Source organism: Sciurus carolinensis, chromosome 9 (assembly GCF_902686445.1).
Source record: "Sciurus carolinensis chromosome 9, mSciCar1.2, whole genome shotgun sequence".
In the NCBI taxonomy this organism is placed as follows: Eukaryota; Metazoa; Chordata; class Mammalia; order Rodentia; family Sciuridae; genus Sciurus; species Sciurus carolinensis.
Window position 1 is genome coordinate 66,695,669 of NC_062221.1, and position 50,744 is coordinate 66,746,412.

A 50,744-nucleotide genomic window follows, 5' to 3' on the forward strand; every position below is an offset into this window, starting at 1 on the left:
TAATCTAAAAAGTACAAAGATTTCACTTGTCTTAATTAATTTTTATGTATCTGAAACCATATAATTTATGCTTTCATACAGAAAGATGTTGGTTTCTCTTCTAACAAAAGAAAAAAATCTCAGCTCATGTGTGTTGGATTACTAATTCAAAAGAGTGTTAATGAAGAAAAATAAGATTTATCAAAATAGGAAGTAATGTTAAGCTCTCCTCCAATGAAAACTTCAAAACATTGCCAACCTGAAGTTCTCAGCACAAGGTGTTATATTTCAAGTCCCATGGGGGCAATTATCTATAATGAGATTAATAAAATTAACCTCCTTCAGGTTGGCACTGTTTCAGATGGGTAAGTAAACATCTTTTTGATAGCCTCAATGAAGAGTTTGAGGCTTGGATTGTTACATGATGTAAACAATATGAAATTAAAAATTTTTAATAATATCTACAGCATTATAAAGTTAGAAAATAAAAGAATCATTAATCAATTCTTTTCCTAGGTTGTATGTCTAATAGCTTTCATATTTGAGGACTATAAGAGCACACAGCTTTGTTTTGTGTTATGAGACACTTTCTCAGAAGGCCAAAAAATAAAATCAGATACCTGAAGATGTATATTTTACTATTATGTTTAGATCATCTTTACTGATATATGAATAATTAGAAATAGATTTGCCTTCCCTCAATCTTTAGCCAGGAGATTGAGGAGTCTTATAATTTTGATGGTTTAAATAACAAAAATCAAAACAAGCCAACAACCAATGAGACTATAACAGTTATGGGAACTGAGTCAAAAGTAAGACCAAATGAGCCAATACATCTCCTCTTAAATCCTCCTCTTCATAGTTACCCAATTGTCCCTAGATGTGAATTCTGATTTTGTACCATGTAGTGGTTTTTTAAGAAAATGAAATAGAACAAAGCAACCCCTTTGTCCTTTTTTTTTTTTTTTTTACAGTTCTTTTTTACACACATATTGTATATACAACTCTTAAAATAGCTGCACAATTTTATTTCTCATTGTTAGAGAAGTGCAGTCCAGGCAGACCATGCTTCTCAATATATTAAAAATATTAAATAAAACCCAACCAGTTTCATACTTTTCTAATAGTCAAGCTGGCTGGAAAAAAAGGGACTGGAGAAAGAACAGGCAGTTGTAAGATGGGATTAATCCTTCACAAACATATTACTTAAAAATCCTTATCCTTTTTATGGTGTCCCTAAAATTTCACCTTTAAAGTTGGAAATAACACATTGCTAACATAGAGACAAAATCTGTTGCAACATGCATATGTCAACTGCCCACTCAACCAACTGCAACCCTGAGGATTTTTCTGGCCCAGTGGAAAGAGGAAACACTAAGATAATCGCTATAGAGTTGCTTCTCCAGTTTACAACTTCATGTGTTTTTCAGGATGTTTCTTGGACATGCACATATGACACTGTCACTTCATGATTCTACTTTCCACAAGTAGATCTCTTCTCCAGTCTGTCTTTCATCCAAAGAAAGCCACTGTCATCCATCCAAGGGTTTTCCAAGGTAAACCAAAGTCACTTCTGTGTTGCCATATACAGCAGAAACTGCTGGATATAAGCAGGCCTTTGGAAGTCCTCTAAAGGCAACCCCCAGGAATTCATATCCACGTTCAAAAGCTAAAGTCTTATCTTCCATGTCCAAGATGACTCGAATTCTTTCTCCTATCTGCAAACAGACATCAAAAGGTTAGAAGAAAATCCACCAAAGGTACATCTAGAATAAACATGACACAAATCAAGAAGTTGAAATATTACTAAGGAAATATATTTTTAAAGTTATCTAGAAAAATCAGAAGGGAAACTTTTTGGTCAGGAGAAACACCTAGAAGAGCATTCTCAACACAGGTGCTTATTCTGATCAATTCTCTTAGACTCACGTGGGATCCATATTTAATTACTAACAGTTTAAATGTCCCCCTGAATAGTCCTCAGATTTTATATACTCATTGCTTAAAGATGTTTCTTAACACTATAATCTATAATTTGGTATATTTTACCAAAGTAAATAACCTTCTTAAATTACTATTGTATATACACACATGGAATGTTATTCAGCCATTTAAAAAAAACAGAATTTTGATATATGCTACAACATGGATGAAACATTATGCTAAATAAAATAAGCTAGACATCAAAAAATAAATATTATGGGATTCCATCTACATAAAATATCTAGAATAATCAGAGACAGAAAGTAGAATAGAGGTTACCAGGTGCTGAGGAGCAGGGAAAATGAAGAGTTATTGTTTCATGAATTTGGAGTTTATGTTAAGGATCACAAAAAAAGTTTTGGGTATAGACAGCATATGAATTTAATGCCAGTAAATTGTACATTTATAAATGGCTAAAATAATAAATGTGCTATGTATGTCTTACCACGATAAAAAAATCACTGTAATAAAATATACAGGTTTAAGTTTACAAAGCAGTTACAATGTGGAATTTATGTAAGCATAGAAAATTAAACCTGCCTACATTATTCTAAAAATGTAGAAATGGTTTTATTTAATAGTCAATTTGTGATCCATAGTTCTAAAACATCTGTTTGTTATAAGAACAAGAGTTATTAACGAACTGGAAGCTCAATATATTCAGTTCTTTCTCTACTTTGAAAAGTAAGCAAAGAACAATGTCTCATAGTTTGCATCTATAAGAGTTGCATTTTTATACTCAGACGTAGAAAGTTCTACATTTACAATAAAAAAATCAAAATTGAATAATTCCTGATTATAATTCCTATTGTTACTTATTTTCCTTTGCTGCATTTTCTGTCACAAATAGTTGCCAACATCTGTTTTTTCCTTCCCTTTGCCCAACACAGAATAAACTCTCATCCTACTTTGTGAACCTAAGAACCTCCAAATTATCACCATCCAATGTTACCAACAAAATAACACCAACAACAAAAAATGGAAATAGGGGCTGGGGAGATAGCTCAGTTGGCAGGGTGCTTGCCTTGCAAGCACAAGACCCTGGGTTCGATCCCCAGCACAGCAAAAAAAAAGGAAATAAAATGTTAATATTTGGTTGAGTAATTGTGTATTTTAGTTACATTATGCCATTTAATCCTCACATCAATCCCAGGAGTTATCCATATTTTACAAAAGACAAGACTAAGAAGGCAGGACTAATCCTGCTAAAATTTGCAAATTTGCTTCAACTTTGAGCTACAGCACACACAGAGTAGGAAGCAAAAAGCAAAAGTCTTACTAGCTACAGAGGGCAGTGAATAAAACTTGAGGATGGCATAGCAACTGGAAACAGTGAGAAGGAACCCCAGAAGCAACAGAACCACAGAGAGGATGAGCCCGAACGTCTGAGAGCAAAGTCTCCCAAATCCTTGTGAGACGACAAGGATTACAGAGGCCAGGGAAAGCCCCAAGGAACCAGACTGAAAAGCAGCAAAGGTGACATCTTTAGAAGTTGAAAAAACTGGGCAAAGGCATTAGCTGCTGCATATCACATGGGAGATCAAGTTTATGGTTTGAGTCCAGGTAAGTTAAATGCCTACCATTATAAGAAAACCTACTCTCTTCAGAGAATAAAACAAGTTTCTAGAAAAATTAAACATTCCAAGGGCTGGGGAGATAGCTCAGTTGGCAAATGCTTGCCTTGTAAGCACAAGGCCCTGGGTTCAATCCCCAGCACCGCAAAAAAAAAAAAAAAAAAAAAAAAAAAAAAAAAAAATTCCAGAGTTACTAGTATATATTATCTACTTGTCCAGTTTGCACAAAAAAAAAAAAAAAAATTACTTTGTATGAAAAGAAACAGGGTGGTAAGTAGTCAACAGAAATTGACTCCAAGTAGGCCTATGTGCTACATTTGGCAGACAAAGACTTCAAAGTAGCTAATATTTAGGAGTGAATAAGTACAAAATATCAAGAGCAAAACAAACTCTAAATAAAGAAACCAGGACTTGTGCAGGGGCCCTGTAATCCCAGCTGTTTAGGAGGCTGAGGCAGGAGAATCCCATGTTTAAAGCCTGCCTCAGTAAAAGTGAGGTGCTAAGCAATTCAGTGAGACCCTGTCTCTAAATAAAATACAAAACAGGGCTGGGGATATGGCTCAGTGGTCAAGTGCCTCTGAGTTCAATCCCTGGTATCCCCTTCCCCAAAGAAAAGAAACCAGTTGGGCATGGTGACACACTCCTATAATCCCAACAACTCAGGAGGCTGTGACAGAAGGATCCCAAATTTGAGGTCAGCCTCTCAACTTAGCGAGGCCCTCGGCAAGCAATTTAGTGAGATCTTGTAGCAAAATAAAAAATAAAGGGACAGGGATGTAACTCAGTAGTAAAAACAACCCTGGGGTTGGGGCTATAGCTCAGTTGGTAAAGTGCTTGCCTTGCAAGCACAAGGTCCTGGGTTCAATCCCCAGCACCGCAAAAAAAACCACCACCACCACCACCACCACCACCACCACCACCACCACCCTGGGTTCAATCTCCAGTTAAAAAATAAATAAGAAAGAAACTAACTGAAAAATCTAGAGTTAAAGAGTATAAATAACCAAAACTCATTAGCCTGGTTCAACAGCAGAGTTGAGATGGCAAAAAAGGAAGCAATGAACTTGAAGACATTGCAACAGAAATTATCTAATCCAAAGAACATAGAGAAACAAGCCTGTGTGTGTACACACGTGTAACTTCAGAGACACAAGAGACAAGGACGATATCAAGCAGTCCAATAATTACATTAAATATAAACGAACTAAACACTAGAAAGGCAGAGATTATGAGATTGGGTTAGATAAAAATCAAGACTACATGCTACCTACGAGACCCACTTTAAATACAAGACAAAAAAGGGCATGGGTGGAACCCTTTGCAATAGGAAGCATGAGAAAACTGGATAGGCTATATTAAAATCAGACAAAACAGACTTAAAGGAATATGAGTAGTTAAAGGTCATACCATGAATACAAAAGAACTAATTAGACAAAGATACAACATTTAAAAATGTATTTATACAATAATAGAGCCTCTGAACCTATGAAGTAAAGCTGACAGAAAGGAAAGAATAGACAAGGTATCAAGTGTAGTTGAGGACTTCAGTACTTCTCTCAATATAAGAACAGATGTAAAGAAAAATCAGTAACAATATACAGACTTGAACCCTATCAACCAACTTGACCTGTCACAGAATATACCATCAAGTATACATTCTTTCTAGGCACACATGGAACATTCATCAAAATAGACCATACATGGGAATTAAACAAGTCAATAAATTTAAAAGGATTTAAATCAAACAGAGTTTGTTCTCTGAAAAACACTTGAGGAACTGTCATTACAAAATCATTGCAAAGGTAGTGACAGAATTTTATCTTTGGTGATCATGAAATCCAGACACCCCTCTCTGTAGGGTATTTGCAGAACATAAAAAGACAATGAGGCAAGAATTCTATAAAATAAAAATCTTTCCAGTTTTTATAACTCAGGAAATGGAATACATTTTTAGTTTTTCTACTGATTTGAGGTCATCGAGACTACAGATTTCAAACTCTGAAATATGCAATCTGTAGTTCCATAAGACTTCCAATTTCTTATCAGATTATTCCTTTACACTCTACTACATCTATAATAACAGGGCTTTTAGAAATAGTAATTATAATTTTGACTCTAGAATAAAATGAATACAGCTTAATGCTAAAAGAAAAAGAATAAAAATATTCAGCAATTTGCCTGAACTTGTCTGTCTCTAGATATTAATGATGCCTCCAAAGGCTTTGAATCCACAGATTAATAAGTAGCAGAGGGTGAGTATGCATGTGTATGTACACAGGTGCATTTGTTGGGCTGAGGTATCTAGAAAAAGACAATTTGGGTATGTTATGACATAGAAAAGATGACAATCTTGATCAAGAACTCGCAAACTACAATCCCTAGGCCAAATCAGCCCTGTAGCCTATAAATAAGGTCTTACTAGAACACAGTCATGTTCATTTGTTCATATGTTATATACAGCTGATTTCATGCTATAACAACAGTGTTTAAAGCTGTGACAGAGACTGTGTGGACTGTAACGCCTAAAATATTTACCTTATGGCTTTGTACAGAAAACATTTCCCAATCCCCAATCTAGAACAAAGATGGGTTGTGTATGGTTGAATATGCATTAGCAAACAGATACTGAGATACATCATTTATACCATTTATTTTAAAATTACCAGAGAAGACATAGCTGCTACATAAAAAAATTGTAAGTTTAAAACAAATTAAGGTGTGACTGGACAAAGGCCCACACCTGAGAAAATACCCAATTTCTCACCTGGTATTTTGGTGCATTGTTGCATTGTGGAAAACTGCCATTGACTTCCCCATTATGTAGTAGGTTATTGTCCACCAGATTCCAGCCCCAGCTCTGGTCATCACTGCCCAGTAATGCCACATAACCTTGGCACTGCATGGGGGCCCGTTTTGTGGCAATTCCAATCACTGCCACAGTGCCCAGAGGGCCCTCCCACCACACTTCCCATGCATGGCGGCCCTCACTGAAACCAATCTTGGTCCTTGCACCATCAGTGCTTTGAGCGATAGGGTTTCGATGCAAAGTAAAGCCATTCTTCTTAATATAGACATTCCTGGAGCAGTCATTAGTGCTGAAGGCATGCTGGAAAGCACGTACCTAAAAACACAAGAAACAGACCAAAGAAAGAAAATTTGATTTTTCTTAAACACTGAGAAGTACCCAAATTCATACTATACATTTCTAAATAATAAGGTTATATATTTTTAAATAATATAATACGTATTTCCAAATAATGGCTAAAGTTTCAGGATGGGATGCTAAAATAAACACTGCAACAACATTAAAATAACTGCCAAATGCCAGGTGTGCTGAAGTGGTAGCACATGCCTGTAATTCCAGCACTCTGAAGGCTGAGGCAGGAGGACGACAAGTCCGAGGCCAGTCTCTGCAACTTAGCAGACCCTTTTTTTTTTTTTTTAAATATATTTTTTTAAGTATCAAACCCATGGCCTTACACATGCCAGGTAAGCACTCTACCACTGAGCCACAACTCCAGCCTGCAAAACCCCTTCTCAACATAAAAAATAAAAAGGGCTGGGAACATAGCTCAATGGTAGAGCACTTTTGGGTTCCATCTCCAGTAACACACACAAAGACACACAAACACACACACATACACACAAACCCCTGCCAACTACAGCCAGACACTGGAGTGTGCTTACAGTCCCAACTACCTGGGAGGCTGTGGGAGAATCAACTGAGCCCAAGAGTTCAGGACCAGTCTGGGCAATATAGCAACCTAACCATAGTAACCCTGTCTCTTAAAATAAACATGTACATACATAAACACATAATACATAAAGAATAACTGCTAAACGTTTCACCACTGACCAAATTACAGTACTTCTCCAAAGGAACTTCTTAAACATCAAAAAATATACACAAGAATCCTTGTATCATTAGAGGTAATACTAAAATGTTTATGGATGAAATAATGATATCTAGGAATTGCTTTAAAATACTCAGTGGGAGAGTACGTGAGGTAAATATGATCACTGGTCATTGGTAAAACCTGGTGATGGGTATAGGGAAGTTCAAACTATTTTCTCTGCTTTTGTCTATATTTGATCTTTTTACATAAAAAAAGTTTTCATATTAGCAATGATGTCATGAAAAACAATTATATTTTAGGACTGGGGGATGTAGATCAGTGGTAGACCATTGCCTAGCATGTGCAAAGCTGTGGGTTCAATCCCCAGCAACACACACACACGTATATGTATAAAACATACATAAATGTGTATAAGTGCATATATTTATATATGTACATATATTTATACATAAAACATATATATATATAAATGCATGTCTGTACACATATTTAAGTAAGACACAAAATAAAAAGCTTCATTATGGCAGCTCTAAAACTTATGAAAATTTTAGTAGGCACAAACTACCTTAGGTCCTCAGTTATTTGTTAGGTATTACTCATACAATAAGACATCACCACTCTGATGTTTCCAAATCAAATAATCCCCTATACAGCATCTAAACTCAAACAGTAGACTTATGGAGAGACAGTCATTAAGAGCAGTTACCAATAGGATCCTTCAGGAATTACAAAGTTTTTTAAATTTCCAAAATAGTTCCCCTGTACAAAAAAAAAAAAAACTTTAAAATTTTTCCTTCTTGGCTGGGGATATAGTTCAGTATTAGAGCACATATTTAGCCTGTGTGAGGCCCTAGTTTCAATCTCAGCATAGCAATAAATAAAATAAAATTACAATCCCTTCTTTATTCAAAATACTCAAAGCAGTGGAGGGTAGACCTATGTTCTAGTTAACCTGAGAAATCAACCCCAGATTCACAGGTCAGCATTATGAAGGACCTCAACAGTCACTTACTTCAAACTCAGGGGTGAAGACACAGACTTAAAAGTCAACAGATAGGTAGTAAAGGACCCTCCAAAAGAAATCAGGTATCTAGTCCTGTCATTAAATATTCAATTCCATTAGTCAGTACTTTACTGTTTCATTGTTGCATTGCACAGCAGAGTTTTCTTTTTAAAATGCTTCTTTTATGTACCCCATGTTTTCATAAGGAGGATGTAGTTTTAATGTTTTCCCTATCTTCTCCATTATTATATACTTGTGAGCATTCAAAAGATCAGAAGAGTAAATAAGGAAGGAAAACGTTCCCACACAAGTATTGTCTCTATCACTCAAGAGAATAACATCACATGAAATGATTCATTATAAAATATTTAGTAGGGCATGGTGGCAAACACCTATAATCCCAGAGGCTCAGGAAGCTGAGGAAGGAGGATCCAAGTTCAGAGTCAGACCCACGCAATTTAGAGAACCCTCAGCAACTTAACAAGGACCCTGTCTCAAATAAATAAGAAGGGCTGGGGATGTGGCTCAGTGCTTATGCGCCCCTGGGTTCAACCCCACTACCAAAGATTTTTTTTTAATTAATATTTCCCTATGCTTATTCCCCCGTCTCCAAATTCCAGCTGCTTTTTTTCTATCTTTATTCTCTTTGTCATTCCGATACCATTGATAACCTCTTCCTCTAACTTATATATTCTTTTAGTGACCACCTTCCTCTGACCCCTTAATTCTCTCTAACTCAGTCCTTAGTCATTTACTTTTCCAGGGCTGTCTTCTAAGACAACACCTTTATTGCATGCTCATCCCAGTTAATAGCCTTTAATAGTTCCATACTTAGTACTGTAATCAATTGCAAATTCCTCTGGTTTTTTGTGGGGGAAAAGGAGGTACCAGGGATTGAACTCAGGGGCACTTAACCACTGAGCCACCCCCAAGCCCTTTTATTTATTTATTTATTTAGTTTGAGACAGGGTCTCTTAAGTTGCCTAGGGACTCACTTAATTGCTGAGGGCCAATTTTGAACTTGTGATTTCCTGCTTTAACCATTCCGAGTTGCTAGGATTATAGGTGTAATACAGCTCCTCTGCCTGCTTTTGAAGACCCCCGATTAGATTCCTATTTCCTTTCTACTTTCCTTTTGTATAGTATCTTTCTACTTTCCTCTCCTCTCGACACATCTTCCTCTAACACACCACCGTCCATGAAGGCTATTCTTAACCAAGGCCACCAACCTCTTCATTTCTCTCCTGAATTCTTATCCACCATTGTCTTATCTATATCAAACAACACTTAATTATATAGATTTTATTTTCTAACATACCTCTAACTACTTGATTCTAGTAAAAAAGTATCTTGCCAAAAAAATCTAAATTGATCGAACTTCTATAGGAAATATGGGAGACAGAAGAACATGTTAAGCGACACCATGAAATCAGCAAAATCCAGTCTCATGGCAAAGAAGCTGCAGGGGTGAGAGGTTAAGAAAAGATAGAGTCAATCTGTATACTAAACTATTAAGAGGCACAATTAACACTCTGCCATGATAGCCTTATATAAATCTTGATTAAATAAACCATTGTACAATTTTGCAAGAACTGGAAATTAGAACAGTGTATACTTTATATAAGAAAATTATTTTTTTAGAGGTGATTAACTGTCATTATATGTGCCCTTAGTTTTTAGAAATGGATACTGAAATAATTCAGATGAAATGGAATTTATATTTTAGTGGATTTTATATTACAGTAAATAGTTTTAAGACCTAGTTTAAATCTGAAATTTAGACAGTAAGATGCCAAGTATTATGGGATTAACTAATGCTATTTGGTGACATGTAAAACTGAATTTTTTAAAAAAGAAAACTCCTATCTAAAAAGAAACAAATTAAAAAAAGAAGAAACGAAAAGTCCTGGGGTTGGATGTGTAGCTCAATAGTAGACCATGTGTCAAGCATATATTAGGTCTGGGTTTGATTCACAGCAAACAAACAAACAGAAAAAAAAAAAAAAAAAAAAAAAAAAGAAATGAAAGAAGAACAAGAAGAAAGAGAAATCCAAATAGACTGACCAACTCAAATCTGTTTCAATACTGCCAAGTTACTTGAGCTCCTCAGAAATTCTTTTCAACTCTACTCCTTGTCCCGCTCACCCAGCTAGCAGCTCTCCTACATGGATTTGTTCTTTATGATAACTCTCCCAGTCATCCACTTCTATCCTCTATATTGTGTTTCTGGTATAGGTACTAATCTTTACTTTCTTCACTTCATCTTATAGTCCCTGTATATTTTTTTTGTGGTACTGGGGATTGAACTCAGTGGCACTCTACCACTAAGTTATACCCCGAGTCCTTTTTATTTAGAAACTCCCAGGATCTCTCTAAGTTGCTCGAGGCTCATCTTGAACCTGTGATCCTCCTGCCTCAGTTCTCCTGAGTAGCTGGATTATAGGCATGTGCCATTGTGCCAGATGGACTACTCTCTTAAAGCACAGCTTTTATTGTATCACTCTTCTTTTCAAACTTCTGTGGGTTTTCCAACCATAGAACAAAGTCCAAACAATATACTGAATGCTATATTTATTTCAAAGACTCTAGCTTATGTTTATAACCATATTCCTCTTCATTCATTCAATATAACTAAACTGTTTATCTTTAACCTAGACATTTTCTCTAGGCTACAGCCTGTAACAACTAGCTACCTGTAATCTCTCAGATTTCTTGGAAACACCATAAATGCTAATCTACCCCAAATGAACTTGCTTGTTGCCAGCCTCTCTAAAATCTAGCCAGTTATTCCCATATTATGTAAGACAGATACTAAGCGTCACCCTTGGCACCTCCCTCTTTCTCATCCCTGTTTCAAATGTATTTGCCAAATTCTTGCAGATTTACTTCCCCAGATCTGTTAATTTCTCTCCATCTCCTTCACTACTTACTTTCTAATTGGTCTACCATATTTCTAAGGTACCTCCAACTACCTGTCTCCATACTAATGTCAGAAATAATCTAAAAATGCAAAATAATCATAACATCAATCCCCATATTCCCTAAATCCCTCCTGATTACAATTTGAAATGGCTACCCTACAGTCTGGCTCCAGTCCACTTCTTCCATCTTATTTCAAACCAGCATTACCTTTGCTCTCTATGCTCCAGTCACACCAATAATTTTCTGTCCCTCACCCTCATCAGGTTCTCTCCTAAAAGGCTCTTCTCTCCCCACTTGACCTATTTATCTTATCCTTCTGTTCTTAGTTCATGCATCATTTCCTATGAAGAAAGCATTCCCTGACCTCCCAACCCAGGTCAAATTCTCCCTTACTGAACTCAGAACCGCATGTATCTCTCCTTCATGGTACTTACCAGATGCAGTTTATACCCATTCCTCCACTAGACTGTATACTCCACAAGATAAGGGCATTCATAAGAGTTTGCTTTGCTTTCTTTTTTTTTAAGGATTGGCTTTACTTTTTCCCCCTAATTTATTATAATTTCTTTTCCTCCACATTTTATTGGTTCATTATAGTTGTACATAATGGTGGGATTTGTTAGTTGTACATGGAATACAATACAGCCAATATAATTTAGCCCAATATCATTCCCTTGTACTTCCCTCTTCCTCCCCTCACCACAGCCTGCTCCCTTTCCTCTATTCTACTAATCTCCCTTTATTTTCATGAGATTCCCCCCTTTATGAGGTTTGTGGGTTGTTTTTTTTTTAATTTCATCATTACATCTGCAAAATTGAGCATGGTGCCTTTGCTTTCCTCTTGTTCACCTTCTGTTCAAAATACTTCCCCTTCATAAAATATCCAATCCACTTCATCTTTTAAAATTCAGCTCAATAAACCTCAACTTCAAACCTCCAATTCTCCACTCAATGACTTACTTCCCCAGCAGACTATCTGACTTCTTCTGAACTATCTTTCATCCTTAAGACATTAAAAAATGGTCTGTAATATCTAAAAGAACCTACGATTAATACAAGCCTACAATACCTAAGCAGTGAAAATACAAACCAAATAGTAATACAGATGCCTCCAAAGAGGGGAACTGGATAGCTGTGAGAAAGGGCCAAAAGGGAAGACATTCTGCTTTATATCATTTTGCTTTCACTGAAGCTTGACTCACATGAACATGTTAGCTAATATAAGAATCTTGACTCATGAACGTATCTATCAGAAACAAGTTACAAAAATAATCTTAATTTAAAATAAGCAAAAAAACTTTCTGGGAAAAACTTTTAAAAATTAAAAAAAAAAAAAAAACAACACTCATGAAACCCACACACTAGGAAAGTAGGACAAAACTGCAATCTTCTGCACTCTTCTATATGCCTGTAATTCCAGCTATTTGGGAGGATGAGGTAGGAGAATTACTGTATGAGACCAGCCTCAGCAACTTAGCAAGACCCTATCTCAAAATTAAAAAAAGAAAGAAGAAAGAAAATAAAAAGAAAAAGCCGCTTTCCATTCAACTGAAATCAAGCCCTGGCTCCCTTGTTTATGTGTCCTGGAGAAACCTCTGGGCCCTAAAACAACTTGCTACTTGGCATTTTATTTTCTATTATGAAGGTGACAGGAGTATGAACAAGAATCTAGGGGGAAGAAAAGGGAGCAGCAAACTGGAATTGGCGTGTTAGATGACAAAAGGAACAGAACGGAAACATCAAGGTAGAACTATGAAAAAGTTAGCAAGGAAGTAGTCAATAACAGTAGCACAGGACAGTATTAGGACAATTATCTGGTGCGGATGGGAGGATGTTCTGTCTTTAGTTAGCAGTGTACGTCGGACCACACTGTAAGCTGGAAATACAGTAAAAGTAGAGTAAACAAAATGTGATTATAAATCAGAACTTGGAAAAAATGAGGTGAATGCAAAGATCTTAGAAACCAAGCCCATATTAAAGCAGCCAAAATGATCTAATAAAAGTCTATTTGGAGTATTTTAAAGCACAATAGTTGATGGTCCGTCTTTAAGAGGAGAGACCGCTGAAAGTAGAAAGAATGATTGAAAACCATTCAGTTTTTTAAAAAGTGGACACGAAAGTCGGGTGGGTTAAGTAGCACAACTTCAATCCAAAAGAAAAGAGGATCTTTATGGAGGGGAAATGTGAGGAAGGAACGGTGGAAAGGCGGGATGGTGAGGCGAGGCGTCTGACTCAAGCTTAAATGAGCACAGAGAGCGGGGCGAAGGACCGGACTGATGGCAGTAGCGTGACCCGGGGTTCCCTCACCTTGGCCTTGTAGCTGGGCAGGTTGCAGAGGATGTCCGTGCGCAGAGCCTCTTCGGCCAAGCTGCGGGCGCACAGGCTCCGCCACACCTCGCTGTTCTCATCGCCGTGTAGGCAGCGGTACCAGTGCTTGCACACCAGGGCGCAGCTCCGCAGCTCCGACAGCTCCAGGTAGGAAAACACCAACTCCAGCACCCGACTGGGCAGCCGGCCCCCGATCCCCGCGGACCCGGAGCCAGCGCCCGCGCCGCCACCGCTACAGCCTGCGCCGCCCGAGGCTGCCCCAGCCCCCGGGCCCGGCGCCGCCATCACCTCACCAGCCGGCCCGAGGGCCGCCGCCTCCGCCGCTTCCCCCCGTCTCTGCGCGGGAGGCCAAGCCTCGCCTTGAGACCGGAGCAGCTCTCTAACCGCCCCTTTCAGGGCCAACCGCCGGCGCCTCCACCACTCCCGCCCCTGCCCGGGGGCGTCCGCTGCGCGCCCCGCCTCACTGAGGGCAGAAGCACCGGCTGCACGGGTGTCTCCTGCCCCTCCCCCGCGGCTCAGTGCGGGCGCCGTAACCGCCCGACTCGTCCGGCCTCCTCGAGGCGCGCCCGTGGCTCCGCCATGCGGGTTGAGGGCACAGAGCAAGGGCGCCGCCCAGCTCGCTTGCTGGTTCCTCTCGGCCCCGGATGTGACTGTTCGCTGAGGCGCCTAGCGTTCTAGCGCTTGTGGGATTGGACGCGGCTGGTGAGGTCATCATAGGAGCCCAGGAGGAGAACGGAAGCGCAGGTATGAGGCGGGTGGCGGGTGGGTTTGGACTGCGTTCCGCTGCCCTTTCCTCCTTTTTGCTTAGTTGGTCCCGTGTCCGGTCTCTTGGGGCCCCTTTGCCTATGAAGTTTTAACTGTAGCAGTTGGTCCCTGTTAAGTCTCCAACTTAACAGTAGGAAACTTCCCTTTTCTTGCTAGCCATTTCTAGCGGGGACACGTTCGGTTTGGGGTCGGATCCTTTCCTTTACGCTTGGGCATCTGGAGCCGTCTTTTCCTGGTCTTAATTCTCTCTCTTTTTTTTTTTTTTGTCTTCGGCAATCTGAGGCGGTGCTTTCCTGGTCAGACCCGCTTCTTCTTCCTTCAATATCGGTATTTACCAGAATTTCTGACCCAGCATTCATTCAAAGTAAGGTGATTGGCTTCATCTGAATACCCTCTTACAGCCACCCCCTCCCATCCCCGCCGCAAGTTTGGTTAACTTTAAAGTGCCGTTTTAGGACTATAGAACTGCCGCATTTTTTTTTTTTATCAAAATGTAGTATTCCCAGATCCATCGCTTAATAGACAGATTAAGGCATTGTGTTTTAATTGAACATTCCAATGGGGAGAATGACATAGAGATCATGTTACAGATGGTTTCATGGACGGGAAAGAATTTCGCATTATTTGGTCATAGTACGTTTTCCCTAGAGGGCCCCAAAAGTTTTCTGACAGCCATTAAAGAACACATAGGAAAAGAACAATAATCAACAGCGTGGAGCCGGGTGCCATACTAGGTCTTTTACACTGTTTTGTTTTTTGGTTTTTGGTTTGTGAATTCAGGGCCTTGCTGGCGCTATGCAACTACTCTACCACTGAGCAAATTCTTAATCCCTCTACTGTGGTTTTTATATAATTCTCAAGACAATTCAAAACTAGTAATTATTATAATAGTAGGGTTCACAGATTCCCTTAGTAGTCAGTCACCTTCAGTGTCTTGCAATCTTTATGTAGTAAGAAATCTTGCCTGAACTTGTGTATAATCCATTTCTTTTCTCTCAGTGAAAACAAGAACAACAACCTCCATCCCTCCTGTTAGGTAATTACTTGTTTATTTCCAGTACCTTTTCTTTTTCACCAGTCTCAGTAACCCAAATTCTTTTCGTTTTTACTGGTACCAATGTCAGAGCCTTTCAATCATTTTGACTACTATTTCTTTTCTCCACTTCAAGACCAACTTTAGGAAACCCAAACCTGTGAAGGAACGTTGACCATTGAATATAGTGATGGTGACTCTCTGGTATTACCTGAGCATTGAACCAACTTTTGTCTGAAAAGACAGTTACGTTTCTTTTAAATTTGCAAGAATAAAGTAAAGTTGATGTGTCAGAGAAGGGGGTAAAGAATCATGCAAAATCAACAGATATAAGGCACTGACAAGGTGTGGTGGTGCACTCCCTATGTAGTTCCAGCTACTCTGGAGTCTGAGTAGGAGGATCCCTTGAGCCCAGGAATTTGAGATCTGTCTGGACAAAATAACAGAATCCTGCCTCTTATTTTTTTTTTTTTTTCTTTTCTTTGTGTGTGTGTGCATCCCTGGGGTTTGAATCCCCTGAGCTACATCCCCAGCCCTTTTTAATTTTTTATTTTCAGGCAGGGTCTCAAAAAGTTGTCAGGGCCATCCTTGAACTTGTGGCCCTCTTTCTCAGTCTCCTGAGTAACTGGGATTAAAGACCTGAGCCACCATTTATGGCAAAACTCTCTTTAAAAAGGGGGGTGAGTAGGGTGGGCACGAACACTTGAAGAAGTGGGTAAGTGTTGTTAGTCGAGATCACTCATTTATTAGACTTTAACTTTATTTTTTCTCAAAGTACAGGTAAGGTAGAGCCTTTGAAAGATCCCATGAGGTAATTCTGGTGTTTTTCTAGTCCATCATTTAGGTGACTCAGTGGCAGGCCATCCCCCCAAGTGGTCCAGGTGGAGTTTCAAAGTAGAAAAAGATTAACTTTATCACTTCCTCCTTTTCTTTTTATATATCTTTTACCTGCTCATCACCCTTCCCCAACCCCATATCCCTCATTCTGCCATCTAGCTATTCAGAACTGTCACCTGTGGTACTCCACCCTCAAGTTGCTCTCAAGATACCACACCTTGCCCTCACCCACTTAATGATCTCATTAAGTGTTGGAAGGGAGAACTCTTAACTAAAGTAATTTATAGTAGGATATTAGCTACTACTATTATTGATCCTTTAGGCAACTGCATAGGAAAAGAGAAGCTTGTATGTTTGGTACATGAATGTCGGGATACTCGTACTTAATCTGTTTCAGCTAAGCTTTCTAACTCCAGTCAGAAAAATAAGAAACAATAGCTGACTAACGACTCATTCCTGAAAAATTGTTTAATTGAACCCAGTTGAATACATTTTCTTTACTACCTTTCTACCATAGAGGTCTGTTTAATGCTTTTTGATAGTGGTCTTTGGGTGAGTTCCAAATAACAATTTTATAAACTAAGTAAACAGGTGGTTTTGGAGGCTCTTGTTGAATCCCTGATCAATACTCCATATGACAAATGTTGATTGACTAAAATTAAAAGCCTTACTGAGTGTATAGATTTTTAAGTTTTTCTTAGCTTTTTTTCTTTTAGCATTTCCAGTAATACATCTTTTTTTTTTTTTTCCTGACAAGGTAGGTGACCAGTAAATATTACCTGTGTGATTTTAAGATTAGAAATTTAAGGAGCTGTTCTTGGATATTGTGGGTTTAAGACAAGAGTTACACTTGGTTCCATTTTGAACCATGTTGTTGGTTATAATACTGTCTCTAAGCATAAAATCCACTTATTGCCTAACTTCTCACACTTTGGGGTGAGCTTAACCAAATGTACCTTTAAAATTGAGTTAATTTATTTCAGAAAAGAATGATATTAGGAAGAAAATCTGCTAAAACTTTTGTCTGCCAGTCAACATTTTATTTGGATCTCCTGTGAATAGAGTTGTATTAGAGAAATAAAAGTACTAGAATCCTTGTCTCATTCATGTCCTGTCTAAAACCTGAAATCTCAGTAGGGTTACCAAACCTGAATGCACACACAAAAAAACAATGCATAGAATCATACAGTATAGACTTCCTGATTTTTTGCGGGGGAAGGAAAGGACTAGATATTGAAACCAGGGTTACTCCACCACTGAGTCACATCCCTAGCCCTTTTTATTTTTTATTTTGAGACAGAGTCACTAAGTTATGAGGCAGGCTGGCCTCTAACTTGCTATCCTCCTGCCTTAGCCTCCTGAATTGCTGGAATTACTTGCATACACCACCACACCTAGTTAGACTTTCTGATTTTAAAGTTGATTCATCATAGCAAAATTGAGGCCCAAATTCAGTAAAGAAGTGATCAACACTTTAAAAATTAATAAATTTGTGACTTAAATTGCCTTTCAGTAGTTCAATTTAATATTTTAAGTTAGGAAAGCATTTTATCAGATGATGTGTCAGTATGACAGTTCTTATGCATAAAAATATACCTTCATTTAAAATCATTAAGGGGCTAAGAATGTAGCTCAGTGATAGATGGTGTGCTTAGCATTAACAGAGCCCTGGGTTCCCTAGCACCAAAAAATGAATAAATAAAATCATGTGTCTTTTCTCTTTATTTATATGGAGCTTGTGGCAAGAATCTTTGTTATGGCAAAAGATTATTTAACTACTATTTAAATACTTAGCTAAATCAAACCACCAGGCTCCCTCTTTTTACCTTCCTCTGAGTCATTTCCTCTGTAAGACTCTCCTTTAAATCTTTGTTTCGGTCGCTCTTTAATTAATTTCCTCTATATACTAATTGAATGCTTCTGCTGAAAAAATGTTTGGTTTTGTCTTTTTCCCATTTTATATTCTTTATGAATATTGCTATCTGATTTTCTGACCATGTTTCTGTTAACCTTGATTACTAATATGTCAGTCTAATTTTTTTTTGCAGTCTAATTAGTGATCGTGCATGTGAAAGAGATAAAGGAGTGTGGCAAAAAGTAGGAAGAAATAAGCAGTTTTGTATTAGAATACAAACTTTAGGCAGATTGCCAGGTTGTTTTAAATGATTTTTTGAAACATTATTAAGAATTTATCTCTGTACCATTGGGCTAAATTCAAGTATCTTATCTTGAAAGTAGTAAAGCAGCTCAGGCAGTTTTTCTTTGGTTACTTCTCCCTTGGCTTGTGAAATGAAAAAGTAAATTTGTTCCAATAGATTTGTTTGCTTCTTTCATCTGACTGTTAGAGTTGTATAAATTGCCAATCTCCTTTTTTGCCCTGACCAATAGACAGTGGAGTCAAGACAGTATTATGTGTCATTTCCAGTCTGTATGTCTGGGATTCCTAGAGTAGGATAAATCTAAATTCTGTACATTTGTACTACTATTGTGTAAGTGCAGGTAGGTACTAGTATGATTTTAAAATCTGTGAATACATTTAAAAAGCAGTAATTAATTATTAATAGCATTTGGTCATTTTCTGTACTTTCAAAAAATACTATCAAAACTTCTGTTAAGTGAAGTTCTTAGAAAAGGGTCTTCATTATTTAAATATTTATACATAAGATCCTTTATATTGGATCTTATGTATAAATCCTAAGAGCCAGGTGTCCTTGGACAAATTATTTAACTTTTCTGAGATTCAGAGTTTTTTAAAATTTGTTTTTGTAGTGCCAAGAATTAAACCCAGGACCTTGTGCATGGTAGGCAAGAGTTCTACCACTGATCTACACCCAGCTTGACTCAGTTTTATTATTTGTAAAAATGGAATAAAACTAATCAGAAGAGTGGTAAAAGAGTTTTCCTAATTTGAAATAAATACTTTTAGTGTTTATTCTTAATGTGAGTCTCCTCACATTAAGCTTACTTGGGTTCCTGATGGTAAAGGAAGCCTTCCTAAGCACATGCCAGCTAGTATACCTCTGCTTTCAACTAGTATGCCCTGCATTCAACTAGGTTTTTATAAACTTGGTCTTTAAATGTTTTTAAAATTGTTTTGAAGATGTCTTTTTTAATTTTTAAATTTTATTTGTTCTACTTAGTTGTACATATACATTCTAATTAGTGGAATGCATTTATACATTTTGATAGATCATATATAAATAAGTGTAATCTCATTTTTCTGATTATACATATTTCAGGATCACATCAATCTGAAGATGTCTTTTTAAAATAATTTAAATGAAATGCTGCTTATTACATTTGTCTCCTACCATCAAGTTCTTGTATAAAACATGATATTACAGTTTTTCCTCTTTTGCAGAGTCTCCTGGGCCATGATGGCAGTGAAGTGGACTGGTGGACATTCTTCTCCTATTCTCTGCCTGAATGCAAGTAAAGACGGGCTAGTGGTTTCTGGAGCAGAGGGTGGAGATCTCGTGGCTTGGGGTGAAGATGGTACTCCTTTAGGACACATGCATTTCCAAGGAGCTGATGATGTTACCAGTGTCTTATTTTCTCCCTCCTGCCCCACCAAGCTCTATGCGTCACATGGAGAAACCATTAGCATACTGGATATCCGGTTGCTCAAAGATTCCCTGGACCATTTTCATGTGAATGAAGAAGAAATCAATTGTCTTTCATTGAATGAAACTGAAAACCTGCTGGCTTCTGCTGATGACTCTGGGGCAATCAAAATCCTAGACTTGGAAAATAAGAAAGTTAGCAGATCCCTGAAGAGACATTCCAATATCTGTTCTTCTGTGGCTTTTCGACCTCAGAGGCCTCAGAGTCTGGTGTCATGTGGCCTGGATATGCAGGTGATGATTTTGCAAAGAATACTTGTGTAACTTCTGAATGGGATTTGCTAACAAAATGATGTTTTTGGTTGGTTATTTTGTTGTTCTTGTTGTTTTTTGGTTTTGGTTTTGGTTTTGGGGTTTTTGGCAGTGCTGTGAACTGAACCCAAGTCCTTGCACATACTAAGCATATGCTCTACCAATGAGCTACAGCCCCAGCCCCCAGAATCAAGTTATTGACCAGGCTAAATATATTGCATTTTCTATTCTGTACTCACATGTCTTATCCATTTATGAACCATAGCTTTACTTCTAAGTTGAATGCTAACCTGACAAAGCATAGTAGATTTTATTCACAGAGTAATCATTAATTCTTTAGTTTTCCTTGCTCTGTGCTTTAAAACATTTCTAAAAACTTAGGATTCAAATATTTGATTCTGAACAAACAAAGGAGAGTGCAGAAGGTAGAGTTGATCCACACATTCTCTACAAACTCTGTGTTACTTAAAAAAAAGTTGGGGGAATCTGGCTCTGTTTTTACTTTAAAATTCTGGAATACATTAATTGAAATTATATTGATGATGACAATCAGAGCATTATATTCAATGCTGGGTTTTAAAAGCAGCATCAAAAGTTAGCCCACATTCAGAGGACCACCAGGAAAGTAGATATATCTAGAAACCCCACTATGTGTGGGAGCTGGAGGTGCTTTGTTTTCTTGAGGTTTAAAAATGAAATATACTAGTTTAGATGGCAGAAGTCACAGGGAAGCAGGTTTTGGATTAATAGAAGCATTTTCGATAGCTTGAACTTTCCCTTGGTGGATGCACTTCCCTTTGGGAGAGTAAATCTCATCACTTAAGTAAGAATAATCATGATTTCTCTGTTGAGCACATGGTGCTTGCTATATTAGTTGTTTTGGTGCTGGGGATTGAACCCAGGGCCTTGTGCTTGCGAGGCAAGCACTCTACCAACTGAGCTATCTCCCCAGCCCGCTATATTACTTTTAATTGTAATCATACCCTCCCAGATCATTACTTTTCCTTTTCTATAAATGAAATTCAAATTAAGTGTCTACACATCTGCCTGACTAGAAACCTTAGTCTCTCTGACTCCAAAGCCCATGTTTTTTTCTCTGGCACCTGAGGTATTTAAACAGATTATCATCAGGAATGCTTTAGGAGCTGTGTGTGATGGCATACCACTGTAATCCCAGCTACTTGAAAAACTCTTCTGTTCAAGACCAGCCTGAGTAACTTAGCAAAATGAAAAATAAAAAGGACTGGACATGTAGCTCAGTGGTAGAGCACTCACCTAGCATGCATGAGATACTGGGTTCAATTCTCAACACCATATAAAATAAATTAATTAATTTAATAAAGGTATTGTGTCCACCTACAACACACACACACACACACACACACACACATATTTTTTTTTAAATAAAGTGTCTTAGTTTGGGAACAGGTGACTTCTAGAGAGTGAGTCATTATTTAATAATGACCTATATGCCCAACATATTCTAATTCTAGATATTTATCCTATATTCTCAATAATATACAGTTTTTACTGCTAAGTTTTAACCTTTGCTCAACAAAGATTCCTGTTAACCAGCAAAGGTTTTGTCTTTTTACCTTTTGGTCTTTGCCATTCCCTCCTCCACTTTGTACACCTCTTAGGAATCCCTGAGGCTGGTTTGGTCGTTGTCACAATGGCCATCCCTAGCTCCATTAAGCTACCAGCATTTAATTTAGTTGGAAGGAAAAATTAGAGAGCCTAGCAGTAGGGTCAGTGGATGCCCTGCAATACTGGGATATCCCCCAGATAATGAAGAATTGCCCTACCAAAAGTGATGTAGTGCTTCTGTTGAGAATCATCTATATAGGGCACAGTTACTCTACAACCTCTAAATTCCTTTTCCATTCCTAGTAGGTTTTTGACCAAACTCTATAAACCCTCCTACATTCTCTATCCTTGGGGTGATAATCTGCCTGTGTGGTTGTTAAGAAGCACTGCACAGCCAGGTGGATATCTGTTATAAGGAGGCCAATCCTGTTGTGTTTTTGACCAGTCATTCTTTCATCTTCCAGCTACCCCAGTTTTTCATCACTGGTTTGTGAATTATTCACTAGGCATGGCAGTTAAATATGCAAAGGTGACCCATTCTCTTCAGATTAGATAAGGAATGAGCATCCAGAATTTATCATTTTTGCCTCCACTTTTAGGTGAGACATTTTAGTGGCAAGGCAGCTGTTAACAGTCTAGGAAACAAATATGTGAAAGTTAGGTTTAGGTAATGGCCTATTTTTTTTTTTTTTTTTAACGTATTTATCATCTTTTTTTTTTTTTTTTTTTTTTTTTTGGTAATGGCCTATTTTGACATGCCTGGCAAAATTGTTAAAAGTTCACTACAGATTAACTTTTGCAGTGGTCTGTGTCATAGCAATAGCAGCTAAAAAAGAACAACCTTTGGGGATTTTTTTGTTTGTTTGTTTTTTCTTTTGTTGTTGTTGTTTGGTTTTTGTTTTGGTTCTGGGGATCAAATCCAAGGGTTGGCATATGCTAGATAAGTACTCTACCACTGAGCTGCACAGCCCCACAATCTTGCTTTTTTTTTTAAGTTGTAGATAGACACCACACTTTTTTATTTATTTGTTTTTATGTGATGCTGAGGATCAAACCCAGTGCCTTACACATGCTAGGCAAGCACTCTACCACTGAGCCACAGCCCCAGCCTGCTACAACTATGCTTTTAAGCCATTACTTTCTTCACCAAAGTTGAAACTCTAAATTTTTCTATAGTTTTCTTTTAAAAACCTGGTTGTCCAGTATTATTCTAAACTTTAAGAATAACCGGTCTATCAGGGAGCCCAAGAATGTAGACATAATATTAAAAGGGTACAAACAAAAGTTCTTGCTAGGTTAACTTCTCTGAGCAGCCAGAGTTTTATCTCCAAGTCAGCAATTAAATTATTACCATGTTTAACACACCCAACTTTGTTAATTCAGAAATTATAAAATCATTTCTTTTTTATTTAGACAGGTTTAAAAATTAGGTAAATTGCATTCAAAGAGACAGGGACCTGCCAGACACAGTGTACATGCCTTTAATCCCAGCAATTTAGGAGACTGAGGCAGGAGGATGTCAAATTTGAGGCAAGCCTCAGTGATTTAGTGACACCCATCTGAAAATAAGGATCTTTTCCTTCACTATCTCTAGCTCTTCTGCTTAGGGTATTAACTACTCAAACAGCTGGCTGGGAAATGAATGTGAAATGCTTTGGGGTCTCTGGCAGTTAAGTCGAATAAAGAAACATAAAAAGTGGGCTGGGGATATAGCTCAATGGTAGAGTGCTTGCCTAGCATGTGCCAAGGCCCTGGTTTTAATCCCCAGCACCAGGAGTTGGAGGTCAAAAAGCATAAAGGGAATATCTAAGCAGGTACCATCCACATCATTAGTACTTGGAAGTAATTCTAAAATTGGGAGAATCTGGAATGTTTTAGCACATTTAGATGATTTAAATCAAATATAAAAATGTTTTATCTGCTGAAAACACATTGGATGCTGTTTGTTTTAATATCTTTGGAGGATAGAAAATACAATCCTGACATTTTAGGGGCTGTATGAGAAAGAACTGGGGTGCCTGCCAGTCCACTTAAGCTAGTGGAGTCCATAATGTCAGTTTTATAACCAGCATAGATGAATTATAACAAATTTCATAATCTTCGGCAGTTTGGGGTTTCCCCCCCGCCCTTTTTTTTTTTTTTTTTTTTTTGTGGTACTGGGGATCGAACTCAGGGCCTTGTGCTTTCAAGGCAAGCACTCTACCAGCTGAGCTATCTCCCCAGCCCCCTTGTTTGTTTTTGAGACAAGGTCTCACTACTATTTTGTTCATGCTAGCCTTGAACTGGACTTGAGTGATCCTACTGCCTCAGCTTCTTAAGTATCTGGGACTAGGGGCAGCACCACCATGCTCAGCATAATCTTCAGTTTACTTGAAATGATGAGATAGAAGGATATAGAAACTGGCAGCTGCTTAACAGTTATCCTTTAATGGGGTCTATTCATCATCACTTTTTAGGATCTTACTTTGTAAATTCTACCTCCACATCTGCATTCTAGCTTTAAATCCAGTTTTAGGTAGCATTCTACTGTCATGTTGTGGTAGAATTTGATTTGCTTTTTTAATACTATTGGGAATGTATCCAACTGATCATCCTCAGAGTTCTTTGATTTTACTAGAAACTGGACAAGCACTGTAGTTGAGCAAAATAGTAGTACTTTGTGTGATTCTAATTTCATCTTATTTAAAGGTGATGCTGTGGAATCTTCAGAAAGCCCGGCCACTCTGGATTACAAATTTACAAGAGGATGAAACAGAAGAAATGGAAAGCCCACAGTCACCTGGTCAGCTCTTAAACCCTGCTCTAGCCCACTCTGTCTCTGTGGCATCATGTGGCAATATTTTTAGTTGTGGTGCTGAAGATGGTAAGGTTCGAATCTTTAGGGTGATGGGAGTCAAGTGTGAACAAGAACTGGGATTTAAGGGCCACACTTTGGGGGTGTCCCAGGTCTGCTTTCTGTCAGAATCTTATTTACTGCTTACTGGAGGGAATGATGGGAAGATAATGTTATGGGATGTGAGCAGTGAAGTTGAGAAAAAACAGAAGAGTCCTGCAAAACAGAACCACAGAAAGAAAACTAAAAGAGCAACTAACACCAAGCAGGGTGGAAACATTAATGCTTCAGTAACAGACAAGGAAGAACATGGCAAAATTTCACCAAAGCTAAATATTGAACATGGAGAAAAAGTGAACTGGCTCTTAGGTACAAAAATTAAAGGACATCAAAATATATTAGTAGCTGATCAGACAAGTTGTATATCTGTATATCCCTTAAATGAATTTTAAATCCAATAAAAACTGTGGTAAAACTGTTTCAGATTAAAAAAAAATTCTGCTTCACTTAATCTGTTTATCATATATAAAATCATACCATTTCATTGTATAAATTTTTAAGACATTTGAACAGAAGAAGATAATTGATTAATATTTCATATAGTTAATGACATTAAAATTTGGAGAAAGAGAACTAATATTCATTAAGAATTGACTGTGTACCAGTCATGTTACATGTATTTCATTTCTTATATATATATATATTACATATATTCATTTCCAACTCAATGAAATGGGTGATTTCCCCCATTTTACTGTCACAGGAATCAATACCTGAATGTTAAGTCATTTGAGGATCCAGAAAAATTTCAGGCACAGTTAGTTGCATGGAAAGACCTTTAGTTGTCTTATCAAGACTCCTGACTTAGGGAAACCCACATCCTGATCCAAATGTGGTTACCACATTAGTTATGACATTAGTTATTTTTATTTCTTTTTTTGTTTTTATTTATTTATTTATTTACTTATTTTGGATACTGGGGATTGAACCCAGGAGCACATTATCACTCAGTTACATCCCCAGTACTCTTTATTTTTTATTTCCAGACAGAGCCTTACTAAGTTGCTTGTGATCCTCCTGCCTCAGCCTCTGGAGTCGTTGGGATTCCAGGCATGCATCACCATGCCCAGCGACATTAGACATTAGTTATTTCTGAGCCCAGATGTCTTTTTTTTTTTTTTTTTTCTTTTAGTTATAGATGGACACAACACCTTTATTTATTTATTTATTTGTGGTACTAAGGATCTAACCCAGTGCCTTATACGTGCTAGGCAAGTGGTCTACCACTGAGCTACCACCCCAGCCTTGATCTCAGATGTACTGAGAAGCCTTACCAGGTTGTAAGAAAAAAATCTTTTGTTCTTGGTAAGGCCCAGAAGTTTTGCTGACAATTGCCTGTCCTGTGTTTCTAAGAAAATATTCCAGGGTCAAGTCAGTTTAGAATATTATGCAGCAATTCAGTCTATGATGCTGGTGAGAGCAAGAATATATTGAAGTGATAAATAATAAGAATTTCAGCTGTGTGTGGTGGTTCATGCCTTTAATCCCAGTGGCTCGGGAGGCTGAGGCAGGAAAATTGCAGGTTCAAAGCTGGCTTCAGCAATTTAGCAAGACCCTATCTCAAAATATTTAAAGGGCTAGGGATATTACTCAGTGGTTAAGCACCCCTGGGTTCAATCCCCAGGACCAAAAAAAAATAAAAAAAAAAACAATTTCTGAATAATCATAAGATAAAAGGTAGAAAAGAGAGCGCCCCACCCGCCCGCGGCTCCCCAACCCCAGGCCGGGAGGCCCAGATGGGGGAACCCCGGGCTGGGGCCCCCCTGGACGATGGCAGCGGCTGGACAGGCAGTGAGGAAGGCAGTGAAGAGGGCACCGGCGGCAGCGAGGGGGCTGGGCGAGACGGGGGCCCAGATGCAGAGGGTGTCTGGAGCCCAGACATTGAGCAGAGCTTCCAGGAGGCCCTGGCCATCTACCCGCCATGTGGCCGCAGGAAAATCATTCTGTCTGATGAAGGCAAGATGTATGGTCGGAATGAACTGATTGCCCGCTGTATCAAACTGAGAACAGGGAAGACCCGTACTCGCAAACAGGTCTCTAGTCATATCCAGGTTTTGACTCGAAGGAAATCAAGAGAAATCCAGTCCAAACTGAAGGCCTTGAATGTGGACCAGGTTTCTAAGGACAAAGCTTTCCAGACGATGGCTACCATGTCCTCTGCCCAGCTCATCTCAGCACCTTCCCTACAGGCCAAACTGGGTCCTGCCGGTCCTCAGGCCACTGAACTTTTCCAGTTTTGGTCAGGGGGCTCTGGCCCACCCTGGAATGTTCCAGACGTGAAGCCATTCTCACAGACACCGTTCTCCTTGTCACTGACTCCCCCATCTACTGACCTCCCAGGGTACGAGCCTCCCCAAGCCCTCTCAACCCTGCCCCCACCTGCCCCATCACCCCCAGCCTGGCAGGCTCGGGCTCTGGGCACTGCCCGGTTGCAGCTGGTGGAGTTCTCAGCCTTTGTGGAACCACCTGATGCAGTTGACTCCTACCAGAGGCACCTGTTTGTGCACATCAGTCAGCACTGTCCCAGTCCTGGAGCACCCCCACTGAAGAGTGTGGATGTCCGGCAGATCTACGACAAATTTCCTGAGAAAAAGGGTGGTCTGCGGGAGCTGTATGATCGAGGCCCTCCCCATGCCTTTTTCTTGGTCAAGTTCTGGGCGGACCTGAACTGGGGCCCAAGTGGTGAGGAGGTAGGGGCTGGCAGCAGTGGCGGCAGCAGCGGTGGCTTCTATGGAGTGAGCAGCCAGTATGAGAGCCTGGAGCACATGACCCTCACCTGCTCCTCCAAGGTCTGCTCCTTTGGCAAGCAGGTGGTGGAGAAGGTGGAGACGGAGCGGGCCCAGCTGGAGGACGGGCGCTTCGTGTACCGTCTGCTGCGTTCGCCCATGTGTGAGTACCTGGTGAATTTCTCGCACAAGCTGCGGCAGCTCCCCGAGCGATACATGATGAACAGCGTCCTTAAGAACTTCACCATCCTCCAGGTGGTGACAAACAGAGATACCCAGGAACTGCTGCTGTGCACCGCCTACGTCTTTGAGGTCTCCACCAGTGAGCGTGGGGCCCAGCACTCATTTACCGCCTGGTCAGGGATTGAAGAAGGAACCCACAATTGGCTCACCCCAGAACACCCTCCTCCTAGGAAGGACCCTCCAGCTCTCTTCATGATTCTTATTTGGGGAGGGGGCTGTGATGGAAAGGGGCTGACCTCAGAGGCCTGAGCAACTGGGACTGTCTCCTATTAGAAAGGACCCCCAAACCTGCTCAGTGACCTGAACAAGCTAAGACTGAGGATAGACCCCAGTACTGGGACTTCACAGGGGGTGTCTGAAACTCCAAAGCATCAGGGATTGGGGACAGGAGTGAGACAACCCCCAGGTACACTACTGGCTTCTTGGCCTCTGACACTCTTCTGGATGTTTTGGCAGGCCCTGGTTCCACATTGGTTTGTTCCCCTTTTTTCCAGCTGCCTCCCCCCAAGTATCTGCCTCCCTCCCCTCTGATCTGTGATGTCACAAATTGAGGATTAACCTTTTTTTGTGCAGGAGCAGAGCCAGGTGGGCCCTGCAAATATTTTGTTTTTTAAAATATAACAAAGTATTTATACAAAAAAAAAAAAAAAAAAAGGTAGAAAAGAGAATAGAGGCCAGTGTGTGAGGTCAAGAGTAAGTTCCTTTACATCCTGCTCTCTTTCTGAATGTTCTTTCAACTTTTCCTCACATTACCTACTCTTAAAAGTTTTTTTTGTTTTTGTTTTTGTTTTTGTTTTGTTTGCAGTACTAGGGATTAAATCCAGGGATATTCTACCACTGAGCTACATCCCAAGCCCTTTTTGTTTTTTATTTTGAGACAAGGTCTCACTACATTGCTCAGGACTCTTTGCAAGGGATGGAAACCAAATTAAAATTATCTTGGGCTGGGGAGATAGCTCAGCTGGTAGAGTGCTTGCCTCGCAAGCACAAGGCCCTGAGTTCGATCCCCAGTACCGCCAAAAAAAAAAAAAAAAAAAAAAATTATCTTAAGGGAGGTAGGGGTATAGCTCAGGGATGGAGCACTTGCCTAGCATGTGTAATGCCCTGGATTCAATCTCCAGCACCATAAATAAATAAGTGTTGACTTAAGGGAATAAAAATCAATTTATTGATTCACATAATTGAGAAGCCCAAGAACAGTGAAGTATGTACCAGTAGGGTTATCTGATGGGACATGAGTCTATAAGTGCCCCATTTTGTGGAAAGTCTTTCCTAGAGGCAGCAAGAAAAGCCTCAGCAATTTTGAACCTGAAACCAGTCATTTTCAAAACAAGTGTCTTCATGGATCCCTTTTGGTTTTGTTTAAGCTAGCCTGAGCTGGATTTTCACCTTGCCACCAAAAGAATCCCGATCAACTAAGTGGGCAATCAGTAAATATTGTCTGGTGTTCTTTCTTGAAATTTAAGGAAAGAAGAATACCATCATTGTTCTTGAAAAGTTCATTGGCAAAGGACTTTGAGTATTGACTGAAGCAAAGTTCTAATCCCACTACTGGGTGGGTTTCTTGGCTATCTTGGACCTTCGTTTCCTTACTTGAGGGTAAAGGGGTTGAAATAGACATCCCTAAGGTATCTTCTGTGCTATCTTATGAAGTAAAAACAACACCATCACAATATTGTACTTATTGTGTTTATCAAATGTTTATAACTTATGTTAAATGCCAGAAAGGAATAATAATCATGAACAACTTCTGGAGGTTTTAGGAAGATCTTTTGAAATTTACCCAAGTACAGCATCATTTTAGTTACTGATTTTGAATAACATACACCAACTCAGACTGCCCAAGCAAAAAGGGAAATTTTACTTTTTACCATCAGGACAAGAGAGGAGAAGGGAGTAGAATTCTCTCAACCTACAGCTGAAATAGAGCTTCCCTTTTCTTCAGTCTCTTACCATGGAAGCCATAAGAACCAAGACAGCTATACTTTCAGGCTCTGAGTCCCTGTAGTCACTTGACTCTGTTTCTACCTAATGACTTTTTTTCAGAAAAGACGGTATTTAAGGGCTACATCAGCAACTTGTTTCAATGCCAGAAACCAAGTAGAACAGTGTCACAGGTCCAGGTTCCAACTCCCTTAATATCAGATTGGTTCCTCTTCGGTGCTTACCCAGTCTCTCTGTCAAGAGGTGTTGTACATACGTGATTATTGCAAAATGGGCCCACTCCCAAATGGGAGGTAGTTCTAAGAGAAGCTTAGCTCAGAGTCAGCTGCCATTAAAGATAAATAGTAACCTCCTGGACTGACCCCAGTGACTTTTAACCAACTATTGATACTTTGGTAGTAAGTTTTCAGTGTGAAAATTATAAACAAAATGAACTGTTCTTGAGTGCCAGACATTTTGCTACAGTTTGAGTGTTTCCATTTGCAAGGAAAGATGTGTCCAGATTAACTAATGAGAGTTTGAGGAAATGTGAGGGTAAAATAAACAAAAGAAAACACCTCTGCCTGAGCTTACAGAGACTATCATTTTTGAATATAGCTTAGCTCTAGTAGTCTGCTGGTCACTCAGGTGACAAATAGGAACTTTGGTGGTTGACCCTCAGAAATAGATTTTCAGTGACACCCCCCATTTTTAGCAGTCTGAGATATGTGTCCCAAAGATAATTAAGTTCTAATCATTGAAACCTTAAATGTTACCTTATTTGGTGATCTTTGTAGTAAGTCATGAGTCTTATGTTAAAAAACTATAATCATGTTTGTCTATTTTTCTTTTTATTGGAGTATAAGATGTTTAAGGGTAAGAACTGCCCTATTTCACTTAAGTGTATATTGGTATGGCTTGTCCTGGAACTACTCCATCCCCCAACCAACACAAACTTTGAAGCCCCTTTCACAGACTTGTACTGAACTCCATGAGGATAACTCTGAGGAGATGGAAAAAAATAAAAAAGAAAATAAGCTAGAGATTTAAACAGACATCTCACCAAAGTGGATATGTAAATGCCAAAATGAACATGAAAAAGTGCCTGACATTAGTCATTAGGTAAATGCAAATTAAAAACACAATGTAGGATGGAAAGATAGTAGAACAAAACATATGGTATTACCCTATATATATATGTATGATTACATGAATGGTGTGAATCAACATTGTGTACAACCATAGAAATGAAAAGTTGTACCCCATTTATGTACAATGAATCAAAATGCAGTCTGTAAAAATAAAAAGGACTTTAATTAAAAAAATAAATAATTTATCCATCAAAAAATAATAATAGGGCTGGGGAGATAGCTCAGTTGGTAAAGTGCTTGCCTTGCAAGCATAGGGCCCTGGGTTCAATCCCTAGCACTGAAAATAATAATAATAATAATAATAATAATAATAATAATAATAATAATAAATGTCTTTTCGTTGTAGATAGAAAAAAATAAAAATAAAAAAATAAAAACACAGTGTAGGGGCTGGGGTTGTGACTCAGTGTTAGAACACTTGCCTAGCACATGTGAGGCTCTGGGTTTAATCCTCAGCACCACATAAAATAAATAAAGGTATTGTGTCCATCTACAACTAAAAATATGCTTATTTTTAAAAAGCATTAAAAAATGTAAAACACATATTCATTAGAATGGCTAAAATTACAAAGATTGGCAATGTTGGTGAGAATGCAGAGAACTGAAACTCATACATTGTTGGTAGAAATGCAAAATGGTACAGTCACTTTGGAAAACAGTTTGGCAGTTTCTATAGTTAAACATATACTTACTCTATGACCCAGCAATTCTACTCTCAGGTATTTTACTCAGGAGAAATAAAAATTATGTCCTCATAAAAATATCTACCACCAGTGTTTATAGCTCCTTTATAACCAAATTGGAAATAATCCAAATATCCATCAATGTGACTATTTGAACAAATTATAGCATGTCTACATAATGGAATACTATGAGCAACAAGTATTAACATGCAGCAATCAGTTCATGTGTCAAAAGCATTATGGTATGTGGAATAAGCCAGACAAAATACTATATGATCCTATTTATGTGACATTCCAGAAAAGGTATAGCAGAAAGCAGATGAGCAGATGAATGGAGTGGGTGTTGCTCAGTGTAAGGGCACATTTAGCACATGCAAGACCCTAGATTGGATCCCCAGCATGGCAAAAAGAAAAATAAAAAGCAGATCAGAGGTCACTAGGAGGCAGAGGTGGGTTACAAGATTGATTTCCAAGAAGCACAAAGGTTTTGTTGTTTTGGTTTTGTTTTGGGGGGGCAGCAGTACTGGGGATTGAACCCAGGGAATGGGAGGGTTACCACTGAGGTATGCTCCCAGTCCTTGTGTTTTTGCGTTTTTCTTTTTCTTTCTCTCTCTCTCTCTCTCGCTCTCTCTCTCTCTCTCTCTCTCTCTTTTTTTTTTTTTTCCTGGAACCAGGGATTGAACCCAGGGGGAGCTTAACCACTGAGCCACATCCCCAGCCCCTTTTTTGTATTTTGAGACAGGGTCTCACTGAGTTGCTTAGGGCCACGCTAAGTTGCTGAGGCTGCCTTTGAACTGTCAATCCTCCTGCCTCAGCCTCCTGAGTCACTGGGATTACAGGCGTGAGCTACTGTGCCTGGCTTATTTTTTCATTTTAAGACAGGGTCTCACTAAGTTGCTGAGGCTGATCTCCAACTTGGGATCTTCCTGCCTCAGCCTCCTAAATCTTACAGGTATGTACCACCAAGTCTGGTTGAAGCACAAAGGAATTTTGGGGGGAAATGGAGATCATCATGATTGTGGTCTAGTTATGTAACTAAATATTTGCCAAAGATCATCCAGTTGTAGTATTTAAATTATTGAATTATTGAATTTTATTTCTAAATTATATAAAAAATGATTTTTAAAAAAGGTTGCTTGCAATAAAAGTACATTTTCAAGACAAATATCTTAATCATTTTTCTACATCTATTACTACCCAAAGTCCCTTGTACACAGAAAGTTTGGAGCCAGGCAAGGTGGTGCATGCCTTTAATTCCATTGACTTGGGAGGCTGGGGCAGGAGGATTGCAAATTCAAAACCAGCCTCAGCAATTTATCAAGGCCCTAAGCAACTTTGTGAGACCCTATCTCAAAATTATAAAATAATAAAAGGACTGGGATGTGGGTCAGTGGTTAAGCGCCCTGTGTTCAATACCTGGTACCAAAAAAAAAAAAAAAAAGGTGTGGAACTTTCACTGTTTCTTAAGTTCATCTTGCTTTTTTTTAAAATATTTTTTAGATGTCAATAGACCTTTATTTTATTCATTTATTTATATGTGGTGCTGAGACTTGAACCCAGTGCCTCACACATGCCAGGTGAGCACTCTACCACTGAGCCACAACCCCAGCCCGCTTCATCTTGCTTTGATTTATTTTATCACAGCTCATTTTCTCTTAGAATAAGAATTTTTTTCACTAGATCTTACAACTTAATACTTTCCCCATATTTTTCTAGTTTGAAGTTATGGTGTTAGAAATAATAATACAAAGAAGATTATAACTGGGCATATGTTCAAAGGAAACACCTTGTTCAGCAGATATGGTGGCCCAGAGCCAATGGAGTCACTCAACACAAGGATCAATAAACCCCTTCCCACTGGGCACATATAATCCCAGCAGCTTGGGAGGCTGAGGCAAGAGGATCATGAGTTCAAAGTCAGCCTCAGTAAAAGTGAGGTGCTAAGCAACTCAATGAGACCCTGTCTCTAAATAAAATACAAGATAGGACTGGGGATTGACCATTGAGCCCAATGGTCAAGTGTCCCTGAGTTAAATCCCCAGTAGCCTCCTCCCCTCTCTTCCCTCCCCTCAAAAAACCTTCCCCAGTGTTCAACCATCAGTTCTCCACTCCTCAATAGCAGTAGTGGAAGTCACAGGAAATAACAGGAAAACTATCTTCCATATCATGTCATAGAGTTTGGTTTGAAAAACTCACAAATATAAAATTCAGACTTTGGAAAAAAATCTAAATAAAACTGAGGATACATAAACCAAATAGTAGATGTAATTCAATTAGAAAAAAGTTTTGTAATTGAGTCATTCCTCTGCACAAGATACTATTGACTTGCCAAATGCAAAAGAACCTGCTCTAAAGCAGCTGGTGTCAAATCCATGCTGTAAAAGGTGATTTAGTTTCTGCAAGACAGGCATCAGTCATGATAGCAAATTAATGCTATCAGTTTAATTTTATTAGCTATAATTTGGTTTGTGTTTAATGTGTAGATTTATTTTTTTATTTTTATAGTTGTATAAAAACTGAATACATAAAAGTTTATACCTAATGTTTGAATTTGAATTTGGACATAGGTAAGGGACTTTATACTAAAAAACAATTTTAGTATAATAATAATCCTATAAAATAATATTCATATTCAAAGATATAAATATATTTGATATATATTATATATATTTGATATATATGGGTATATATATATATATATATATATATATATCTTTTTTTTTTTTTAAGAATGAACTACTCAAGCTTTAATTCATAGTATCCTGAAAATCCTCTGGAGTGTCATTTAGCATCTCCAGGTGAGACTAGGACTAGATCAAGACTAGGACTAGGTCAGTGATTTTACTGGGGAATATGAGGAAGTAGCAAGGTTAGAACCCATAGTTTGTAGAGAAGGGGCATATTCTGGTGGAGCACAGAGGATTTTAGTGTAAATCTCTTTTGTTTGTTTTTTGGTAATGGGGATTGAACCCAGGTGTGCTTAACCACTGAGCCACATACCCAGCCCCTTTTATTTTTTAGTTGGAGACAGGGTCTTGCTAAGTTGCTAAGGGCCTCAAGATGCAGAGACTGGCTTTGAACTTGTGATCCTTCTGCCTTAGCCTCCCAAATCAATGGGATTACAGGCATGCATCATTGTGCCCTGCTAATTTTAGTGTAAATCCTAAAGTATCCAGGTAGGAAAACTAGTCACATTATCAGTAGGAGAAATTGGAGTCAAGAATGAAGCCCAGGTTTCTGGCCTCAGTGACTGGGTGGATCTGGGTGCCATAAATCCAGGTAGGGAACACAGAGGGTGAGCAGGTTTGACTACTTAGGCCCATTTTATCTGCCCAGACTGGCCCCAAAGAGCCATTCTGTTATTACCACCAGTTCTCCAAAGAGGCACATAGCTGCTGATATTAGTCAGGATACTTAACTGCATGTGACAAAACCCCTTTGGTAATGGGTCTTTGTTACCAAAAAAGCACTGGGGAGACTAGGCAGCCACTTCTCTTTCTCCTTGTTTCCCTTAAATCTCTTACTCTGAAATCTGCTTTTTTTTAAATAACATACTCTAATTTTCTAACTGATGTTACTGCTCTTTACAATGTTTTATTTTTTTGGTTCTTAGAATTTTCAACATTTTTCCTTCTTGCATTGTTCTATTTTTGTGGTTTTTAAAAAAATTTTTTATTAAAATATTTTTTATTTTTACAGACTGCATTTTGATTCATTGTACACAAATGGGGTACAACTTTTCATTTCTATGGTTGTACACAATGTAGATTCACACCATTCATGTAATCATACATATACATAGGGTAATATTGTCTGTTTCATTCTATCTTTCCGTCCCCACCCCCTACCACCCCATTTTCCTCTACACCATCCAAAGTTCCTTCATTCTTCTCTTCCCCCCATCACCCCCCCTCATTATATATTGTCACGCACTTATCAGAGAAAACATTCAGCCTTTGGTTTTTCAGGCTTGTCCTATTTCGCTCAGCATGATATTTTCCAACTTCATCCATTTACCAGCCAATGTCACAATTTTATTCTTCTTTATGACTGAATAATATTCCATTGTATATATATATACCACAGTTTCTTTATTCATTCATCAACTGAAGGGCATCTAGGTTGGTTCTACAATCTAGCTATTGTGAGTTGAGCTGCTATGAACATTGATGTGGCTGCATCAATGTAGTATGCTGATTTTAAGTCCTTTGGGTATAAACCAAGGAGTGGGATAGCTGGGTCAAATGGTGGGTTCATTCCAAGTTTTCTGAGGAATCTCCAAAATGCTTTCCAGAGTGGCTGCACCAATTTGCAACTCCACCAGCAATGTATGAGTGTGCCTTTTTCCCCACATCCTCGGCAACACTTAATATTGCTTGAGTTCTTGATAATAGCCATTCTAATTGGAGTTAGATGAAATCTTAGGGTGGTTTTAATTTGAATTTCTCTAATTACTAGGGATGATGAGCACTTTTTCATATATTTGTTGATCATCTATATATCATCTTCTGTGAAGTGTCTGCCCAGTTCCTTAGCCCATTTATTGATTGGGTTCTTTGTATTTTGGGTGTAAAGCTTTTTAAGTTCTTTATAAACTTTGAAGATTAGTGCTCTGTGTGTGTAAAAGATTTTCTCCCACTCTGTAGGCTCTCTTTTCACATTATTGATTATTTCCTGTGCTGAGAAAAAGCTTTTTAGTTTGAACATATCCCATTTATCGATTCTTACGTTTATTTCTTGCACTATGGGGGTCTGATTAAGGAAGTCTGGTCCTAAGCCAATGTGATGGAGATTCAGGCCCACTTTTTCTTCTGTTTGGTGAAGGGTCTCAGGCCTAATTCCTAGATCCTTGATCCATTTTGATTTGAGCATTGTTTTTTTTTTGTTTTGTTTTGTTTTTTTTTTTTTTTGGTACCAGGGATAGAACCCAGGTGCACTTAAACAATGAGCCACATCCCCAGCCCGTTTTATAGTTTGAGTCAGGTTATCATTAAATTGCTTAGGGCCTAGCTAACTTGCTGACGCTGACTTTGAACTCCCTATCCTCCTGCCTCAGCTTCCTGAGCCATCAGAATTACAGGCGTATGCCACTGTGCCAGGCTTCCTGCATTTTTCTGAAGAGGTTCTGCTCCCCTGGTGACACAACCCACCACTTTTCGGGGTCATCAGAGACTTTGAGGACTTGACAAGACACTACCTGAACTTTCTCCTATGTTTTCTAGGTGAGGCAAGGAGTTATAAATCTCTTTATCAACTAATTCTCTTTTTTGTTAAGGAGAAACTTTTCATGGCTCTAAGTAACCATATCATTTTGATATACAAATTTTAAATGACGCTTTGCTTTTTGGTCTAAGTAGATTTCTCCTTTCTTTCTTCCTTTTTTTTTTTTTTTTTTTTTAGTACTAGGGATTAACCCAGGCCGCTTAACCACTGAACCACATCCCCAACCCCCACTTTTTTTTTTTTTTTTTTTTTGAGAATAAAAATAAAACTGAAGGACTGGAGGTATTGTTCAGTGGTACAGTACTTACCTAGCACATGTGAGGTACTAGTTTCGATCCTCAGCACCACCACAAAAAAATAAATAAAAATATTGTGTCCATCTACAATTAAAAAATTATTTTTAAAACTAAAAATAAAACTGAGGGTCTCACTGAGTTCCTAGGGCCTTGATAAATTGCAGAGGCTGGTTTTGAACTCCTGATTCTCCTGCCTCAACCTGCCAAGCTGCTGGGATTACAGGTGTGCACAATCATGCTCGGCCTAAGTAGATTTCATTACAATTAATATACTTTCAATTTCTAAAAGTTAAAATAAAATTTTTAAATGTTATTTTCCAGGATAATAGAATCCTTGTTTATATTTCCAGAATGTCACTAGCTTTATTATTCTACCACATATTTTGTCTATGTCCATCATTGGATAATTCTTTAAAGAATGATATTGGAGTGGGGGCTGGGGAGTCGGGAGGAGGCAAGAGAAGAATGGAGGAACTTTGGATGGTGTAGAGGAAAATGGGGCGGGAGGGGATGGGGGACAGAAAAATAGATTGAGACATTATTACCCTATGTACATGTATGATTACATGCATGGTGTGACTCTACATTGTGTACAACCATAGAAATGAAAAGTTGTACCCCATTTGTGTACAATGAAACAAAATGCAGTCTGTAAAAATAAAAATTAAAAAAGAATGATATTCCCTGCAAAACTTAGATCTTCCGAGACCAGGACTTTATCACCCTGGTTGCAAATCAGATTTACCCTTATTGACTTAAAAAATATCTAGCTGGGGGCTGGGGAGATAGCTCAGCTGGTAGAGCACAAGGCCCTGAGTTCGATCCCCAGTATTGCAAAAAAAAAAAAAAAAAAAATCTAGCTGGGCATGGTGACATACCCCTGTGATCCCAGTGACTCAGGAGGCTGAGGTGGGAGAATCACAACTTAGAACCTGTCTCAAAATAAAAAAATAAAAATAAAAAGGACTGGGAATGTAGCTAAGTGGTAGAAAACCCCTAGGTTCAATTCCCTAGTACCACAAAATTAATAATAATAATAATATCTAAGATGGGTGTGTGCCAAAAGTCCTAGCTACTCTGGAGGTTGAGGCAGGAGGATTGTCTGAGCCCAGAATTTCAAGACCAGCCTAAGCATCATAACATGACCCCATCCAAAAAAACCAAAACAAACTAAATGCCTTGATCCCCTTCTTCAATTCTGTTATCAGGTATCTATGGTGCACTAACCCCTTCTCTCATTTATTAGTCTGGTCAGTTTTCCAATACTAATAGCCTTTTTTGGGAAGTGGGTATTGGGGATTGAATCCAGGGGTGCTTTACCACTGAAGTATATTCCCAGCCCTTTTTATTTTTTATCTTGAGACAGAGTTTCCATAAGTTGCCCAGGCTGGCTTCAAACTTGTGATTATTCTCTCTCCTCCTCCTAAGTCACTGGGAGCCTTTTCAAAGATCCAATTTTTAATATTTATTTTTAATTGACTAATAAAAACTATGTATTTGTAGTATTCAACATAATGTTTTGAAATATATATATGTATTGTGGAATAACTAATCAAGGTAACAAACATTATCTCACCATTTTTTTTGAGAACACTTAAAAATCTGTTTTAGCAATTTTCAAGCATAATATATTTTTATTAACTGTAGTCATCATGTTATACAATAAGTCCCCTGAACTTATTCTTCTGTCTACTGAAATTTTATATCCTTTGGACAACATTTCCCCAATACCCTCAGCCCCCACCAACCCTTGGTAACCACTATTATTCTCTTAGCTTCTTTTTTTGATTCCACGATATAAATGAGTTCAAACAATATTTGTTTTTCTGTGCCTAGCTTATTTTCCTTAACATAATGTACTCTAGGTTCTCCACGATGACAGAATTTGCTTCTTTTAAAATGCTGGCTAGTTTCCCATCATTATGTACCACATTTTTTTTTTTTTTTTTTTTTGGTGCTGGGGATTGAACCCAGGGCCTTATGCTTGCAAGGCAAGCACTCTACCCACTGTGCTATATCCCCAGCCCCTGTACCACATTTTCTTTACTTAGATTGATTCCATATGTTCATTATTAGAAGTAATGCTGCAGTGAATGTGGGAGTCAGATGTCTCTTTAACATACTAATTTCATTTCCTTTACCTACATGCCAATAGTGGGCTTGCTGGATCATATGCTATCCTGGGGTTTTTCTTTTTGTTGTTGTTGTTGTTTATATATATATATATATATATATATATATATATATATATATATATATATTGTAGATGGACGCAATACCTTTATTTTATTTATTTATTTTTATGTGGTACTGAGGATGGAACCCAGTGCTTCACACATACTAGGCAAGTGCTTTACCACTGAGCTTCAACCCCAGCACCAGTATCCTGTTTTTAATTGTTTGAGGTAACTCTACTGTTTTCCATATTGGCTGTACTACTTTACATTCCCACCACAAGCAGTGGGCACAGGCCTGTAATGTCAGTGACTCTGGAGGTTGAGGCAGGAGGATAGAAAGTTGGAGGCCAAACAGGAGGATCACAAGTTCAAAGCCAGCCTCAGCAACTTAAGGAGGCCCTAAGCAACTGAGTAATACCCTATCTCTAAATAAAATATTAAAAAGGAAAAAAAAATATATATATATATATATTAAAAAGGAGTTGGGGATGTGACTCAGTGGTTAAGCACTCCTAGGTTCAGTCCCTGGTACCAAAAAGAAAGTTTTGGTTGGAGACCAGAGTGGACAATTTAGCAAGACAGTGACTCAAAAAATAAAGCGGGCTGAGGATATAGCTCAGTGGTAGAATGCCCCTGGGTTCAATCTCCAGTACTACAAAAAACAAATATTTCTATCCAACCCAACAAAAGGATCACAAGTCAAAATTTTCCTTTGATAATTCTGTTATTTGTTTCATTAATTCCTGTCCTATATTTTCTTCATTCTAGTAGCTTTAGATATAATTTGCTGTTTTTGAAACACCTTGAGATAGACACTTAGCTCACAGATAGTTTCAGCCTTTTTCTTGTTGAATATGTGCATTTGAGGTTTTAAAACTTCTTTTTTAAGTTTAGATTTAGTTTCTTCCTTCTAGGTTTATATGTTATATTTTCATTAGTTAATAAAACATTTAAAATTTTCATGGTGTTTTCTTTGGGACATGGATAGTTTAGAAACATTGATACTTTCCTCCCTAATCTTGGAACAAGAAAAGGAGATTTTATCACCGCCATTACTTCTTCAAGACGGTCTACTGGAGGTCTAAACAGTACAATAATGCAAGAAAAAGAATAGAAATGAGAGGTATAAGATTGAAAAGGATGAAGTAAAACTTTTCTACAACAATATGATTCTGTTTGAAGAAAATGAAAATAATCTACACATAAATTAAAGATGAATTTATTGGGGCTGGGTATGTAGCTCAGTAGAAAAGCACTTGCCCTAGTATATGCAAGGCACTTGGTTCAACCCCCAGCAATACCTCCAAAAACAAGATGGATTCTCTCTTGCTTTTCTCTCCCCGTGACTTGCTTTCTTTCTCCTCCTCACTTTCCACTCTCTCTAGCGCGTGCCCTTTCTCTTTCCTTCTCTTTTCCTCTCATTTTCTCTCTTACCCTGCAGGGAGACACTCTGTTTGCTTAATAAACTCCCTTATGTGAAAAAAAAAAAAAACCAGATGGATTTAGGTAGGTGTTGGGGAGGCCGAGGCAGGAGGATTGCAAGGATTGCAAGTTCAAAGCTTGCCTCAGCAACTTAGGGAGTCCCTGTGTCTAACTAAAACATAAAAAGGGCTGGGGATATGGCTTAGTGGTTAAGCAACCCTGATAGTTCAATACCTGGTACAAAAAAAAAAAAAAAAAGAAAGAAAGAAAAAATAAACTAAAGAGAAAATAAGAAAAGAAAGAAAGAAAAAGGGTGAATTTAGTGCTGGGTGCCTTGGTGTGCACCTGCAGTCCCAGAGGGAAGCTGAAGCAGGAGAATCACTTGAGCCCAGGAGGTTGGAGCCAACCTGGGCAATATCATAAGACCCAGGCTCAAAAGGAAAAAAAAAAAAAAAGGTGCACTGCAGAGCAGTGAAGAAAGGATAGTCTTTGTAATAAATGGGATGGAATCTATTGTTTATCCATATGGAGAAGAAATGAACCTTGCTCTCTTTCTTCACTCTCATCCCAAAATTATATCCAGGTGTATAGTAGATATAAATGTGATAGATAAAGCAATAAAACTTCTAAAAGGAGGGCTGGGATTCTGACTCAATGGTAGTGTGGTGGCAAAATCAGACCTGGTTGTGAAATGAAATTACAAAAACATCATGAACAAGAACATCACTGTAAGAGTTCAGTGCCTGGGGAAGGGGTCAGTTCCCCTCCCCTCTCTTAGGCTTTCCCCAGGAGGGTCCCTACCTTTTGCATTGTCAATAACTGCCCTAGGAGTCTGACTACTCCCTCCTGAAGTGTAATAGACGTCTGTGAAGAGAGCTGTTTTTTCTTCTCTGTTCTGTGAGATGCTTTATGTTAGAGAACCTGCACAGGCCTTCAGCTGCATAGATTAGGAATTTTTTTTAAAAAAAGAGGAAAAAGTCCCAATGATGGGATTGGTCTAAGATGATGTCAAATAACCTATAAATATTGTAAGAAACTGTGGATTAGGACTCAGAATTTTGGAGTGCTGATCTCCTCTGGGCTCGCTGGTGTAAAATAAAGTTTGGTTTCTCCTACTTTCCAAGTGCAGTCTGGTGTTTCCACACAGTAGAACGCCTGCCTAGCATGCATGAGGCCCTGGGTTCAATCCTCAGCACCATATAAAAAACAAAAATAAAGGTATTGTGTCCACCTACAACTAAAAAGTATAGTAAAAAAAAAAAAAAAAAAAAAAAAAAAAAAAACTTCTAAAAGGAAATAAAATATGACCTTGGGGTAGAAAGATTTCATACATAAGGCATCAAAATGAAAACATTGGTCAATTGAACTATAGTAAAATTAGAAACTAGTTCATCAAAACATTAGATGGTGAAAAGGGACTGTATAGCTCAGTGATATAGTGCTTGCCTAGCACCTATGAGGTCCTGAATTCAACACTCAGAAACACACACACACACACACACACACCACACACTGGTGAAAATGAAGCCAGGGAATCAAAAAAGACCTGAATAATACCTGTAACTGATAAAGGACTCAAAATCAAAATAATAAATTAACTCATTAACCAATAACAATACTTAAAAAGTCAGAATTCATTAAAAAAAAATGAACAAAAAAGGGTTTGGAAGTGTGACTCAGTGATAGAGCATGTGCTTAACATGCACAAGCCCATGGGGTTCAATACCCAGAACCAAAAATAAAGGCAGGGTGAGTAAAAGATACCAACAAGCTAACAGATGTCCAATAGACCAATAAATATGAAAAGGTGATCAACTTCATTGGAAACCAGGAGTACAAATTAAAACACACCTTCCAGAATGGCTAACATTTTAAAAACTGACAATGTAAGTTTTTGTGAAGCTGCAGAGGAACTAGAACTATATGTGGGAATGAAAATGATAAAACTGTTTTCAAAACTAATTGGCATATGTGTAAATCCAATTTTAAGAACAGCTTGTGGCACAGCAATTCTATTCCTAGATAAACCAAACAGGAATGTGTACACCAAAAGTTATATATATAAGACTACTTATATCAGCATTATTTATAACAGCTGCGAACTAAAAACAACTCAAATATCCCAAAACCGTAAGATATAAAAGTAAATTACAATATACGCATACTATAGAATACCAACCACACAAATAAAAAGTAAACTAAGGGGGATGGGGTTGTAACTCAGTGGTAGAAAGCTTGCCTAGCACATGGGAGGCACTGGGGGATCCTCAGCACCACATAAAAATAAATGAATGAAATGTATTCTGTCCATCTAAAATTTCAAAAATATATATATTTAAAAAGCTTTTAAAAGTAAGCTAAGTATTGCACACAACAATACAAATGAATCTTACCAGCATTACATTGAGCAAAAATGAATCCATTTTTTTTACAAAATTACATCTTATTATGACAGAATAATTGGTACCAGACTAAACTGCTTGCTATAAGAATTAGGTAACTGCAAAGCATAAGTGAAATAACTGATTTTTGTCCTTAGACTACTGGCAGCACAGGGCAGTGATTACTTAGAGAAGGGACAATGAGGTGAGCCCTACAGTTTCCCCAGTTCCCTGCCTGGTGGCATATACAAAATACCAGCCTAGGAAGGGGGAATCCCAAGTGAAACATGACAAATTTGCTGAACTGAGGCAACAAAAGAACTTGTAGAGACTGAGGTAGCTAACATTTTTGGAGCAGAGTCTCAAACAGAAGGGAACTGTGCAGAGAAAGAGTTCCAGAAATTTGTGTAGGCATTCCCTTGTGACCAGCAAAAAGTTATGCTGGAGAGAGCTAGATAAAGATTCCTGAGGACAGAGAAAGAAAAACTATGGTTTGGGGTGGGAAAAACTGTAAACTCAACAACCAAAACAGTTCAGCTGATGTATTCAAGAAGGGCTAAGTTAGACCCAAGAAAGGCTATTTCCTTTTTGGCGGGGGGTTGGGGGGGGATATCAGGGATTGAACTCAAGGGCACTTGACCACTGAGCAACATCCCCAGCCCTATTTGTATTTTATTTAGAGACAGTGTCTCATGGAGTTGCTTAGTGCCTCACTATTGCTGAGACTAGCTTTGAATTTGTGATCCTCCTGCCTCAGCCTCCCAAGCCACTGGGATTATAGGGGTGCGCCACTGCACCTGGTGAAAGGCTATTTCATTACAAAGTTTCAAAACAAACCTTAAGATGGACACTGTACTTCATGCCTGTAATTCCTGTGACTCAGGAAGCTGAGGTAAGAGGATTGCAAGTTCAAAATCAGCCTCAGCAACTTGGTGGGGTTCTAGGAAATATACTGAGACCCTGTCTCTAAGTAAAATATAAAACAGGGTTGTGGATATAGCTCAGTTGGTAGAGTGCTTGCCTCTCAAGTAAAAGGCCCTAGGTTCAATCCCCAACACCACAAAAAAAAAAAAAATTATATACATATATAAAACAGACTGTGGATATGGCTCTCAGTGGTAAGCGCTCCTGGGTTCAATCTTTAGTACCAAATAAATAAACAAATAAATAGAAACAAACCTTTAAAGGACTGCTCTGATTTTTAGTAAACTCATGGTCTACTAGGACAAAACTCAATTATTCTTTTTTTTTTAAATTTATTTTTGTTGAAAACAAATGGGATATATGTTGTTTCTGTTTGTACATGAAGTAAATAAAGGTCTACCATTTGTGTAATGGTACATTTACATAGGGTAATGGTGTTTGATTCATTCTGTTATTTTTCCTTCCCCCCACCCCTCCCACCCCTCTTTTCCCTCTGTACAGTGCCTCCTTCCTCAGTTCTTGCCCCCCTCCCACCCCCCATTATGTGTCATCATCCGCTTATCAGTGAGATCATTCGTCCTCTGGTTTTTTGAGATTGGCTTATCTCACTTAGCATGATATTCTCCAATTTCATCCATTTGCCTGCAAATGCCATAATTTTATTATTCTCTATGGCTGAGTAATATTCCATTGTATATATATACCACAGTTTCTTTATCAATTCATCAATTGAAGGACATCTAGGTTGGTTTCACAGTCTGGCTATTGTGAATTGAGCAGCTATGAACATTGATGTTGCTGTATCTCTGTAGTATGCTGATTTTAAGTCCTTTGGGTATAGCCCAAGGAGTGGTATAGCTGGGTCAAATGGTGGTTCCATTCCAAGTTTTCTGAGGAATCTCCACACTGCTTTCCAGAGTGGCTGCACTAATTTTCAGCCCCACCAGCAATGTATGAGTGTACCTTTCTCCCCACATCCTTGCCAACACCTATTGTTGCTTGTATTCTTGATAATCGCCATTCTAATTGGGGTGAGATTGAATCTTAGTGTAGTTTTGATTTGCCTTTCTCTTATTACTAGACACGTTGAACATTTTTTCATATATCTGTTGATTGCTTGAAGATCTTCTTCTGTGAATTGTTGTTCATTTCCTTAGCCCATTTGTTGATTGGGTTATTTGTATTCTTGGTGTAGAGTTTTTTGAGTTCTTTATACATTTTGGAGATTAGTGCTCTATCTGAAGTATGAGTGGCAAAGATTTTCTCCCACTCTATAGGTTCTCTCTTCGCATTGTTGATAGTTTCCTTTACTGAGAGAAAGATTTTTAGTTTGAATTTATCCCAGTTATTGATTCTTGCTTTTATTTCTTGTGCTATGGGAGTCCTGTTAAGGAAGTAAGATCCTACGCCGACATGTTGAAGATTTGGACCTACTTTTTCTTCTATAAGATGCAGTCTCTGGTCTGAGTCCAAGGTCCTTGATCCATTTTGAGTTGAGTTTTGTGCAGGGTGAGAGATAGAGGTTTAGTTTCATTCTGCTGCATATGGATTTCCAGTTTTCCCAGCACCATTTGTTGAAGAGGCTATCTTTTCTCCATTGCATATTTTTGGCCCCTTTGTCTAGTATGAGAAAATTGCACTTATTTGGGTTTGTGTCCATGTCCTCTATTCTGTACCATTGATCTACCTGTCTATTTTGGTACCATGCCATTTTTGTTACTATTGCTTTGTAGTATAGTTGTAGTTCTGGTATTGCGATACCCCCTGCTTCATTCTCCCTGCTAAGGATTGCTTTAGCTATTCTGGGTTTCTTATTCTTCTAGATGAATTTCATGATTGCTTGCTCTATTTCTGTAAGGTACATCATTGGGATTTTAATTGGAATTGCATTGAATCTGTATAGCACTTTTGGTAGTATGGCCATTTTGACAATATTAATTCTGCCTAGCCAAGAACTTGGGAGATCTTTCCATCTTCTAAGGTCTTCCTCAATTTCTTTCTTCAATGTTTTATAGTTTTCATTGTAGAGATGTTTAACCTCTTTGGTTAGATTGATTCCCAAGTATTTTTTTTTTTGAGGCTATTGCAAATGGAGTTGTTTTCCTCAATTCCCTTTCAGATGTTTCATCGCTTGTGTATAAAAATGCTTTAGATTTATGCATGTTGATTTTATAGCCTGCTGTTTTGCGGAATTCATTGATGAGGTCTAGAAGTTTTCTGGAGGAGTTGTTTGGATCCTCTAAATATAGAATCATGTCATCAGCAAATAGTGACAGCTTAAGTTCCTCTTTTCCTATTCATTTCCCTTTAAATTCTTTAGTTTTCTAATTGCTCTGGCTAGTATTTCAAGAATGATGTTGAATAGAAGTGGTGAAAGAGGACATCCCTGTCTTGTTCCCATTTTTAAAGGGAATGGTTTCAGTTTTTCTCCATTAAGAATGATGTTGGGGCTGGGGATATAGCTCAGTTGGCAGAGTGCTTGCCTTGCAAGCACAAGGCCCTGGGTTCAATTCCCAGCACCGCAAAAAAAAAAAAAAAAAAAAAAAAGAATGATGTTGGCCATGGGCTTAGTATAAATAGCCTTTACAACATTCAGGTATGTTCCTCCTATCCCTATTTTTTCTACAGTTTTGAGCATGAAGGGGTGTTGTATTTTGTCAAATGCTTTTTCTGCGTCAATTGAAATAACCATATGATTCTTATCCTTAAGTCTATTGACATGATGGATTACTTTTATTGATTTCCGAACATTAAGTCATCCTTGCATTCCAGGGATGAACCCCACTTGATGGTGGTACACAATTTTCTTACTATGTTTTTGGATACGGTTTGCCAGTATTTTGTTAGGATCTTTGCATCTATATTTATCAAGGATATTGGTCTAAAATTTTCTTTCCTTGATGCGTCTGTGCCGGTTTGGGTATGAGGGTGATATTAGCTTCATAGAATGAGTCTGGTAGGGTACCCTCCTTTTCTATTTCCTGGAATACTTTGAGAAGTATTGAAATGAGTTCTTCTCCAAAGGTCTTGTAGAACTCAGCTTAGAATTCATCTTGTCCTTGGCTTTTCTTGGATGGTAGGTTTTTAATGGCTTCTTCTATTTCATTGCTTGATAATGATCTGTTTAAATTGTGTATGTTCTCCTGGTTCAGTTTGGGAGGACCATATGTCTCTAGAAATTTGTCAGTGTCTTCGGTAGTTTCTATTTTGTTGGAATACAGATTTTCAAAGTAGTTTCTCATTATGTTATGTATCTCAGTGGTGTCTGTCGTGATATTTCCTTTTTCATCACGAATTTTAGTAATTTGAGTTTTCTCTCTCCTTCTCTTTGTTAGTGTGGCTAAGGATTTGTCTATTTTGTTTCCTTTTTCAAAGAACCAACTTTTTGTTTTGTCAATTTTTTGAATTGTTTCTTTTGTTTCAATTTCATTGATTTCAGTTCTGATTTTAATTATTTCCTGTCTTCTACTACTTTTGGTGTTATTCTGTTCTCTTTTTCTAGGACTTTGAGCTGTAATGTTAGATCATTTAGTTGTTGACTTTTCATTCTTTTTTGAATGCACTCCATGCAATGATTTCCTTTTAATACCACTTTCATAGTGTCCTAGAGATTTGATATGTTGTATCGTTGTTCTCATTGACCTCTAAGAATTTTTTTATCTCCCTGGTGTTTTATCCATGTTTCATTCAATAGCATATTATTTAGTCTCTAGGTGTTGGAGTAATTTCTGTTCTTTATTTTGTCATTGATTTCTACTCTTATTCCATTATGATCTGATAGAACACAAGGCAGTATCTCTATTTTTTTGCATTTCCTAAGGGTTGCTTTGTGGCATAACATATGGTCTATTTTTGAGAAGGTTCCATGTGCTGCTGAGAAGAAAGTGAATTTGCTCATTGATGGATGGAATATTCTATATATGTCTATTAAGTCTAGGTTATTGATTGTGTTATTGAGTTCTATGGTTTCTTTGTTTGTTTTTTGTTTGGAAGATCTATCCAGTGGTGTGTGTTAAAGTCACCCAGAATTATTGTGTTGTGGTCTATTTGATTCCTGAAATAGAGAAGGATTTGTTTGATGTACAGGGATGCACCGTTGTTTGGGGCATTAATATTTGTGATCCTTATGTCTTCCTGATTTATGGTTCCCTTTTTTTTTTTTTAATGTTGTTTTTTTTTTATTGTATACAAATGGGATACATGTTGTTTCTCTATTTGTACATGGAGTCAAGGCATACCATTTGTGTAATCATACATTTACATAGGGTATGGTTCCGTTAAGCAGTATGAAATATCCTTCTTTATCCCTTCTAACTAACTTTTGCTTGAAGTCCACTTTATCTGATATAAGGATGAAAACCCCTCCATTTTTACTGAGTCCATGTGCATGGTAGGTTTTTCCCCATCCTTTCACCTTTAGTCTGTGGATGTCTTTTTCTATGAGATGAGTCTCTTGCAGGCAGCATATTGTTGGGTCTTTCTTTTTAATCCATTCTGTCAGTCTATGTCTTTTGATTGATGAGTTTAGGCCATTAAGGTTCAGGGTTATTATTGAGATATGATTTGTATTCCCAGTCATTTGAGCTTATTTTTGGTTTTTAACTTGGCTTCGTTTCTCCTTTGAGTGGATTTTTCTCTAAGGTAGTTCCTCCCTTTGCTGACCTACATTGTTGTTTTTCATTTCCTCCTCATGGAATATTTTTTTTGAGAACATTATGTAGCACAGGCTTCTATTTGTAAATTCTTTTAACTTTTGTTTATCATGGAAGCATTTTATTTCATCTTCAAATCTGAAGGTTAGTTTTGCTGGGTATAGGATTCTTGGTTGGCAACCATGTTCTTTCAGAGCTTGAAATATGTTGTTCCAGGCCCTTCTAGCTTTTAGAGTCTGGATTGAAAAGTCTGCTGCTATCCGTATTGGTTTCCCCCCATATGTAATCTGATGCTTTTCTCTCAGAGTCTTCATAATCCTATCTTTATTTTGAATGTTAGGCATTTTCATTATAATGTACCTTGATGTGGATCTGTTGTGATTTTGTGCATTTTGTGTTTTGTAAGCCTCTTATAATTGATTTTCCATTTCATTCTTCAGGCTTGGGAAATAATCTGATATTATTTCATTGAATAGGTTGCTTATTCCTTTGGGTTGTATCTCTGTGCCTTCGTCAATCCCAATAATTCTTTTTTTTTTTTGCGGTGCTGGGGATTGAACCCAGGGCCTTGTGCTTGTAAGGCAAGCACTTTACCAACTGAGCTATATCCCCAGCACCCAATAATTCTTAAATTTGGTCTTTTCATGATGTCCCATAGTTCTTTGAGATTGTGTTCATGATTTCTTACCATCTTCTCTTTTAGGGAACTTTATTTTCAAGATTCAATATTTTGTCTTCATTATCTGAAGTTCTGTCTTCCAAGTGGTCTAGACTTTTGGTGATGCTTTCCATTGAGTTTTTTATTTGGTTTCTTGTTTCCTTCATGTCAAAGATTTCCATTTGGTTTTTTTTGAGAATCTCTATCCTTTGTTGAAATGATATTTTGCTTCCTGCACTTGCTCTTTTAACTTCTTATAGATATTATCATTCATTGCCTGAATTGCTCTCTTATCTCATCCTTTGCTTCGCAAATCATGTTAATCATGTACAATCTGAAGTCCTTTTCTGACATTTCTTCTACCATACTCTCATTGGATTCTATTAATATAGAATCTAGATTTGTCTGGATCATTGTCTTCCCTTGTTTTTTCATGTTGTTCATGTATCTTCCCCTCTAGTAGTGCAGATCTGGGGTATTGCAGATTCCCCCCTATAGGCTTATAGTGGCCCTATAGGTTTCCAAAATTCTTTCTTTTTTTTTTTTTTTTAATATTTTTGTAGTTGTCAACGGACCTTTATTTTATTTATTTATTTGTACATGGTGCTGAGAATCAAACTCAGTGCTTCACACATGCTAGGCAAGCACTCTACCACTGAGCCACAACCCAGCCCTCCAAAACCCTTTCTTTAAGGGGAGATCAATATTAGCAGTGCCCAATTCAGACACTATGCAATCCTAGACCAAATAGCTCCTATGAGGACGTTAACAATATTGTTGTAATAAACAGAATGAGTTCAATTATTATCTTCAGTATAACAAACAGATTTGCAATAAGGTCTGCAGTTTCTAATGGAGGACAAAGAGGATGCAGAGGGATGTAGGATGTAGCTGTTAATGGGATAAGAAAAGAACATATAGAAGTTCTAGATAACAGAAAGGATGAGAGTATAATCAAAAGAAATTGGTTGTTAGCATGCAAAAAGGGAGAAAGAGACTCTGAGGGAACAGGTAAACAAAAGGAAAAGAGAGCAAGAAAAGTAAAGAAATAAAAACTTAAAATTGTTCAATAAGGAGAAAAAAGAAAATCTACACTATAACAGTCATATTGTATTCAAACCTCCTAGTCTTCAGTAGTCTGATGCATGAGAGGTACCTTACAATGAGCTTCAATTCTCCAGCAGGCGTCTCAGAATGGGATTTGCCCCAATTAAAGATTGGAGTTATGGCTTCCAGGATTATCCAACATGGCTGCTCTGGTTTCCAAATGTGTTGCCAAATGGGGAGCTGCAGCTTGGGGTGTGGACGTGATCGGGTGCAGGTCCTGGAGGCGGGGTGCGGTTGGTCAGGCAGGGATCCTGGAGGTGGGGTGTGTTTGGTGTGGTTGTGGGATCCTGGAGGTGGGGTGCAATCAGTCAGTCTGGGGTACCGGTGATAGGGCACAGTCAGTTGGTCTGGGGGTCCTGGCAGTGATACCGCTGTTTAATGGTGACAAGTTCTGCTCCTTCTAATGTTGAAGATTGAACACTAGAGAAGCATGCCAAGGCAAGCATATTAAGCAGGTTTTATTTAAATGTAATAATACAGACTTCTCCCGGCAGGAAGAAGGGGGCCATGGCTGATGTTCTAAAGTCCCAAGAAGTGAGCGC

General features: G+C 38.2%; 3 protein-coding genes across 5 annotated transcripts; 2 read left to right on the forward strand and 1 right to left on the reverse strand.

Annotated features, from left to right (window-relative positions):
* Window positions 1–882: 882 nt before the first annotated feature.
* Window positions 883–14,272, reverse strand: Fbxo45 (F-box protein 45). Its single transcript, XM_047565350.1, has 3 exons — window positions 13,626–14,272; window positions 6,301–6,657; window positions 883–1,697 (listed from the first exon to the last, which is right to left on the reverse strand). Exons 1-3 carry the CDS (start codon window positions 13,929–13,931, stop codon window positions 1,512–1,514), a joined length of 849 nt encoding a protein of 282 aa, XP_047421306.1. The 5' UTR covers window positions 13,932–14,272; the 3' UTR covers window positions 883–1,511.
* Window positions 14,273–14,725: 453 nt separating this feature from the next.
* Wdr53 (WD repeat domain 53) lies at window positions 14,726–25,097 on the forward strand. 3 transcript variants are annotated; one of them, XM_047564600.1, is made up of 5 exons: window positions 14,726–14,775; window positions 16,154–16,155; window positions 19,643–19,713; window positions 19,857–20,138; window positions 24,432–25,096. In XM_047564600.1, the coding sequence occupies exons 3-5, from the start codon at window positions 19,708–19,710 to the stop codon at window positions 25,026–25,028; spliced, it is 885 nt and encodes a 294-aa protein (XP_047420556.1). In that variant the 5' UTR covers window positions 14,726–14,775; window positions 16,154–16,155; window positions 19,643–19,707; the 3' UTR covers window positions 25,029–25,096. The 3 variants fall into 3 exon arrangements, with proteins under 3 accessions (XP_047420556.1, XP_047420555.1, XP_047420557.1); XM_047564599.1 differs by having other exon boundaries at window positions 14,755–14,775; window positions 19,643–20,138; window positions 24,432–25,097; XM_047564601.1 differs by lacking the exons at window positions 14,726–14,775; window positions 16,154–16,155 and adding an exon at window positions 15,429–15,447.
* A 1,184-nt stretch (window positions 25,098–26,281) lies between these two features.
* Window positions 26,282–27,853, forward strand: LOC124993048 (transcriptional enhancer factor TEF-4-like). Its single transcript, XM_047564591.1, is given in 2 exon segments — window positions 26,282–27,702; window positions 27,705–27,853. Coding segments are annotated over 2 exon segments (1,356 nt in total). The 5' UTR covers window positions 26,282–26,372; the 3' UTR covers window positions 27,731–27,853.
* Window positions 27,854–50,744: the final 22,891 nt, after the last annotated feature.

What these genes read in the sequence shown, in the direction of transcription:
- Wdr53 (XM_047564599.1), top strand. Translation starts at nt 19,656, where the DNA reads ATGATGGCAGTGAAGTGGACTGGTGGACATTCTTCTCCTATTCTCTGC. An exon ending in CATGTGGCCTGGATATGCAG is followed by an intron (nt 20,139 to 24,431) that starts GTGATGATTTTG and finishes TCTTATTTAAAG; the next exon opens with GTGATGCTGTGGAATCTTCA.
- Fbxo45 (XM_047565350.1), bottom strand. Translation starts at nt 13,931, where the DNA reads ATGGCGGCGCCGGGCCCGGGGGCTGGGGCAGCCTCGGGCGGCGCAGGC. An exon ending in TGCCCAGCTACAAGGCCAAG is followed by an intron (nt 6,658 to 13,625) that starts GTGAGGGAACCC and finishes TTGTGTTTTTAG; the next exon opens with GTACGTGCTTTCCAGCATGC. An exon ending in ACAATGCACCAAAATACCAG is followed by an intron (nt 1,698 to 6,300) that starts GTGAGAAATTGG and finishes GTCTGTTTGCAG; the next exon opens with ATAGGAGAAAGAATTCGAGT.